Source organism: Octopus sinensis, linkage group LG19 (genome assembly GCF_006345805.1).
Source record: "Octopus sinensis linkage group LG19, ASM634580v1, whole genome shotgun sequence".
NCBI classification, from domain to species: domain Eukaryota; kingdom Metazoa; phylum Mollusca; class Cephalopoda; order Octopoda; family Octopodidae; genus Octopus; species Octopus sinensis.
In genome coordinates this window covers 48,417,191-48,478,138 of record NC_043015.1, presented here as the reverse complement: position 1 = coordinate 48,478,138, position 60,948 = coordinate 48,417,191, and the positions used below count along the sequence as shown (strand labels likewise).

The following is a 60,948-nucleotide window of genomic DNA, read 5'->3' as shown; positions in this document are numbered from 1 at the left end:
TTGCCTTTCATCCTTTCGGGGTCGATAAATTAAGTACCAGTTACGCACTGGGGTGGATATAATCGATTTAATGTGTCTGTCTGTCCGTGTTTCTCTCCTCTGTGTTTAGCCCCTTGTGGGTAGTAAAGAAATATGTATTTCGTCTGCCGTTACTCTCTGAGTTCAAATTCCGCCGAGGTCGACTTTGCTTTTCATCCTCTCGGGGTCGATAAATTAAGTACCAGTTATGTACTGGAGTCGATCTAATCACCCAAATTTCGGGTCTTGTGGCTTGAGTAGAAAAAGAATCGTTAGCACGCTGGGCAAAATGCTTAGCGGCATTTTATCCATCTTTACATTCTGAGTTCAAATCGCATCGAGGTCGACCTTACCTTTCATCCTTTTGGAATTGATAAAATAAGTACTAGTTGGGCACTGGGGTCATGAAATCGACTTGCCCTTTCTCCCGAAATTGCTGGCTTTGTGCCAAATTTTGAAACCAATATTTACTAATTGTTGACTAATAATGTTTTCCTTCGCTGCATGATCATACCAACTTGAATTGTTCGTTTTCCTGGCAGTAAATACAATAGCAAATTAACTATTCATTTCCGTGCAGATGACGTCTCTAAGTCATTGATAAAATTATTTGCTTTAACCCTTTTGCTATCAATCTGCCCAAGATTGTCTTTCGTTTTATGATACAAATTTTACTGCTTTGAAACGATTTATATCAAAAACTTACATCAAATTTTTATGTTAATCACCTTCTTATTAATGGGCAAAGTTATTTAATTAAATTCTTGACTGTTTTCAAAATTTGGAGGAACAAATACAGTGAATTTCAGCAGAAATGCCTTAACAAAGGAATTAATCTGAGTTTTAGTCTGCTGTAAGACCTATTAATACGTGAAATATTTCATATGATGGAGAACAGAATCTCCAAAATATTCGCGGCGCGAAATTGTGAAAAAAAAACTTATTTCTAAAAACAGGCATTTGTTGAAATGCTTCCAGAATACGAGTAAAAATACCGACTAATATTCCTCAGAAAATATACATAACGTTGTCTGTGTTGGTTTGATCTCAGATTCTTAAAATCTCACAGCACATTGTGCATCTCTTCCTAACAGCAGTCACTCGACGATAGTCGCCGTTTTTTTTTTTTTGTGTTCTCTCTCATCATTTCCCCGCCATCGCTGCCACCCCCACTGAAGCCGCCGCAGCCGCACACCCCGCCACCACCATAAGAGAAAAGAAAAAGACAGAATGAAACTGAAGACTTAGTGCCGTTTCCTTAGTAGAAGGTAGTCTCGGGCAGAAGGAGCAGCTGATGGTTTTTAGTTTAGCAGAAAGTAATAATATTTTGTATATATATAAACAATTCTTGTAAGTTTTGCTCATGGTTTCTTTGCATTAAATCCTTCTCTTCAAATAAGATTAAATCATGGAAGAAGAATTTGCTGCAGATTCGGAAGACGAACAAAGGAGCAACGATCCAATTTTGGAAAACATGGAGTGGGAATTATATAAAGCTGTCGATGAGGGGAATATCGAGCGATTTGTAGAATTATTAGACAGGGGTTGCGATGTGGATTCGTTCTTCATTGACGAAGCAAACATTAGCACCAAATCACTTTTGCATGTTTGCTGTGAAAAAGGTAAAAAAGAATTAGTTAATATCTTGCTAGACAGAAACACCAATTTGTCCGCACGGGACAATTGGGGTCAAACTCCGCTAATGTTTTGTATTTTAGCTGGACGGACAGAAGTGGCCAAAATCATGTTGGATTATCGGCCAGAATTAATAAATGATTCCGATAAGTATGGAGACACTTGTCTGCATTTCGCTGCCCTCAACGGTATGCTGGACTTTATGGATATATTGTTTCAATACAATGCACGCGTGAATGCGATCAACCAATACGGTTTTACACCTCTGATGAGCGTCATCATCTCCAGGGACATCGAATCTACCGACATACGTAAAAGTGTTGTCAACTTGTTGATTGCAATGGGTGCTGAAATTAATCTGTACGAACCACGTGGAAAACGTACCCCCCTGCAGGTTAGTTGCAATTTTACCCACCTTTCATTTACCCAATCACACTTCAAGCGATCTGAGATAAGTGAAATTCATGTCAAAATTAAATGACATTCATGCCAAAATAATTGCTTTTTATTATTATTATTATTATTATTATTATTATTATTATTATTACTATTATTATTATTATTACTATTACTATTACTATTATTATTATTATTATTATTATTATTATTGGTATCATTATAGTCAAACTGAAGACGACGAATTTACTACAAATGGATCTTTTTTATCCTTTACATAATTTTAAATAATTATTCATAAAAAAATATCAAAGCTAACATTGTTTTTTATATATCGCTGTTGCTATTATAAACAATTTATAGGTAAAGACACATTATTTCTTCATCGCACTCAAAACTTATTTCAAAAGCACGAAAATAAACTAAACTATCTTTCATATTGGACAAAGTTGAAACAATTTTCTTCTCTTCTCAGTATTTTCTAGCTTTCTCTTTATATCAGATTCCTTCCCCATATATATACATACATACATACATACACACACACACACACATTATATATATATATATATATATATATATATATATATATTATATATATATATACACGTTTATATATTTGTTTTGCAAGATTTTTGGCTAAACTGGCAAAATGACCATTCCTAAATACAACAATTATATATATATATACATACATAGACACACATGCATGCTTGTACGATCTATGTATGTACACACACACAAACACAAAATTGAACTGATGGTATATCCCTCTTCTAAAATGACCCTGGCTCTCTGGATATTATTCATGTATTCTCGCTCAGATGTCATTCTAGATGTCTACCCATTTGATCACCTGTTGAGTCTTCTGTACATTTTATGAAAACCTTCCCTTCTCGAGTTTCACAAAGGTTTTAGGGAAAAAATGGGAAAAAGTTCACATGTCTGTGTGTGTTTGTGCAAGAGTAAAATTTTAAAATTTCTATTTATGAAAGTGATTTCAGAAAAAGAGGTCCATTATCATATTTATTCATTTGAAATCATTTAATATTATAATGCGCAAAGACATTCCACAATGATGCTTCTACTGTGAGCATTTTACAAAATAAAAACCTAAATACTTTTCTCGTCTCTGACAATCAGACACACACACACACACACACAGAGATTAGTCTTTAGCAAGAATGTTGATAGTGACTTCGAAGCTTCGGCTTGCTTAGCCTTCATTGGGCTTCATAGCACTGTCAACACTATTCTTGGTAAAGAATAATGGATATGGTCTCTTCAAAAAGTATTGAGTAATCCTTTCGTTTAACGTAAAATTGTTTTTATTATAACTCAACATAAAAACAAACATTAATACAGACAAATAGATAGATAGATAGGTAGATAGATAGATAGATAGATAGATAGATAGATAGATAGATAGATAGATAGATAGATAGAGAAATAGATAGATAGATAGATAGAGAAATTGATAGATAGATAGAGAAATAGATAGATAGATAGAGAAATAGATGGATAGATAGATAGAGAAATAGATAGATTGACAGATAGATAGATAGAGAACTAGAGAAATATATAGATAGATAAATAGATAGATAGAAAGATAGATAGATAGATAGATAGATAGATAGATAGATAGATAGATAGATAGATAGATAGATAGATAGATAGATAGATAGATAGATAGACAGACTGATAAAGGCCAAAATACTGGAAACTTTCATTTACATATCCCAGCTAAGACAACAGAAGAAACCTTTTGTAAGCGCATCATTGGAAATCAGGTCAACAGCTGACCGCCAGATGGGTTTGTTTACAATGTTGGGTGTTAGAAAACAGACCAAAGACCAGGCAATAGACCGCCAGATAAAAACAATGAAGTCGTACATCTATTTCTAAAACGGATGCAGGCTGTTTTTGTTGTTATTCTTCTTGAAGTTATTGTTGTCGTTGATGATGATGTTATCGCTAATTATAACGATAATGACTAGAGCAGAAATGTGCTCTGTTTTATTCTACAAATATCTCGTTAAAGTTATATAATTTCCTGTGATTGTACCAAAAATTATATTTATAACCAACACTGTAAATATAAGAGAATTCATGAAGCATCATAATAAACATAATATTAATGAGATTAAATTGCATGCTGCATGCTTGTCTGTAACGAGGTGCCCTGGACGGCACTGCTCCATCACTATTTAATGGTGCATCTTCGGATTTACAGTAACTCCACTTTGGCATTATTACAAACTAGCAGTATCGCCCGGCGTTGCTCGGGTTAGTTTCCACCCTTTAGAATTGGAATTTTTGAAAAGTAAAAATTTTGCATTATGTAGCTTGTTATTCTCTTTGAGTGAACATTTTTCTGGTTGAAATACACCGAAAAATGGCGACACGGCAGTAAAAAAATCGTAAAAAATAGGGATTTTCATAGAAAAAAAGCACCTTTCTGATGTAAATAATTTTTGGTCTTAACATGGTCCGATTTGAATTTTTTCTTCTACGGAAGGAAGAGCAAGCCTTCTTCTATCATACTCTCAATTTTGGTCAACTTGCGCCGCAGGGTCTCGGAGGAGATGGTGTTAGTTGAAGGCTACCAAACCTGCCACACACAGACAACTTCAGCCTTATATATATATATAGACTAGCAGTATCGCCCGGCGTTGCTCGGGTTTGTTTCGACCATTTAGAATTGGAATTTTTGAAAAGTAAAAATTTTGCATTGTGTAGCTTGTTATTCTCTTTAAGTGAACATTTTTCTGGTTGAAATACACCGAAAAATGGCGACACGGCAGTCAAAAAATCGTAAAAAATAGGGATTTCATAGAAAAAAAAGCACCTTTTTGATGTAAATAATTTTTGGTCTTAACATGGTCCGATTTGAATTTTATCTTCTACGAAATGAAAAGCAAGCCTTCTTCTTTCATACTCTCAATTTTGGTCAACTTGCGCCGCAGGGTCTTGGAGGAGATAGTGTTAGTTGAAGGCTATCAAACCTGCCATACACAGACAACTTCAGCTTTATATATATAGATTAGTGCCCATCCAGAATATTCAGCATCGTTTGGGGAAAACAAAAACACCAGACGTATGAAATAAAAAGTTGAATTGTATTAAAAGTAAACAGTTGAGTTATTTTAAGGAAATTGTTGTTTGGTAAGATATACATTTTTTTTTTTTTAGCTACAGACTAACTGGTGGGTGTACAGTGCCGGAAAGTGATGCAATAAAAAGCATTAAACTGTGTATATTTTTCGCAAGAAAGATAATATCTCTCATCCTGATATTTATCAACCTGTCATCATCTTTCCCAACGTATCAAAGTTGATGGAAAATATGGTAAACTATCTCTTCAGTACTTTCATTTGATCTCCCTACCCAGGGATTGATGACATGGTCTCCGTAGAATGAAACCATTAAAATCTTGCTTTCTTTGTAACACACCCATAGTTTGTTACCCTTGTTAATTCTAAGGAGAAAACTAAGTTTGCTGTTTTTTGTTTAACCTAGATATTAACAAAGCCTTCTTCTAACTATTCTTGCTAAATGATTTGAATAATCTACTTATTGATGAGTTGGTGGACATGAGAGTAAAATAGCCATTAAACACAGAGCTAATCTTCGAGTTTGATGCAGGGCTTGCAGCTCTGTCAGTGAAAATATTTCTTATTTCAAATTCAACTGAAATTAAAATAAATCTGTCAATCTTGAGCAAAGGAGGTTCTGTGTCTCAGGAACTGGTGACGTTTTCTGGTTAAAGTCTTTCTCGGAGAATTGGACAAATGAAGCGACTTCAAACTCAAAGTAACGGGAAGGTGTTAGAATGGATTGCACAGACATGAGAACTTGGAATGCCTATGGCGATGGCAAAAAAGAAAAAGAAGAAAAATCTGCAGAGCTTTTGTGCAAATTAGTAACGAGAAATATCTAGAAAAGTTGTTTGTATATGATCCCATCACGCAACAGGGGCACGACAACTGGTTTTATTGACCAGTTACAGAACACTGTCGTTAACCTTATATCAGGCATTGGCAACCTTCTTCGAGAAGCGAGCTGCACGAGACATACATCATTATCAAGCGGGCCGCACCACTGAAAGAAAAGAGTCGAAGCTAATTTTTCGTTCGACATGCCTTTCAGAGAGTCCCACGAGCTGCAGTTGGCCAATAGCTGTCTTATGTCATCCCAATTCAAATAGCTAAAGATATCAAACCGCATAGTCGATGATGCCGGAGCATTTGCGACTAAAATATCACCTTGCATACTAAAAGTTAAAATTCCTCTTCAGGATGTGAAAATATTTCAAATCTGAATAGTTGGTGACCCTCTTGTACAAGAATATCTCAAATCAGAATACTATAAAAAAAGATCTGAGACGCTGTACAAATATTTCAGTCGCCCAAAGTAATCCAATTGATTGCAGCCATAATTTCTGTTACAGTTGCTGTTTGGAAAATCATGGATGTCGTGATTTTCTGTTCTGTTTTCCATTGTAAACAGGGGTGTCTTTTGTTTCTGTTGATATAGTATCAATAAACATATAGCTACATTATATAATAATAAAGGCATTTCTTTGTAACATAAATGAATATCATTAATATACTTCCATTAAAGAGAATTGTTGCCCAGTCAACGAATACACTTAAATACATACATGCAAATATATGCATACATATATGTATGCGTACATATTATATGCATACATGCGTGTATATATCTATACACACATGCATTCATATATATATATATAATTGAGAACAATTCTTAGTGGTTGAGTCCATTTTCGGATCTATATCTAGCATAAGAGCGTCTACATAGTGGATCTCTCTCATAGTTGTGTATATATATATATATATATATATATACACACGCACATACGGAATCATTGAAAGTGATTGTGATTTAAATTTATTTTAATTCGAATATGTTTTAAAATTTAGTTTCTCGGGAAAGTTAAACAATCCTGTTTGTGTGTGTATATAATGGTGATAGGAATAAAATTCCCAAAGTGAAACCTGTGTGCTAAAACAATTGTTTCCTCTAAATTATATATATATATATATATATACGTATCTGTAAATATAAATATGTGTTTATTGTCACTGTAAAGTATTTGGCATTTTGCCCAAGTTATATCTTGCACAGATTGCAAAAGTGAAGGCCAATTGGTAAATAGCACAAGAATGTAGTTAAGATAACAGCGAGAAGGATTCTATGTAGAAGTGTCTGATACTAGCAGACTGATCTTGTTAAAGAAGAGGACAACAGGCAAACTCCTCTCCTTGAAGTAAAAGCGATAGAGTTTCAACAGACTATTTTAATAATTGTACTCTTTTCAGCTTGTGTTATTAGCAAGAAGAGACTCTCACGTTAGTATATTCTGCTAAGATACACCAACAAAACAATTACGTATACAGATGTAGACATTTTGAAGTTATAATTTAGAATTTTATGAACATAATTATCGATCGATTTCACTTAACTAAACTTTTCTGGTTTTGAAATTTAAAAGTAAAGCAAAGTAAGTTCATAAAAATTACATAACACCCTTGTTTGTTGTTGTTTTTTTTTTTTGGTCTGATTGTCAATTATTAAAAGCAAGCCAAATGGATGTAACAGACCAAGATGTGGCCATGCTCCTTGCCATAGAAGACGACGATCCGGTAGCGCTGCGGGAAATTTTAAAAATGGGAGCCGAGGCTGACACTTATTGTTATGATTTGAACGGTATTCCAGCTAAATCAATGATTCACATTGCATCGGAAAAAGGTCGGTTGGAGTGTTTGAAAGTTTTACTGGATTACGGCGGATCGGCGGATGCCAGTGACCGCTGGGGTCAAACACCAATAATGTACAGCATCATGGCAGGAAGACGGGAAATTACCGAATATTTACTGGAAAAGGAACCTAGTTTAGCGAAAGATTCTGATCACAAAGGGAACACGCCTCTTCATTGTGCTGTGCAGGCTGCATGTATCGAAGACATGAAGTTAATTGTTAGTCGAGGAGCTGAATTAAATCGCCAAACAACGAGAGGTGTTACTCCACTTATGCTGGCCTGTCTAGAATATTCAACCACTTTGGTTAATTATTTAATTGAAGCTGGAGCTGACATCAATATGAGAGAATATAGAAATAATTCTACGGCTTTGCATGTACGTAAGCTTACTCTATTTCTTTAAAAATTTTCTAGAATTCAAACCAAATGTAAGATCCATATATTACAACTGACTTTGGAAGAATTCTCAAATCAGTTATAATTCTTTCATATAATCTTTTTATATCGGTGTCCAGATATATGGATATTCTTCAGGATTATCCCTAAAATATGTCATTCTATTGTTTCGTGTCTCTCACGCATATAATTACGAAATTAATTCGACGAAGGAATTGCTTGCAATAATATATGTATGTATGTATGTATGTATGTATGAATGCTAGTGTGTATATACATACATATGTGTGTGTATCTCTCTCTCTCTCTCAAACAAATATATGCATATATATATACACACACACATACACACACATGTATGCATATGTCTATATTTGTGTTTGTCTCACCACCACCAACCGATGTTGCTGTGTTTACGTCCTCGTAACTTAGCATAAGTCCTTGGGTCAATTTGTTCGACCAAAAAACCTCTCAAGGTGGTACTCCGGCATGGCTGCAGTCAAATTATTGAAACAGGTAAAAGAATAAATGAACATGTCGACCCAAGGACTTATCCTTTGTTAGCCTAATACTTACCCTATCGGTCTCGTTTGCTGAACCGCTAAGTTACGGGGACATAAACACACCAACATCGGTATATAAATTATAGAATTAAAGGTAATGCTATGCAACTTCGTAGTAATCCTTATTATTGATATTGTTAATATATACGTATGTATGTATGTAAGTGAAGGTGCGTGGCTTAGTGGTTAGGGTCGTTGTGTCCTTGAGCAAGACACTTTATTTCACGTTGCTCCAGTCCACTCAGCTGGCAAAAATGAGTAGTACCTGTATTTTAAAGGGTCAACCTTGTCACACTCTGTGTCATGCTGAATCTCCCCGAGAATTACGTTAAGGGTACACCTGTCTGTGGAGTGCTCAGCCACTTGCACGTTAATTTCACGAGCAAGCAGTTCCGTTGATCATATCAGCTGGGACCCTCGTCATCGCAACCGATGGAGTGATCCTATGTATGTATGTAGGGACATGGCCTAGTGGTTAGAGCAGTGGACTCGCGGTCGAGGGATCGCAGGTTCGAATCTCAGACCGGCGATGTGTGTGTTTATGAGCGAAACACCTAAGCTCTACATGGCTCCAGCAGAAGGTAACGACGAAACTTCTGCTGACTCTTTCGCCACAACTTTCTCTCACTCTTTCCTCCTGCATCTTGCAGCTCACCTGTGATGGACTGGCACCCTGTCCAGGTGGGGAACCTATACGCCAAAGAAACCAGGAAACCGGCCCTTATGAGCCAGGCGTGGCTCGACAAGGAACAAACATCATAAGACTGTGGTTTTGATTCCTGGACCAACCAATGTGTTGTGTTCTTGAGAAAAACACTTCATTTCACGTTGCTCCAGTCCACTCAGCTGGCAAAAGTGAGTAATCCTGCGACAGACCAGCGTCCCGTCCAGATGGGGAATTGGATCTTTTCCTTTTGAATGGCAATTTTCAACACAATTTCTAATTAACTAAACACTTTTAAACTTTGTATACTGGTAGAATGTGTCAAAATAAAACATTTTTTTCTCTTGGCTTTCTTGAGAAAATTGTAATTTATAAGTTTAACGTAGTTTAATTTTTCGAATTTTAACCAATCAATGGCCTCTATTTAGCTAAAATCATTTGCTGCGTCTAAAACTGAGACAACACCCTGTCACTGACCCCAACCCTAACCTTACACTAACCCTAACCCTAACCCTAAATTTTAGCCTTTCGGTTCTTTTTTCTTAATTGTTAAATTAATTTAATTGTTACGCGTGTGTCTAAAATTATTTGTTTTGTTTTTGTTTTGAGATACACGTGTATTGTTTAAACTATTTTCCATTGCTTCAGAAAAACAATGAAAGGCTAAAACGAAAGCAATGGAAAATAATTAACAAAGAAACTAATTCTATAATTTTATACACATGCTTTCCGAACGTAAACATAACAGTGACAGGATGCTGTATCAGTTTTAGACGCAACAAATGATTTTAGCTCAAAAGAGAGCATAGGATTGGTTAAAATTCGAAAAATTAAACTACGTTAAACTTACAAATTACAATTTTCTCAAGAAAGCCAAGAGAAAAAAATGTTTTACTTTAACACATTCTACCAGTATACGAAGTTTAAAAGTGTTTAGTTAACTAGAAATTGTGTTGAAAACTGCTGTTCAAAAGGAAAAGATCCAGGGAATTTATACATCACAGAAACCAGCCTTTATGAGTTGGCATGACTCAAAAGCTTTTACACCTGAGCACTGTATACAATAAGTTCATTATTATGAAGCAGGTAGAATATTTAGGTTGCATATGGCCGGGTTAAATGCTAAAGAGTTAAAAGATATGATGGTTAAGCTTACTTACTTAAACTCGTCACTTCATGTGGAGCATAGACCATCAACTAACTTTTCTCCACTCTTCACAACTCTGAACTGCAGAAGAGATGTTGTTGATCTTATGGCTTTCCAAAGACCATCATCTCCCTGGTCTTGTTGGTTCTGAATTGCCACCAATGCTCCTGTAAACCCATTTTTATCCCTGTGAAAAGGTGATCCATGTTAGACTGGCCTTTAACCTGTCCAACATGAAGGGCCCTACAAAGAGCTTGTGCACTGCATGGCCAGAGCTATCTGGGTCATTGAGACACTCAAGCCACCACAAAACAACATTGACCGGACCTTGTGGTGCATGGTCAAGCTTGGAACGACACCTTTAACCATTTAGCATCGAGATTACTCTGTTAAATGTTAATATCTTAGCTTTGAGATTTCAATGATGTGATTATTTTAATTCTAAATTAACATTGTAGGGTAGGTGTAAGAGGCTAGATCTTGTTGGTTTGAACATAAAACAGGTGAAATATTTGGGCTAGATATGATTGGTTTATATGCTAAAGGGTTAAAGAAAATGGCTGGCTGGATGAAGTTATCTTAAAAAGATTGAATATAATTCTTTCAAACATTAAGTATCATGATTGGTATTATCTGTTATCCTTTTTTACATGTCTCAGTCATTGAAATGTGGCCATGCTGGGGCACCACCTCGAAGAGTGTAGTTGAACAAATAAATCCTTGTACTTATTTTCTTTTTTAAGTCTGGTATTCTATCAGTCTCCTTTTTTTCTTTCTTTTTTTTTGCCAAACTGTAAATTTACAGGGACATAAAAAAAAAACCAACACCGGTTTCTAACAGTGGTAGGTGATAAACACATACACATAGATATGATTTATATGATGGGCTTTTTAAAGTTTCTGTCTACCAAATTCACTCACATGGCTTTGGTTGATCTGGGGCTATAGTTAGAAGACACTAATCCTAAGTACCATGCAGTGAGACTGAACCCAGAACCATGTGTTTGGGAAGTAAATTTCTTAACCACATGGCCGTACCTGCACCATTTTCCCATTTTACATGGAATTCTTGTGATAATGTTGCAACTGGAGCAATGTCTGACACATCTGTGTTATCTATAAAATGTGGGTGGAATAGAACAAAAAATTTTTTTATATCAATATTTCTGAAAGTTGGAACAACTTTTTGAGGAATGAGAAAAGTGAAACATTTCATCGAGGGCTTTCTTTATCTGTAAGAAATGTGCCAACCATTTTCTGTGATAAACTAAACAATCTTATGATCCATCCAAATTCTTTTTAAGAATTAGGAATTTCAATGCTATTAAGGGGGAAAAATCTCTCAGAAGAAGTATTGTTTTGAGATTTTTTATACAATAACCAAAGAAACTAAGGATTGCTTTTTACCAAGAAGGAGTTAAATTGAGATCTTTTCTACATGAAAGAAATAGCACTAAATTTGTGATGTTTGAACAGAATTATGATGTACAATCAAAATCAATCAACATCAATGGAATTTGTAGCTGTGTTAGCAGTGCCGGCGGCATGTAAGAAAACCATCCGAACGTGGCCGTAGCCAGCGCCGCCCTGACTGGCCTCCGTGCCGGTGGCACGTAAAAAGGCACCATCCGATCGTGGCTGTTGCCAGCTTCGTCTGGTCTCCGTGCCAGTGGCACGTAAAAAGCACCATCTGATCGTGGCTGTTTGCCAGCCTCGTCTGGCACCTGTGCCGGTGGCACGTAAAAAGCACCCATTACACTCACGGAGTGGTTGGCGTTAGGAAGGGCATCCAGCTGTAGAAACACTGCCAGATCAGACTGGGCCTGGTGCAGCCTTCTGGCTTCCCAGACCCCAGTTGAACCGTCCAACCCATAAAGCAGATATTAAATGATGATGATGATGATGATAGGGAATGCTGAAAAGTTCCTAGATTTGGGTAAAAGAAAATACAGGAGGATCAGTTAATTATGATTTTATTCAACATATTTCCCTCTCAGATTCACACACTTATCACAGCAACCCTTCAGTTTTTCTAAGCCCTATAAAAGAACTCCAACCAGGCCTTTCACGATAACCTTTCTCTCTCTCTCTCTCTCTCTCTCTCTCTCTCTCTCTCTCTCTCTCTCTCTCTCTCTCTCTTCTCTCTCTCTCTCTCTCTCTCTCTCTCTCTCCTCTTCCTCTCTCCAGCTGCTGTTGAACTTTCACTGTTGTCTCACTACCATGCAACATCATACAAGCTACCTACACAAACTGTTTGTTGTCAATGGAGTTAACAGCTTTTCCATCTTCTACTACCCTTGAAGCCTTCAGTTTTCCTAAGCCCTGTAAAAGAACTCGGAAGGTTGGAGCTCCAACCAGGCCTTTTGCAATACCTTTAAAGCCAGGATCTTTTCAGCACCCCCTCGTACAATAAATGTGAGTCAAGATGTCTCTGTTATCATAATCTATTTTATGTATGAGACCATTAAATTTAGGATCATTCTTGTTTGTAAAACCAGCATCCCGTCCAGTTGGGGAATTTATACATCACAGAAACCAGTCTTTAGGAGTTGGCATGACTCAAAAAGGTAACTTTCATACCTGAGCACTGTATACAATAAGTTCATTATTATGAAGCAGGTAGAATATTTGGGGTTGCATATGGCTGGGTTAAATGCTAAAGAGTTAAAAGAAAAGATGGTTAAGCTTACTTAATTAAACTCTTCACTTCATGTGGAGCATAGACCATCAACTACTTTTCTCCACTCTGAACTGCAGAAGAGATGTTGTTGATCTTATGGCTTTCCAGAAGTAAGACCATCATCTCCTAAGACTTGAAAATTGGTGTAAAGACAGTTTTTAATCAGCAGTGGTAGTTAATAACAGACATGTTCTTACTGATCATACTAAAATATAAATTTTGAGATACTGGTTTCAAATTTTGGCAAAAAGCCAGCAATTTGTGGGGAGGAGTTAAGTCAATTACATCGGCGCCAACTGGTACTTATTTTATCAACTCTGAAAGGATGACAGGTAAGGTTGTCTTCAGTGGAATTTGAGCTCCAGATGGAATGCTGCTAAGTATTATGTCCAGTGTCCTAATGATTCTGCTAGCTCACTTCCTTAAATGTTGAGATATCGTATCTATTTCTTTATTATCCACAAGGGGCTAAACATAGAGGGGACAAACAAGGACAGACATAGGTATTAAGTCGATTACATCGACCCCAGTGCGTAACTGGTACTTAATTTATCAACCCCGAAAGGATGAAAGGTAAAGTCGACCTCAGCGGAATTTGAACTCACAATGTAATGGCAGACGAAATACCGCTAAGCATTTCGCCTGACGTGCTAATGTTTCTGCCAGCTCGCCGCCTTTGCCATGTTGAGATATTGTATCTTCAACTCTTCAGTGACAGACATTGGAAAAAGTTCCAATCAAATATTAGTGTTGTTAGAGGTTGAATAATCACCAGTGATGCATTGTTTAGGATATTAATTTTTGTAATTTACATGATGCCAACCATCCAACCCATGAAGGAAAACAGATGTTAATGATGATGATGATGATAATGATCATAACAATGGTGATGATGATGATGACAGGAAGTTATTTGGTTCTGTGGTGTTTTCATTGATTATTTCTTGTGTTATGAATTTTCAGCTTGCTTACCAACAACATGGTTCCGGGTTCATTCCCACTGCATGGCACCTTGGGCAAGTGTCTTCTACTATAGCCTCGGGCCGACCAAAGCCTTGTGAGTGGATTTGGTAGATGGAAACTGAAAGAAGCCCATCGTATATATGTATATATATATATATATATATATATATATATATATATGTATATATATATATATATATATATATATGTATATATATATATATAATATATATATATATATATATATGTATATATATATAGGGAGAGTTTACGAAAAAAACAAAAGACGAAGACAGGTGGTGTATAAAACAAACAGATGTATTAGTATAACGCTCAGGAATAGAAAAAGTCTTTTATGTTTATATATATAAAACAAAGTGGAGTTGTAAGGTACTTCTTTCAGTTTCCGTCTACCAATTCCGCTCACAAGGCTTTGGTCAGCCCGAAGCTATAGTAGAAGACACTTGCCCGGAATTATGTGGTTCATAAGCAAGCTATTTACCACACAGCCACTCCTACACCTACTTTTTATTCATATTTCCTATGACTTTTTTATTATGAAGCTACTTTCCTTGACACCTTTTTGTTGTCAAGTACACATCACATGTCCCATTAGTGCAATAACATCTGCTGTATGTATATATGGGCCAATGCCAGAAATATACAACTTTTGTCTCAGTTCACTCATATTCCATCAATCGTGCTAATTAATAGCACATCCCCAACAGTTCATGCTCACCTCATTTCTCTCTCTCTCTCCCTCTCTCCCTCCTGACTCTTCCTCTCTCCAGCTGCTGTTGATCTTTGACTAGCCATGATGTCTCACTACCATGCAACATCATACAGCTACCTACACATAAACTGTTTGTTGTCAATGGAGTTAACAGCTTCTTCGCCTTCTTCCACTGCTTTCCAACTGCAGTAAACTAATGTTTTATGTAAAATCTTCTCTATCGTTAGTCACATCACATAAATAATAAAGAAACCATCGTTTACTGATAACGACTCTGGTATATCCTGCTTTATTTGAAGTTCTGCCTCTCTGTCAGCCTGCCAGAAATCTTCCTAATTGTGTACTCAAAGCTTGCACTGAATTCATAATATTAAGTTTCTACCTATAATCAAGGCCACTTTCCAATAGGATTATGTATTTTCTCATAGGAATTGGCTTTTTGTTCTAGGTGCTCCAGACAATTCTTCATTGTTTTGAATTATTTTTCGTTTTTGGATTTGGTTTGCAAGATTCTTTATATGAGTTCATGTGTTGAAGCATATTTTGTTGTGTCTGGGGAGAGTCATTTTCTTTTTGTACCCTATAATGTAACACATTCACCGGTAAAATTTCCACAAGACTATTGAAAAGGTTGCAAGACGCAACAAAAATTTTCGGTAAATAAAAATAAGAAATAAGTGGAAATTTTATCAGTGAATGTGTTACATTATAAGGCACAAAAAGAAAATGACTCTCCCCAGACACAACAGAATTTGAATTATTTCTTCAGCTCTTTGACAGATTTGCTATGGAAGTATGGTCATCAGAATATAAATCATCATCATCATCATCGTTTAACATCCGATTTCCATGCTAACATGGGTTGGACGGTTCAACTGGGGTCTGGGAAGCCAGAAGGCTGCACCAGGCCCAGTCTGATCTGGCAGTGTTTCTACAGCTAGATGCCCTTCCTAACGCCAACCACTCCGTGAGTGTAGTGGGTGCTTTTTACGTGGCACCGACACAGGTGCCAGACGAGGCTGGCGAACGGCCGCGCTCGGATGGTGCTTTTTACATGCCACCGGCACGGAGGCCAGGCGAGGCTGGCAACAGCCACGATCAGATGGTGTTTGTTACGTGCCACCGGCACAGAGGCCAGGTGATGCGGCGCTGGCTACGGCCACGTTCAGATGGTTCTCTTACATGCCATCAGCACTGGTATCATAACTACAAATTCCATTGATGTTGATTTCGATTTTGATTTGTTTTGAGTTGTTCTCTCATTTTTGAAATGTTCTCAAGAAAACCACTTCTGTATTGTAACCTAAAAAAGTATAATTCTTCACTGAGGAAATCACAAGGGACCAGATGTGGTAATTTGCTGCACTTGATAAAACATAACAAGCTAAGAAAAATCACTGTCTTCCACTTATACAGGCTTGTCCTTTCAGGTGCTGGTGCCACTTAAAATGCATCCATGGAACCAGTAGAACATATAAAACACCCAGCACACTCCAGCCATAGAAACTATGCCACAACAGAGAGTTGGAATCTGGACAGCTCCCTGTCAAACTGTGCAACCCATCCCACCATAGAAAGTGGACGTTAAGCAAAGATGACGATGAGAACTGTAAACAACACTGGTTATATCTACCTCCTAAATTTCTTATCAAACTCATCACCCACCCAAAACTTTCTTACAGTGACCTTATGTGTATGGTGTGAAAATGAAAGGCTCTCACAGGTCATTCATCTGCATTAACACACTAGTGCCCACAAAAGCTGATGAATGAAATATTGAAGGTCAACCTCAAGGCACTGAGAACAAAGTATTGAAAGGCCATTCTCAAGACACTGAGTTATAAAGGACATAGACTGTAAATTATAAAACTTATAGCCTATGTACTTTATGACAACACATATGCACATGCACACACATACACACAGTAAACAAAATAAATCACCTGATATATTTTCTTTGGAGTAATCTGTTTAACCAAAGATACACAGAGGTGCTTCTAAGTTAATTTGCCAAGATCTATTTGATTTTCTATGTGTGTGTGTATCATCATCATCATCTGCTTTCCATGCTAGCATGGGTTGGACGATTTGACTGAGGAATGGCGAACCAGATGGCTGCACCAGGCTCCAATCTTAATCTGGCAGAGATTCTACAGCTGGATGCCCTTCCTAATGCTGACCACTCTAAGAGTGTAGTGGGTGCTTTTATGTGCCACCGGCACGAGAGCCAATCAGGCGGTACTGGCAACAGCCACACTCAAATGGTGTTTTTATTTGCCACCTGCACAGGAGCCAGTCCAGCGGTACTGTTAATGACCTTGCTCGAATGTTTTTCACGTGCCACCAGCACAAGTGCCAGTAAGGTGATGCTGGTAACAATCATGCTCGAATGGTGCTCTTAGCTCTCCGCTAGCATGGATGCCAGTCATCGAATTTTATTTCGATTTCACTTGCCTCAACAGGTCTTCGCAAGCAGGTCTGTTAAATGAAGGAAAGGTATGCATAAGTGGGCTGGTTACACCCCTGGCATAGGCCACGAGGTTATGGTCTCACTTGGCTTGCCGAGTCTTCTCAAGCACAGTATATTTCCAAAAGTCTCGGTCACTAGTCATTGCCTTGGTGAGGCCTAATGTTCGAAGGTCATGCTTCACCACTTTATCCCAGGTCTTCCTGGGTCTACCTCTTCCACAGGTTCCCTCAACCACTAGGGTGTGGCACTTTTTCACACAGCTATCCTCATCCATTCTCACCACATGACCATACCAGCGCAGTTGTCTCTCTTGCACACTATATCTGATGCTTCTTAGGTCCAACTTTTCTCTCAAGGTACCGTAAATCCTCGAGTATAGTCCGCCCTTGAGTATAATACACAGGGGATTTTTAGGGGGCTGTACCTCTGAAAAACCTAAACCTTGTGTATAATATGCACCCCTTCTCTAACTTGAGTCAAGGAGGTCTATATAACGTCCTTGGTTTGTAAAAATGTATACGGTAACGTCCTTTATTATTATTGTATATATAACATAATGCAAACGTGTTGCATTTTTGTACATTTTGTTTGCAGAAAATAAAGAAATAACAGAAATAACGTCAATGAAAAATAAATATTAAGTAAATTGCCTTTACATATTTATCATTATCAGTTACAAAAACAAAAGCAAAAACATTTATTCAAATCCTTCAAATTCAACGTCACTTTCAGCATCAAATAACCGTTCCATTTGTTCCTCTGTAAACATGTCAGCATCAATGCAGTGCAAATCTCCATCATCATAAGATTCATAGTTAACATCAGAAGATTCACTTTCATTTATTTCATCTTTCCATAAACGATGATGATGATGATGATATTAATGCATACAGAACTTTTTAGACCATTTGTAGGAAAACTACCAGTTTGATTAGCAAGGACTTAGCAACTCCAAGCCTAACCCACAGGCATACTGAATCCTCACTCTGATTCTCCTACTTTTATAGTAAAGGCTTCAACTAACTAGTTACATATCATCTTCACACAATCTCATTTCTCATCTAGAAGGCCCTGAATTAACCACCAAACTCAACTTTCCTGCCCTTAAGATAAACGCTCTGAAATTCCCAGTAGGCATTAACCAACACACATTCAAGTTGTATATCAGTGTCACCAGCATCAAAGGGGCCTGTGGGAATCCCCTCTTCCTAACCAAAACCACTTATAAACATGAGAAAATGATCCTTAACTCATTAGCTTTTAAACCGGCCATATCCGGCCAAAAGTATTCTGCCTGATTTATGTTCAAACTGGCCACATCTGGTCTCTCACACCAGCCCTACAATATCGTTTTAAAAGTTAACAGTTACCTCATCAAATTCTCATAGCTTCAAGATAATCCATGATTAGTTCAAAACAATGTGGATGAAGAAGCATTAATTTTGGTAGAATAATGCAAACACTAAAGGGTTAAAATAATGTTCTCTCAAGAAGCAATACAACACATTAAATTATAAACAGGGGCCATCCTGCATTGACACCTGTTTTGTTAGTTTCTTTTTTTGTTGTTGTTTCCTTTGGCCTAAGTTCATCTGTGATTAAACAGACCTATGATAAAAGACGCCCAGTCATTACCATCCACGTTTTTTCCTTCACACAATATAATACTAGATTATCTAATGTGTTGCTCTTCTTTTTAAGAAGGGATTTGATTCGATGGAAGGTTAAGGTTTAGAGTTAGGGTCAGGGTTTCAATTTAGGGTTGGAGTTAGGATTTAAGCTTTAGGATTAAGGTTTTAGGTTAGGAGTAGGGTTAGGGGTAAGGTCAGGATTAGCATTTGGGGTTAGGGTTTAAGGTTAGGATTAGGATTTAGGGTTAGGGTTAGAGTCTGGAGCTGGGGTTATGGTCTGGGGTTTCATTTGATGGAGAATAGGCAATTAATTTTAGCAGGTTTAATGACTACATGGTGTGTAAGTATTAGTTTCTTGAATTTCTTCCCTTCATATCAATTAAAAGTGGAGGCACATGGTGTAGTGGTCAGGGTGTTGGTTTCAATTCCTGGATCAGGTGATACATTATACTTTTTGAGCAAATAGCTAAATTTCATATTGCTCCAATCCTCTGTTGTCATATGGTCTAGTGTAGAGATGGTACCATATGACCACTCCTTGTGCAGTACTGTGGAGAGATGGTACCATCGGGAGCACTCCTCATTATATAGTACCACATTGAGATGTTACCCTTCAGGGCATTCCTTACTGTACTGTGTAGAGTTGGTGCCTGCTGGAGCATTCCTTATGTGCAGTATTGTGTAGATGTGATATCATTGGAAATACTCAACAGCAGGAGTGGCTGTGTGGTAAGTAGCTTGTTTACCAACCACATAGTTCCAGGTTCAGTCCCACTGCGTGGCACCTTGAGCAAGTGTCTTCTACTATAGCCTCGGGCTGACCAAAGCCTTGTGAGTGGATTTGGTAGATGGAAACTGAAAGAATCCCATCGTATATATGTATATATATATATGTGTGTGTGTGTTTCTGTGTCTGTGTTTGTCCCCTTAGCATTGCTTGACAACCGATGCTGGTGTGTTTATGTCCCCGTTACCTAGCAGTTCGGCAAAAGAGACCGATAGAATAAGTACTAGGCTTACAAAAGAATAAGTCCCGGGGTCAAGTTGCTCGATTAAAGACGGTGCTCCAGCATGGCCGCAGTCAAATGACTGAAACAAGTAAAAGAGTAAAGAGAGCAAGCAATATGTAACCAGCAACAACGACCTGCTTCTTCAGCCAATATTTAAGGATTTGATAGATGGAAATTGAAAGAAACTTGTCCTCTGTGTGTGTGTGTGTGTGTGTGTGTGTGTACATTTTCTGTCTGTGCTTGTTCCCCACCACCAGTATTGGTGTGTTTACATCCCTTAGCAGTTCAGCAAAAGAGACTGAGAGAGTACCAGTTTTTACAAAAAATACTAATAATAATTATAATAAAATTAATAATTACTGAACTTAAATTCTTCAAGACAGTGCCCAAACATGGCTGCAGTCTAATGACTGAAACAAGTAAACGATAAAAAATACAATTAATTGGCTTGACAAAAGTTATTTCATGCTGTTGTGGAGAATGTCAAATTCCTGTTTAAACTTTTAATTTTGTTGAAATTTGAAGGTGCAACCCCTCTACCCACCTCCAAAAATCCTTTATATGTTGAGAGTTGGATGGCACTGTAAAATATTATACCACCCATGCTATTTTACAATTTTCACTTATTTTTACCTTTGATCCTTAACCCTTTCGTTACCAACCCAGCTGAAACTGGCTCTGGTTCTATAGTACAAATGTCTTGTTATAAATTTTGAATTAAAATCTTCCTCCAAACCTTAGTCACAATTTATGTTCCTAACACTAGCTTAATGATAACGAAGTTATTTTACTAAATTCTTTGTTATATCTAAAATAATTGAAAGAAACACAGAACATCTCAAAATAAATACAGTAACGAAAGGGTTAAATATAGGTGCAAGCATAGCTTTGTGGTAAGAAGGTTGCTTCCCAACCACATGGTTCTGGGTTCAGTCCCACTGCATGGCACCTTGGGCATGTGTCTTCTACTATAGCCTCAAGCCGACCAAAGCCTTGTGTGTGGATTTGGTAGATGGAAACTGAAACAAAATTGTCATATGTAAGTGTGCGCTTGTGTGTGTGTGTGTGTGTGTGTGTGTGTGTGTGTGTCTGTCTGTCTGTCTGTCTGTCTGTGTGTGTCTTGGTGTCTGTGTTTGTCCTCCCCACCACTTGACAGCTGGTGTTGTTTATGTCTCCATAACTTAGTGGTTCAGCAAAAGAGACTGAATAAGTACCAGGCTTAAAAAAAATAAGTGCCGAGGTTGATTCATTCGACTAAAAATTTCTTCAAAGTGGTGCCCCAGTATGACCAGAGTCTAATCAGTGAAACAAGTAAAAAATTAAAGATATGATGGACATCTTTATTTACAGTAGGTCCATTGGAAATTCATAAATCTTTAGGATAATCTTTGTAGGAATTTTAGATATCTCTACCAGGTTTTTATTGTGCATATAACAGCTGGAAGATTTCCAGACCATGTTGGATGTAGACAGCCTTGAGAATTATAAGAGTTATTTAGAGCACCTTAGACATTGCTAAAAATATAGGCAGGACACGTATTTAAAAAAAATTTAACATTGTTAAAATACTAATCTGTTGCTTTTGCTAGGTTTTTATTCAAATATCAAAGTGTTCCAGAAATAAAATTAAACAAAACAGTGAGTATGAAATGTGAAATAAAAAAACTGCATTTATAACACACACACACACACCAGACATTGTATAAATATGAGTTTACCATGTGAGAAACGTTCTTATTACCAAAACATTCATTGCCAAACAGGTTTTGTGTCCTGTCAGTGGTGCCAAAACATAATTGATTGAATAAACACAAGGCACAGGAGTGGCTGTGCGGTAAGTAACTTGTTTACCAACCACATGGTTCCGGGTTCAGTCCCACTGTGTGGCACCTTGGGCAAGTTGTCTTCTACTATAGCCTCGGGCCAACCAAAGCCTTGTGAGTGGATTTGGTAGACGGAAACTGAAAGAAACTCGTCGTATATATGTATGTATATATATATGTGCATGTGTGTTTGTGTGTCTGTGTTTGTCCCCTAGCATTGCTTGACAACCGATGCTGGTGTGTTTATGTCTCCGTTACTTAGCGGTTCGGCAAAAGAGACCGATAGAATAAGTACTGGGCTTACAAAAGAATAAGTCCCGTGGTCGAGTTGCTCGATTAAAGGTGGTGCTCCAGCATGGCCGCAGTCAGATGACTGAAACAAGTAAAAGAGAGAGAGAGAGAGAGAGAGTGTGTCTCCCTTTATTAAACCCTTAAGCATTCACATTACTCTATCAAAAGTAAAACTTATTTATTCACATTGTTTTGAATGACTCATGCATTATCTCATAGCTTTGAAATTTCGATGATGTGATTGTATATTTCTAGAACGACATTGTTTGGTAAGTGTGAGAGGTCAGATCTGGTCAGTATGAACATAAAACAAATAGATTATTAGGCCATAATGTGTGTGTGTGTGTGTGTGTGTGTGTTTTACTGCCTCCTTGCCTTGACATCACATGATAGTTGTAAGCAAGTGTCACTATCATACAAGTGTGTCCTTCATTTCTAATCTTCTGTTAAAACATGTCTGGCCTTGCTTGGAAACAAGTGTGGGATGGCAAAGAGAAGAGCATCTGGCCATAGAAAATCTGCCTCGACAAATTCTGTTTGACCCATTCCAGCATGGAAAAGTGGACATTGAAATGATTGATTGATTGATTGATTGATGATGATGGTGGTGGTGGTGGTGGTGGTGATGATGATGATGATGATGATGATGATGACGACGACGACGACAACGATGTCAATGATGATGGTTGTGATGATGATGGTGATGATGATGATGATGGTGATGACGACGACGACAACGATGGCAATGATGATGATTGTGGTGATGATGATGACGACAATGACGACGACAACGATGGCAATGATGATGATTGTGATGATGGTGATGATGATGGTGATGATGATGATGATGATGTGATGATGATGGTGATGATGATGATGATGGCGGCAATGATGATGATGGCAGTGATGATGATGATGATGATGATGATGATGATGACTGATGATGAGTGCTAGTCATCTATACAGAAAAAGGTAAACATTTTAAAACACATCAACATGTTTTAATAACTTTCCTTTATTTGTTTTTTTGTTTTTTTAATTTCCAGTTGGCTGTGCTCACCAAACATGTCGATGTTGTTGAAATCCTCCTTCAAGCCGGAGCCGACCCTAATATGGCTGACAGGTCTGGCAAGATTCCCCTCACAAACTGTATCCTTGAAAATATCCCGGTAAAACAGGCAACTGGAGTTGCTCCTATCATTGATCCCAATATCCAATCTATGATATTTTTACTGACCCAGGCAGGAAGTAATTTAAACTTGACAATGTGTGAATATAGCCATGCTTTGATATGTGCATCTTTTGTTGGTTCGGCTGAATTGGTTCAGTTTTTTATTGAACAAGGTTCCATTCCAAACATGGTGTGTAAGTATTAGTTTCTTGAATTTCTTCCCTTCATATCAATTAAAAGTGGAGGCACATGGTGTAGTGGTCAGGGTGTTGGTTTCAATTCCTGGATCAGATGATACATTATACTTTTTTGAGCAAATAGCTAAATTTCAAATTGCTCCAATCCACTCAGCTGATAAAAATAAGTAATCCTGCAATGGACTGGTGTCACGTCCAGGGAGAAATATATAATAATAATAATAATAATAATAATAATGATAATAATAACAGTAGTAGGGAATATAATTCCAAACTTACAGGAAAAATTCAATTTAGCAATTCTAAATTAAATTTCACAATATACAATATATGTATATAATATAGAGAAAAACCTCTATTTAGCAATTCAATAGTGAAAAAATATACTATAAAAACCTTCGTCACTTAGCAGTTCAGCAAAAGTGGACCAATAAATTAAGTACTAGGCTTACAAAGAATAAGTCTTGGGGTCGATTTGTTCGACTAAAGACGGTGCTCCAAATGACTGAAACAAGTAAAAGAATACACACACACATACACACACACAGGTGCTGTGAATATATTGTCATCTATATTACACAAAAATTAAAATAACACTGACATCTCATTTTAATAGATGTATTTACCAAAATTACATTAGAATATCTTGAAATACTAAAGAGTAATTTTATTTAATAAAATTGCCATTGGCTTCAGTAACGGCCTCCATATGACTTTGGTATCTCCTGCAACTTTTCTGGATAGTCACCTTGTTTTTAAGTTGGTAGATGCTGCCATAATCCTTGCCTTCAGTTCATCTTTGGTGTTACAAGGAGTTTTATTGGTCTCTAGCTCAAATGCACCCAACACATAATAATCAAGGAGGTTTCAGTCTGGGGAGTTAGGTGGCCAGATGTTAGGCATGATGTGGTTGCAGAAATTGTCTGACAGTCATGACTGGGTTCTCCTGCTTATGTAGCATGGTGCAGAGTCCTATTGCTAGACACAGGGTCTTCCAGCAGCCACCCTCTTGACCCAGAGCAGCACTACCACCTCCAGGCACTTGGGTAGGCCTCCATGTTGAGTTTGAAGCCATGTAGGAAGATGAATGGAGGCATAATGTTGCCATCACTAGTGATAACTTCAAACACCATGATGTTGACTGGATGTTTGACTTTTTCATTCTCAGTACATGTTTTGGGAACATGGCAAGCCAATGGTTGTTGTGTGTGTTCACCATCTGATCCTAGCAGAAATTTTTCTCATCTGAGGAAAACCAAAGCAGGTTCAGTTGGAGGCAACGAGCTGGCAGGAACGTTATCTCGCCGGGCGAAATGCTTAATGGTATTTCGTCTGTCGCTACGTTCTGGGTTCAAATTCCGCCGAGGTCGACTTTACCTTTCATCCTTTCGAGGTTGATTAATTAAGTACCAGTTACGCACTGGGGTCGATGTAATCGACTTAATCCGTTTGTCCCCTCTGTGTTTAGCCCCTTGTGGGTAGTAAAGAAATAGGTTCAGTTGGAGGGGATGCTTGAGTTTGTTCAAAAGCTTCATAGCGCAGTCTTTCCTCTTGTCCTTGATGGCTTGGGATAAAAATTGGCCCTTTCTCATCTTGTATGAGGAATACCAAATGTCTTCATGCACTACCTGCCTGATAAGAAACTCAGACACTCCCATATCCCTGGCGATGGACCTGATTGACATGGAGGGATCATTGCCACTCATGGCCTGGATCTCACCAGCAAAATCGGAAGTTCTTTTCTTATCAGAATGATCAGAGTGAGTTTTCCAAGCTGCTGTACCTTCGTAATCACCATTAGACTCATCCAACTCTTTCCGAATCCTCTTCACTGTCCTCAGATTGACACCCAAACACTCTGAAATGTTCATATTGGAGCTTCCAGCATGAATGCCAAGCAGTACAGCATGTCGTTTCCAAATTTCTGGCAGAGTGAATTGCGTCAATTGTGCTCTTTTTCTCACAGACAGTGCCCAACTGACCCTACTATACTGTGTAGTCAACAAAATCAAAAGCAAACAATGCACATGCGCAAAATTAAATATATAGAATGGCAACAATTTATCCATTGCACCTTGTATACACACACACACACACACATAACATCATTATTTAACATCTGATTTCCATGGTAGCATGAGTTGGACAGTTTGACTGGGGCTGACTAGGCAGAAGACTGCACTAGGCTTCACTGTCTGTTTTGGCAGGGATTTTTATGGCAGGATGCCCTTCCTAATACAAACCACCCCACAGAGTGGATTGAGTGCTTTTTACACGGCACCAGCACCAGCAAGGCCTGTTTTGGCATGTTCTTTTGTAGTTGGGTGCCCTTCCAAATGCCAACCACTTTAGAGTGTGGACTGGATGCACCAGCACTGGTGAGGTTACCAAGTAAATTGTAAGACAAAGATCCTTTAAGAAAGAGAGCATTGGAGAAACAAGGAAACTAGACCTATGTTACTTACAGTGTATTGTGGACTAATTACATTAATTAGAAAGTAAGATAAGACATCAAGCTGGCAGAATCATTAGCGCACCAGACAATATGCTTAGCTTCATTTCTTCCCGCTCTTTATATTCCGAGTTCAAATTCCGCCAAGGTTGACTTTGCCCTTCATCTTTTCAAGGTTGATAAAATAAGTACCAATTGAGCACTGGGGTTGATGTAATTGATTTTCCGCTCCTCTCAGAATGACTAAAAATTGTGCCAAAAATCATAAAGAATTAATTAATAAGTAAAACATAACAAAAATAATTAATGTTTTCTATGAAATGTCAAACTTTTAAAGTTGACACTTAAAATAAATCTTCAGCTTGTTAGTATTTAAGAATTATTTCTCTATTATATAGGCGCAAGAGTGGCTGTGTGGTAAGTAGCTTGTTTACTAACCACATGGTCCCGTGTTCAGTCCCACTGCGTGGTACCTTGGGCAACTGTCTTCTACTATAGCTGCAGGCCGACCAAAGCCTTGTGAGTGGATTTGGTGGACAGAAACTGAAAGAAACCTATCGTATGTGTGTGTGTGTGTGTGCGTGTGTTTGTCTCTCCACCATTGCTTGACAACCGATGTTGGTGTGTTTATGTTCCTGTCACTTAGCAGTTCAGCAAAACAGACCGATAGAATAAGTACTAGGCTAACAAAGAATAAGTCCTGGGGTTGATTTATTCAACTAAAGGTGGTGCTCCAGTATGGCTGCAGTCAAATATCTGAAAAAAGTAAAAGGATAAAAGAATAGATATTTTAACCCTTTTGTTACTGTTTCTTTCAATTAATTTTAAATATAACAAAGAATTTAGTAAAATAACTTAGTTATCATTAAGCTAGTGTTAACATAAATTCTGAATAAGGGTTGGTGGAAGATTTTAATTTGGAACTTTGTACTACAAAGCCAGATGTGGTTTCAGCTGGGTTGGTATTTAAAGGGTTAAACTGCCTGTAGCCAACCAAAATACTCTACCTGTTTTATGTTGAAACTGGCCAGATATCTAATGTAATGTAAGAAATAATATTCCTTTCCACTATAGGCACAAGGTTTGAAATTTTGAGGAAGTGGGCACAGGAGTGGCTGTGTGGTAAGTAGCTTGTTTACCAACCACATGGTTCCGGGTTCAGTTCCACTGCGTGGCACCTTGGGCAAGTGTCTTCTACTATAGCCTTGGGCCGACCAAAGCCTTGTGAGTGGATTTGGTAGACGGAAACTGAAAGAAGCCCGTCGTATATATGTATATATATATATGCGTGTGTGTGTTTGTCCCCCTAGCATTACTTGACAACCGATGCTGGTGTGTTTATGTCCCCGTTACTTAGCGGTTTGGCAAAAGAGACCGATAGAATAAGTACTGGGCTTACAAAAGAATAAGTCCTGGGGTCGAGTTGCTCGATTAAATGCAGTGCTCCAGCATGGCCACAGTCAAATGACTGAAACAAGTAAAAGAGTGAAAGAGAGAGTAAAGAGTAGTCAATTACATCAACCCCAGTTTTTGACTGGTACTATTTTATCGACCTTGAAAGAATAAAAGGCAAAGTTAACCTTGTGGAGTTTGAACTCAGAATGCAGAGACAGATAAAATTCTGCTAAGCCAGTTCACTGCCTTAATGTAAGAAATAATATAGGTTTCAAATTTTGGTACAAGGCCAGCAATTTAGGGAGAAGAATAAGTCGATTACATCAACCTCAGTATTCAACTGGTAATTATTTTATCAGCTCCAAATTTGAACTCAGAACATAAAGCCAGGTGAAAGGCTGCTAAGTATTGCGCTTACCATGCTAACAATTCTGCCAGCTCACTGCCTTAATTTAAGAAATAATATTGATTTCAGATTTTGGCACTAGGCCAGCAATTTTGGGGGAGCTAGTAAGTTATCTTGATTGACCCCAGTGTTTGAGTGGTATCTATTTTATCAACCCCCAAAAAATTAAGGGCAAAGTCGACCGTGACAGAATTTGAACTCAGAATGCAAAGGCAGACAAAATACCTATTTATTTACTACCCACAAGGGGATAAAAACAGAGAGGACAAACAAGGACAGACAAACGGATTAAGTCGATTATATCGACCCCAGTGCGTAACTGGTACTTATTTAATCGACCCCGAAAGGATGAAAGGTAAAGTCGACCTCGGCAGAATTTGAACTCAGAACGTAGCGACAGACGAAATACCACTAAGCATTTCGCCCGGCGAGATAATGTTTCTGCCAGCTCGCCGCCTTCATTTAAGAAATAAAATAAAAAGTTAAATGTGGCAGGTAAGGAACAAAAAAGAGAAAAATATGTCCTAGTGGATAAAATATCGAAAAGGAAAATAAAAATTGGCATGGCAGGTAAAATTATTCATTCAAAGAGAAGTGTGTTGAAAATCTTCGTGAAATAATATGTTTTTCGTGTGTGTGCATGAAATAGCTACAAAATATACTTATAGAGAAAATGTTGTATGAATGGTTGAGAGAACATGAGACATGGATTCAGCTAAATGGTGTGTGGTTCTCTAATAGACAGGCAAAATCTCCCTATTTAGTGTTTGGTGGAGGAAAACTGTGACTGATGGACAACGATCAGTGAGATGTCAAAGAAAAGATTAATGACTGACAAACTAAATGCTTGATAGTGGAACCCACCAAACAGCAAGACTCTTAGTCAAATCGATGACTTTATCATATTTAATTTGATTGAGCAATGAGGCGTTTGTAACTGGTGACATTATAGTCAGTGCTAAGTCACTACATGAACACCACCTAAGAATCAAAGTTTCACAGAATCCAAGATAATAAAAAGAAAATGTGAGTATGAATATTCAAACTGAAAATTAGTTTCATTGCCCTTGAACATAATCTGTGTAATGTAAGAAACATTTGGGCCTGTGAATGTGATGCCTTGACCTTGTGGTCCATTCCAGTTCAGCTTGAGATGCATGAGAAGCTCCAATTAATCTTTCTTGCTAACAGTTCCTCAAACAAGGAGAAGAAATAATAATAATAATAATAATAATGATGAAATTATTGTATACAGTGCTCAGGTGCACCACAACTTGTCAGAAAGTGCGTATAAAGTACATGCAGTAATGTAGAAATGTCTGGAAAGCGAACAATGTATGAGTCAGATACATGCTTGTGTGTGTATGGAGGGGAGAAAATCAGGTGTGGTGTTGGCGAATCTCAGAAAGCATGGAAGTTTTGAAGGATGCAGTGCTCCGACAACTAACAACTGATGCCGGCAGTTTGTTCCATGCTTCAGCAACTCTCAGCGTGAAAAAATGTTTTTGAAAGTCATGGGAGCTCTGCTGTTTTCTGACTTTGTAAATATGTCCACGGGTGTTACATGGGTGGAGTTTGAAAAGGTGCTCAGAGTTATTGTTTGTAGAAGCTTGTCCTCCATAAAAAATATTATTTTCAAATGGTCAAATGGTCAAGTCTGATGCTGGCCTTTGATGAATATGATGCAATATTCAAGAGGTTTATCACCTCATTGTGCTTAAAAAAGGAAAAAAAGAACAATGTTTTAGAGAAGCGAAAGTCGGTGGGCGCTTTTCATCTTCTCCCATCCTTATCATCCTTGTATCATTATCATTCATCCCATTAATGTCTGTGTCGAGCCCGCAAGCTTCTCTCTGTGTGCTGCCCTTGTGGCAAATTTAATAAAAAAAAATAAAGATGCAATGTTTGGGACATTATGTGCAACTTTATACAGCCCTTGGTATGATGGTTGAAGTGCTTTGCTGAAAGACTCATACAAAAGCATGAATGAGTCTTCTCAGTTCTTTTGGTGCCATTGAAATACTTTGATGTGGACCGATTGAAGAGATACCTGACGTGTGTTGTGTCGGTCAAAATGTATAGTTGGATCTTGTGGCGTAATTTCTGAGTTATGGGTGACTTAGTGTCCAAGTGGCCTAAGTGCAGTTCCATATACCAGTTGTACAACTTGTCTCAGCATTTATCGTTGCAAGTAAACCATGTAGGCACAGGAGTGGCTGTGTGGTAAGTAGCTTGTTTACCAACCACATGGTTCCGGGTTCAGTCCCACTGCGTGGAACCTTGGGCAAGTTGTCTTCTACTATAGCCTCGGGCCGACCAATGCCTTGTGAGTGGATTTGGTAGACGGAAACTGACAGAAGCCCGTCGTATATATGTATATATATGTATGTGCGTGTATGTTTGTGTGTCTGTGTTTGTCCCCCTAGCATTGCTTGACAACCGATGCTGGTGTGTTTATGTCCCCGTTACTTAGCGGTTCGGCAAAAGAGACCGATAGAATAAGTACTGGGCTTACAAAAGAATAAGTCCCAGGGTTGAGTTGCTCGATTAAAGGCGGTGCTCCAGCATGGCTGCAGCCAAAATGACTGAATCAAGTAAAAATAAATAAATAAATAAATAAAATGTAAAACAATGGGAACAAGCTCATGCCAATGGTCAGGGTTATGTTGTGCACAAAGAGCAGCCTTCAGTTGTTGATGGAAACCTGTTGACCATTTCATTGGCCTCAGGCGGTAGAACATATATGTTGATATCCAAGGTCTGTGAGTGCAGTGAAAAGAGTAGATCCTAACTGCAAGCCTAGGCTGTGTGTGGCAATAGAAGGCGGCGAGCTGGCAGAACCGTTAGCATGCCGGGAGAAAGGTGTATCTGTATTTCGTCTGCCATTACGTTCTGAGTTCAAATTCCGCCGAGGTCGACTTTGCCTTTCGTCCTTTTGGGGTCGATAAATTAAGTACCATTTACGCACTAGGGTCGATGTAATCGACTTAATTTGTTTGTCCCCTCTGTGTTTAGCCCCTTGTGGGTAGTAAAGAAATAAATAGAAGGAAACCAAACTGAAAAATCCAATTTTGTAGATAAAGCTCATGCTACTGTTTCCACTGATATATCTGTGATGGGAAGAAAACCTGGTCATGTCAACATGTCCACACATGTCAGGGGTCTGCACAAGCCATCAAATAGAAGCAATTTTCCGAAGGGACAAAGGATCCAATCAAATCACTGCCTATGTGATGGAGCCTAGCATCTGGTGTAACAAACATGTCAGGGGATGATTTCACATCTTGGTTAATTTTTGCATGATAACATTTCAAGAAGTACCACACCCACAGCTGTGCAGTATGATTAATTCCTGGCCATATATACCTTGCAGTAATTAATTGCTGCGCAAACAACACCAGTACCCACAGATGAATACTGAAGTCTTATGACATCGTTATAATACATCTACATTAAGTAGGATACAGAGCTTACCATTTAGTAATAATACTGCTTCTTCTACTTGTTTCAGTCATTAGACTGCAGCCCATGCTGGGGCACCACCTTGAAGAGCTTTGGTCAAACAAATTGACCCTAGGACTTATTTTTTTAAGCCCAGTACTTATTCCATTGGTCTCTTTTGCTGAACCAAAAAGTTATGGGGACATAATCAAACCAACACCAGTTGTCAAGCAGTGGTGGATGACAAACATATTCACAAAGATGCAGACACATAGATATATACATATATGTGTATATATGTATGTATATATGTATGCATGTATGCATGTATGTATGAATGTATGTATGTATGTATGTGTGTATGTATGTATGTGTGTGTGTGTGTGTATGTATGTATTATGTATGTATGTGTGTATGTATGTTTATATATATATATGATGGGCTTCTTTCTGATTCCATCCACTAAGTACACCTATGGGACTGTAATAGGAGACACTTAACCAAGATGCCACTCAGTGGGACTGAACTCAGAACCATGTGGTTGGAAGCAAGTTTCTTATCACACAGCCACGTCTGTCACTAATATCTGACTTTTGCTTAGCCTGTTGGCAATAGTGGAGATTGCTAGAAAAGTGCAGGCCATGTCTTCACAACAGCAGAAGGTCCAAGCTCTCTTTCACAGACAAAGGAATTATCCTGAAGAATTTGCTTCACCTGTGGACCTTTCTAAACTCTAGATACGAAATTTTTACCCCCTGCCTTCATGAATGGCATTATGTTTTCACTAATTGATCTAGTCCTCCATACTAGTCATATCTGGCATTTGGCCCCTTTTGGAGTTATTTTCATCCCTTTCTTCTGTATTTTGACACTTACTCTCATTACTCTTTTACTTGTTTCAGTCATTTGACTGCGGCCATGCTGGAGCACCGCCTTTAGTTGAGCAAATTGACCCCAGGACTTATTATTTGTAAGCCTAGTACTTATTCTATCGGTCTGTTTTGCCAAACTGCTAAGTAACGGGGACATGAACACACCAGCATCGGTTGTCAAGCAATGTTGGAAGGACAAACACAGACACACAAACACACATACATATATATACATATATATGACAGGCTTCTTTCAGTTTCCGTCTACCAAATCCACTCACAAGGCTTTGGTCGGCCCGAGGCTATAGTAGAAGACACTTGCCCAAAGTGCCACGCAGTGGGACTGAACCCGAACCATGTGGTTGGTAAGCAAGCTACTTACCACACAGCCACTCCTGCGCCTTATTCTTTTCTTTCTTCCAATGTCCTCTTTATTTCTTTCTTTTCTCTTATAAGTCTCGTCCTCCATTTGTCTCCCTACCTTCAATCCTCATTCTCTTTCCTCTCACAATTTATCACATTGCCCCACCACACACCTCACCAATACACATACAATATCTTTATATATAAAAGTAAGGTTGTGTGTCTGTCTCCTACGATTTAGATTCCTAACTACTCCCACATTTTGCGGTGCAGTTTAACCAAAACCGGGTATCTTATAGTCGTGATTCATATCGAGCCCTTCTGGGTATTAGCGCGCGTCTACGACTTAAAAATAAATTTACCATAGTTTTTTTCCATTTTAATGCATTTTTTTCGCTATTATATAAGGGAAGTAACTCTAAAAATGTCTACGATGAACCAACGGTTTTAAAAAAAATTTACCATAATTTTTTTTCCATTTTTGATGCATTTTTTTGCTATTTTTTGGCTATAACTCTCTAAAAATGCTTATATAGTTATTTCCCTTACAAACCCGAACAACGCCGGGCGATACTGCTAGTAATACATATAATACTCCTTCATAAACTTGCTAATTAGCTTCCCACCTCCCATCATTCCTCTCACTCTCTCACCCTCTTCCCATCACTCTCTCCTCATAACACTTCACCCTACTTCATTCGTAGACACACACATGCAATGAAAATTCTCTGCACATTGGCCTCGACTGCTGGGTTTACTTTTGACGGCGTAATCCAATCCAAGGGACATAACTCTGGAAGAACTAGACCTAACATTTTATTTTGTCTGCACCTATCTTCAACGCTTTTCTCTCTTGGTTTCTTTAATGCAGCCAAAAAATTTCATTGGCTTATTAGCCAGACCTTTTCTTTTATACCTTCACTGCAAAAGAGTCCAAGTATTAGATTTCCAGTTGACTATGTCTGATGATTATATAATTATTCTTACCTTTATATAATAATAATAATAATAATGAAATTATTGTATGCAGTGCTCAGATGTACCACAACTTGTCAAAAGTGCATATAAAGCATATGCAGTAATGTACAAATGTCTGGAAAGTGAACAATGTATGAGTCAGATACATGCTTGCGTGTGTATGGAGGGGAGAAAACCAGGTGTAGTGTTGGCGAATGTCAGGAAGCATGGAAGTTTTGAAGGATGCAGTGCTCCGACAACTAACAACTGATGCTGGCAGTCTGTTCCATGCTTCAGCAACTCTTAGCGTGAAAAAATGTTTTTGAAAGTCATGGGAGCTGTGCTGTTTTCTGACTTTGTAAACATGTCCACGGGTGTTAGACGGGTGGAGTTTGAAAAGGTGCTCAGAGTTATAGTTTGTAAGATGGTTAATAATTTTATGGGTGTCTGCCAAGTCAGCTGCCAGACGTCGGAATTTCAATGTATCCATGCCCAGGGAAGTAAGGCGTTCAGAATATGGCAAATGCCTGATGGAGGGTATTCTCTATAATGAATTTACATAATGTTCTGGTGCACTTACAGCTCATCGGAAAAAGTAATCAAAACTACGTGAACAGTACATAGATTATGCACAGGTGAACAATGAAAAAGTTTTTAAAAAAGGGAAGAAGAAAAAAACGGAGGTGGCTGTGGGCATCAGGTGCACTGTTGGTGAATTTCAAGAAGCATGGAAGTCTTGACTGCTAACAACTGATGCAAATAGTTTATTCCATGGTTCAACAGTTCTCACTGTGAAAAAATGTTTGCAAAAATCAGGGGTGCCGTGTTGTTTTTTGATTTTTTAAGTATGTCCACGAGTGTTGGTTAATTTTAAAAAAACTCACTCTTGTAACATTTTGGCCATAAATGGAGCTTAATTTATGATATTGTATTAATAATATACCCATTCTATTCCCTTACATTGGTGGAAGCTGGACTGAAGAGCCACCTTTGCACACATGGTTGTGCTAGGTTCAGTGAAGGGATGGTACTCTTCTTACAAGATGGAGCCATCAACATGTGTCTATGTATGAGGGAGTGCTGAAAAGTTCCTGGCTTTGGGTAAAAGAAAATAGAGGAAGATCAGTTAATTATGATTTTATTCAACATATTCCCCTCTCAGATTCACAAATTTATTGCAGCAGTCCTTCAGTTTTTCTAAGTCCTGTGAAAGAACTCAGAAGGTTGGGCCGCCAACCTGGCCTTTTTCAATACCCTTTAGCCTGAAACTTTTCAGCGCCCCCTCATACACACACACTGCAGTTTTCTTATATGCAAGACTTAAATCATTACCTACTTCCTTCCACTCAAAAATAGCTGGCTACAGCTACAAGGTCCATGATCAAAGGTTCCCTATCAAAAGCCAGGGAGCTCCATCAGATCATAACTATGTGGAACATGCCCCTTTGAGGGTACCACATGTCCCAATGATAACTGGATGGTATGTAAGATTAACCCTGGCATTAACTGCAGAACTAGAAATGTAGCATAGCAGGTGCTTGTAAAGACAAGAACATGATATACATAGGTGAGACATCTAGAAGCATTGTGGAAAGACTAAAGGAACATTTGAGACAATATGACAATAAAAAACAGTCCTCCATACTCTACCAACATGCCAAAGACCACCATGGAGGCACACTGGGTCAACTTGACGTCCGCATTTTATCTAAGCACCCAAAGGACCCAACACACAGACATTAATGATACGTCCCCAGTATTAAACAGGAAATATATGTTGAAGGTAGTCATACCCCTATACCTACAGTTTATATATACTCTGGTAGAGTTGTTAGTTGGCTGTTATGTAGACATATATATATGTATATATATATGTATATATAGATATATATATATATGTGTGTGTATATGTATATATATGTATATATATATGTATATATGTGTGTGTGTGCGTAGGTAGGTAAATAAATATGTAAGTAAACAGTTAGATAGGTAATACGGACAGACAAGCACACATACATACACAAATGAAGACTGAAACACATGACCATATGTACACTTCACACTCACATACACACAAGGACACATATGGAGACACACATCCATACATAACAGACGCACATACATAGTCACAGAAACCCATACATACAGACATACTTGAACATATACATACAAAGGAGACAGAGGTACACCCACAAATACAAATATATTCTCTATGCGCCTGGTGTTAAGAAACACCTGGAAGTAAGTGATAGTCAAGCAAGACAACTCACATAGGTTCCTTCCTTCTTAGACCAACAGACACCAATGTTTTGCCATTGTTGTGACTTATCAGTGCCGCATACCAAACAAGGCTCAAACGTTGGGACATGCTAGTAGATGGTGTTTAAACCATTTAGCATATAGTCGTACTCGGCGATATAGCTCGCAGTGGGCCTTGTTCAGTATGCAGCATTGATAAGTCACATCTTAGGGATCTATATGAATCACTCTTAGGCATCTATATGAGTTGTCTCACTTGACTATGACTTAACTTCAGGTGTTTTTTTACACCAGGCACTTAAAGAATATATTCTCTTACACCTAAAACTGCTGTCAACTCACAAACTAACAACACATACCTTGTCTATGTGTGTTTGATTCCATTTCATTTAGAACATGTGAACATTTCCAATGTATTTTCTACCATGATTCAAATGAATTTAACTACGAACTTCTTTTCCCATACATCGTAACTCTTAAGAAAAGTCAGCATGTGGTATATATACGAGAGATATTGTTATCCAGGATTTCCCTTCCCATAATTAACGGGGTTGCGTTATACATGAATGAGGGTTGTTATACATGCATAATATCTTCTATATTTGCCTTGTTTCACTCATTCGACTTTGGCCATGCTTGGGCACCACCTTGAAAAATTTTAGTCAAACAAATTGACTCTTGGGTCAAAGAAAGTACAGGAGGATCAGTTAATTATGATTTTATTCAACATATTCCCCTCTCAGATTCACAGACTTATTGCAGCAGTCCTTCAGTTTTTCTAAGTCCTGTGAAAGCACTCAGAAGGTTGGGCCTTGTTAAACCTGGTACTTTTTCTATTGGTCTCTTTTGCTGAGCTGCTCAGTTCTTTTGCTGAGCTGCTAAGCACACCAATACCAGTTGTCAAGGACAAACAAAGACACACAGATACAACGGGCTTTTTTCAGTTTCCATCTGTCATCCACTCACAAGGCTTTGGTCACCCTGAGGTTAAGGTAGAAGACACTTGCTTAAGGTGCCACACAGTGGGACTGAACCTATGACCATGTGGTTGAGAAGCAAACCTCTCACCACACAGCCACACCCACACCTTTCAGTTGATGAGTTGATTGTTATTAACAGTTCTATAATCAAATACTCTTGCATATGATCTGATTACTCAGTTTGATTAATTTTTATTTCAATTTGTTTCTTTTTCTAGTTCCATCTGGCGTTACACCAATTCTTGCTGCTGTCAGCCGTAATCAAATTAATGTGGTTAAACATTTACTTTATTGGAATTGTGAGTTTCAGAATCGAGGTAGAATCTGTCGCAAAAGAATTGATTATTACTTCGATCCTTTTGAACTGGCTATCTTCATGAAGAACTGGGAGATAGCAAAACTTTTACTTTTTGCTGGTTATCAATGGAAGGCAGGCTTAGTTGAAAAAAATGAAGACCTAAGAGACCCATTACTTGCATGTGAAGAAATGGCAAAATGGTATACGGACTATACACGCACAACACAATCACTTCAGTTTTATTGTATCAGGACAATTCGATCATGTATAGGTGGAAATATTTCCCAAAAAGTGAAGAGCTTGAAGCTTCCACCTTTCATTAACAACAAAATTCTTTTAAATCATTTGCTCTCAGTCGACAGCTAATATATCACAATTGTCTTGTATATTTGCATGCAGTTCTAAGTTCACAGAGATCAGAAGATATTTATTCAGAGTGTCAGCCCATGACAATTTGTACCAGGGAAAAAATTGTGGATATTTATTTCAGATTTATTAAAACATTTTTATTCACCGGTGGCTGGGTTGTTATTTTATTTCATTTATTTTTTCAATATATTGTTATTACTCTTTACTCTTTTACTCTTTTACTTGTTTCAGTCATTTGACTGCGGCCATGCTGGAGCACCACCTTTAATCGAGTAACTCGACCCCGGGACTTATTCTTTTGTAAGCCCAGTACTTATTCTATCGGTCTCTTTTGCCGAACCACTAAGTAACAGGGACATAAACACACCAGCATCGGTTGTCAAGCAATGCTAGGGGGACAAACACAGACACACAAATACACACACGCATATATATATATATATATATATATATATATATATATATATATACATATATACGACGGGCTTAAGGTGCCACGCAGTGGGACTGAATCCGGGACCATGTGGTTGGTAAACAATCTACTTCCCACACAGTCACTCCTGCGCCTATTAGTTTTATTTCTCACCAAGTGTCATTTAAATTCTGTTATTCACAAAATTCAAACCTATAGTATCAATATAGAATACCAGAACAGTTGTCCTGATCATGATCAGTAAATGTAACGAAATAGAAAATCTAATGAAAATATTAATTTTATGTAAAAAGTAAAGAGGGGAAAATACTTTTGAAGATTGATTGACACTTTTATTAGTATACTAGCACTATGACCTGGCGTTGCCAGGTCATAGTGCTAGTGCATGCATATACAGCTGCATGCGTGCGCACATACACGCAAGTACTGTCCAAATCTCCGACCAATCACATACAGCTAGCTGGCATTCAATTGGCGTATCAAGTTTTTTGGCATTTTGATTGGGTTTTGGTTAGAAAATTCACAAAAAAGTCACTTCTATTGATTTTTTAATGGCTTTGCGGGGTGACTGAGGAAATGTAAAGATGTGCACGACCACCCTTGGATGGTTTTAAATGACCATAGAAAGTGCGAGCCCTCTAACTGAAAAATTGTGGATTTGTATAAAGGACACACACGCAGACATTTTGCCGTTTATATATATAGAGATGCCTGTTGAAATACATTGCTTTTCTTTCAATTAATTTTTAAAATGATAAAGAATTTAGTAAAGTAACTTTGTCATTGTTAACCTGGTGTTTAGACCATAAATAATCACGAAATTTTAAAAGAAGATTTTAATTTAGAACACTTTAAAACATGAAATTTTGTATTATGGAAGCAGAGGTGGTCTTGGGAGGATTTGTCTCAAGTGGGTTAACAATATTTTCTCTTCTTTAAGAGAGCGAGCTGGCAGAATTGTTAGCATGCTGGGCAAAATACTTAGCGGCCTTTTGTCTGTCCTTTCATTCTGCGTTCAAATTCCATCAAGGTTGACTTTGCCTTTCATCCTTTCAGGGTCGATAAAATAAGTACCAGTTGCACACTGGGGTCAATGTAATCAATTAATCCTCTCCCCCAAAATTGCTGGCCTTATACCAAAATTTGAAATCACTATTTTCTCCTCTTTGCTTTCTGCATAAAATTACCATTTTAGGATAATTTTACATAGCTAATTTTATGTTATTATAAGTTTTATTTCTCACCGGGTTTCATTTAAATTCTATTATTCACAAAATGTAATTCTGAAAAATTCAGACCTATAATATCCATATAAAATACCAGTCCTCCTGCCCTTGGTCCAGTTAAAGATTCAGGACGTGATGGCCAGAGGTGGGGCAAGAAAGAGGGATGTACTAGAATTGACTATAAATGATTTGTTTTATATATTTTTATATGAAATTATTCATTTTTAATGAAAACAATTGCCAAATTCTAGTTCTTTCCAATGTTCTTCTGTTGATATTGATTCTGATGACACCTTATATATTTGTTTCTTTATTACCCACAAGGGGCTAAACATAGAGGGGACAAACTACTGTCCCATGTTCCTAGACAAGAATTTTGAAGACGTCATTAAAAATAATAATAATGAAATTATTGTATACAGTGCTCAGGTGCACCTCAACTTGTCAGAAAGTGCATATAAAGTATATGCAGTAATGTACAAATGTATGGAAAGAGAACAATGTATGAGTCAGATACATGCTTGCATGTGTATGGAGGGGAGGAAGTCAGGTGTAGTGTTGGCGAATCTCAGGAAGCATGGAAGTTTTGAAGGATGCAGTGCTCCGACAACTAGCAACTGATGCCAGCAGTTTGTTCCATGCTTCAGCAACTCTCAGCGTGAAAAAATGTTTCCTAAAGTTATGGGAGCTGTGCTGTTTTCTGACTTTGTAAATATTATATTCCATGGTTGATTTACTCAATAGTAGTTCCTTAACAACTTACTCAGTAATGTAACTATAGCAACATAAAGTACCTTGCTCAAGAAAACAATGTACTGTCTGGTCTAAGAATTGAACCCTTGATTTTATGATTATGAGCCCAACAACGTCCTTGTTACAAAATCAAATCCTTCTAAATAAGAACCAGCAAAAGAATCTTTAGCAGACATCTAACAGCTATATTGTTTTAATGTTCACTTTTCCACACTTGCATGTGTCTAACAGAGTTTACTGAGGCAGATTTTCTATGGTCAGATGCTCTTCCTGTTGCCCACCCTATTTGCTTCCAAGCTGGACAGGTTTTAACTGGATACTGGAAATGGATGACACATTGTGTGACAACCGTCAAGTAATGTCAAGACAAGGAAACACAAAAATACACTGACATGCTTTTTATGTGCCACCTGCACAGGAGCCAGTCCAGCGGCACTGGCAACGACCTTACTTGAAAAAAATATTCGAGCAAGGTCATTGCCAGTGCCGCTGGACTGACTCCTGTGCAGGTGGCACATAAAAAGCGCCATTTGAGCATGGCCGTTGCCAGTACCGCCTGACTGGCCCTCGTGCTGGTGGCATGTAAAAGCACCCACTACACTCTCGGAGTGTTTGTTGTTAGGAAAGGCATCCAGCTGTAGAAACTCTGCCAGATCAGATTGGAGGCTGGTGCAGTCATCTGGTTCGCCAGACCTCAGTCAAATCGTCCAACCCATGCTAGCATGGAAAGCAGACATTAAACGATGATGATGAGAGAGATACTATTGACAATCCAATAATTTATATTATAATATTACATGATATACTATGAATATAAAATAACAATATTATATAGCAATTATTAAGAAAAACCATAAAAGGCCAGCAAATTGTTTCGATTTATATACATTTTGTGATACACATACACAATAACAGTTCCCTTATATATAAGTCACTTTAGGGTCATGGTTTAAAGATAGCCGAAATTCCATGTGAAAGGACGGCTGGATTGTAAAAATTAGCACACTCCTTTGAAGAATCTTTTTACTTCAGTTTGTTACTTTATATGTATATATATATATATATAGAGAGAGAGAGAGAGAAATATTGGGTTATCCCATAAATAATGTGTTTTTTTTTAATATTTTATTTTTCAAAATAAGATAAACAAAGTTCTTTTTTAATCTTAAATATACTCTTCTTCATTTTCTACAATATTCTTCCATCTGTCTGGTTGACTTGCAAGGCCCATCTTCCAAAATTCACTTGTCTGTAATGAAAAGTACTCCAGTATTGTTCTGACCTCATCTACAGAATTCATATTTTTTCCATTTAAATGTTTTTGAAGACTGTGGAATAAATGATAATCAGATGGGGCAATATCCAGCGAATATGGTGGGTAAGGCATTGTTTCCCATTCAAACTGCTCCAGCCTTTGGAATGTTATCCTCACAGTATGTGGCCAAGCATTATCCTGATGGAAGAACACCTTTCATCTTAAAACCAAAGATGATTGTTTTCCTTCTAGCGCTGACTTCAGCTGCTCAAGCTGCTCACAGAAGATCTCCTTTGTTATCATTTGGTTTAGGTTTAAAAGTTCAAAGTAGACTAAACATTTCGCATCTCACCAAACTGATAACAACACCTTATGTGGGCAAAGGCCTTCTTTAGCTTGAGACGCTGGTGTTTCTCATTTCCCTACCCACTGTCTTTGGCACTGGACATTTTTATTGAGAACTCATTTCTTGTCACCAGTCACTATTCAGTCTGAAAAAAAGGTTCATTCGTGAGATGTGACAGCAAAGAAGAGAACACATTCAATCTCTGCTCGCGATTAGATTTGGAAAGTTTGTGAGGAACCCATTGACCCAATTTGCTGACTTTTCCGATGGCACACTGGTGTTGATAAAATAATAATAATAATGAAATTATTGTATACAGTACTCAGGTGCACCACAACTTGTCAGAAAGTGCATATAAAGTATATGCAGTAATGTCTGGAAAGCAAACAATGTATGAGTCAGATACATGCTTGTGTGTGTATGGAGAGGAGAAAATCAGGTGTAGTGTTGGCAAATCTCAGGAAGCATGGAAGTTTTGAAGAATGCAGTGCTCTGACAACTAACAACTGATACCGGCAGTTTGTTCCATGCTTCAGGAACTCTCAGCGTGAAAAAATGTTTCCGAAAGTCATGGGAGCTGTGCTGTTTTCTGACTTTGTAAATATGTCCACGGGTGTTAGACGGGTGGAGTTTGAAAAGGTGCTCAAGAGTTATTGATGAATGGTTGAATGACCAAATCCAAGCTTCTCTGCTAGTTCCTCAACAGTTATGATGGGATTTTATTCCACTAGGATTTGCAGGATGTCCCCATCGAGCTCTACAGATCTTCTAGAACAAGGCTTGTCTTCTAGGCTGTAGTTTCCAGCTCAGAATTTCTGGAAGCACCGTTGACACTGGCTTACGCTTATTGTCCAATCCCCATATACTGCATTAATATTCCTCACACTTTCCATTGCATTGTTTCCTTTGTTGATCTCATAAAGCAAAATACACTGAATATGCTCCTTTGTCATTTCCATTATAGCTTTGAAAAAATAACTGTTAAAATCGAACTGCACTCTTCAAAACTTACACTAAGAACAAGGTAAAAATCACTACCTGCTTTTATAGCAAGTTGATGCAGGTAGCTTATCCCATCCCACTCTGTCTTTCAGTTCATGCAATTGAAAAAAAACACATTATTTATGGGATAACCCGATATATATATATATATACATACATATATATAATATATATTATTTACTGATCATATGTTATTAAATTTTACTCTAAATATCATTCCAAACATGCAACAACATTATCATGTGTGTTTAAAAACTGTTTAGAGGTGTTGTTTGGGTTAGTTGAGGTCTTAAAATGAAACCTATTTTCTCCATATCTTCTGTTGTTCATTTATCACTGATTCATTTAACACTGTTTTTTTATTATTTTTTTTGTTGCTTTTTTTAATGGAACCAAGCATCCATGATAAGCAAAGAGAGATGTATTAAAATCAGAATTATGTAAGCAATTTTTTTAGATTCTATTCGAGCATATCAAGTCCTTTGTGAAGGCATGTGGCTTGTGGCTAGGTGTATCCAGCTCGCAATTGTAGGATCATGGGTTTGATTCTCAGTGACGCATTGTATCCTTAAGCTAGATGCTTTATTTCATGTTACTCCAATTTACTCACCTGGCAAAAATGAGTTGTACCTGTATTTCAAAAGGTCAGACTTATCACACTTTATGTCACGCTGAATCTCTCTGAGAACTACATTAAAGGCATGTGTATCTGTGGAGTGCTCAGCCACTTGCACATTAATTTCGCAAACAGGTTGTTCCATCGATCAAGTCAACTCGAACACTCATAACTGACAGAGTACCAGTTATATTTGGTCCTGTAGTAGTTTCAGGAATATAGATACTGAAATTTATGCTATTTTGTGGAAAATGTTGTACATAGGCGCAGGAGTGGCTGTGTCGTAAGTAGCTTGCTTACCAACCACATGGTTCCAGGTTCAGTCCCACTATGTGTCACCTTGGGCAAGTGTCTGCTGCTATAGCCTCGGGCCGACCAAAGCCTTGTGAGTGGATTTGGTAGACGGAAACTGAAAGAAGCCCGTCATATATATGTATATATATACATATATATGCGTGTGTGTCTGTGTTTGTCCCCCTAGCATTGCTTGACAACCGATGCTTGTGTGTTTATGTCCCCATTACTTAGCAGTTCGGCAAAAGAGACTGATAGAATAAGTACTGGGCTTTCAAAAGAATAAGTACTGGGCTTTCAAAAGAATAAGTCCCGGGGTCGAGTTGCTCGATTAAAGGCGGTGCTCCAGCATGGCCGCAGTCAAATGACTGAAACCAGTAAAAGAGTAAAGAGAGTAATAGGCGCAGGAGTGGCTGTGTAGTAAGTAGCTTGCTTACCAACCACATGGTTCCAGGTTCAGTCTCACTATGTGGCACCTTGCTATAGCCTCGGGCCAACCAAAGCCTTTTGAGTGGATTTGACAGACGGAAACTGAAAGAGCCAGTCATATGTGTGTGTGTATATGTATTTGTGTGTCTGTGTTTGTCTCCTCACCATCGCTTGACAACTAATATTGGTTTGTTTACGTCCCCGTAAATTAGTGGTTCAGCAAAAGACACTGATAGAATAATTACAGGCTTACAAAGAATAAGTTCTGGGGTCGATTTGTTTGAGTAAAAGGCGGTGCTCCAGCATGGCTGCAGTCAAAATGACCGAAACATAAAAAGAATACAGGAATCTGTTCCAGGACTAAATAAAAAAAATTTGAAATGCAAGGAAATTTAGTGGATTGGTAAAATAGTAAAAGAGATGAAAAAAAGGAAAGAAAAGAATCAAATGACGGGAAGAATGACAGCAGCATATCAGTGAAGAGAAATATTTTGAAACTAAATTGTCTGGAAACTGTTCAGTGACGTGCAACCAAGAGAATACCCTCCATCAGGCATTTGCCATATTCTGAACGCCTTACTTCCCGGGGCATGGATACATTGAAACTCTGACGTCTGGCAGCTGACTGGGTAGACACCCATAAAATTATTATCCATCTTACTAACAATAACTCTGAGAACCTTTTCAAACTCCACCTGTCTAATACCCGTGGACATGTTTACAAAGTCAGAAAACAGCACAGCTCCCATGACTTTCAGAAACATTTTTTCACGCTAAGAGTTGCTGAAGCATGGAACAAACTGCTGGCATCAGTTGTTAGTTGTCGGAGCACTGCATCCTTCAAAACTTCCATGCTTCCTGAGATCCGCCAACACTACACCTGATTTTCTCCCTTCCATACATATGCAAGCATGTATCTGACTCATACATTGTTCACTTTCCAGATATTTGTACATTACTGCATATACTTTATACGCACTTTTTGACAAGTTGTGGTGAGCACTGAATACAATAATTTCATTATTATTTTATTTACAGCTTATAACATTGTGAAATAATTCAGTTAGTTCGTTAGTTTGATCCATTACACCTGCCCTACAATGTCATAAATTATCACTTCATCATAATCTTGAAGCTATGAGATAATGTATGATTGTTTCAAAGTAATATAAATAAATTAGAATTACATTTGACAGAATAATCTGAATGCTTAAGAGCTAAAGTAATTTGGAACTAATCTGTTACAGCAGTAGTAGCCATCGTTTTGGTTTACCATTCCAGGTGGTCTCATCAGATACTCCATATATTGCTTATTCATTGAAAAACAATTAAAAACTATCATAAAAAATTAATCATTCTTTAACTCTTTTGTCTCCATAATCTCAGTGCTTAAGGGTTTAACAAGCATTGACTGTAGACTGAAGTTCCTCAACATCAGATTTGAACTGGCACAAAGAATGTGGGCGGCATCTGTAATCAGAATAAAAAAAACAATAAATGCACCCTTTTTTAAAGTCTAGCTAGGCTCATGGGCCCGGTTTCTCAGGTGAATGCATTCCCCAGCTGGACGGGACACCAGTCCATTGCAGCGTTACTCATTTTTGCCAGCTGAGTGGGCTGGAGCAACATGAAATGAAGTGTTTTGCTCAAGAACACAACGCGTCGCCCGGTCCAGAAATCGAAACCACAATCTTACGATCATGATGCTGACACCCTAACCACTAAGCCAAGTGCCTCTACTGTACCCTTTTAAAGCCTAGCCAGGCTCATGGGCCCAGTTTCCTGGTTTCTATGGCATATGTGTTCCCCAGCTGGATGGGACGCCAGTCCATCGCAGCGTTACTCATTTTTGCCCAGCTAAGTGGACTGGAGCAACGTGAAATGAAGTGTTTTGCTCAAGAACACAACACGTCACCTGGTCCAGAAATCGAAACCACGATCTTACGATCATGATGCTTACACCCTAACCACCAAGCCATGCACCTCCACATCTATAATCAGACAGATTTCATTTTAATGATGTCATACATAGACTTCATTTGTATCATACATATAGTGGTGAATCTTTTCGTGGTGATTATTACATTTACTATTACTCAGTGTGTGCACGTGTGTGTGTGTGTGACATGATCTTGTTTCACTTTTATTACTGCCAGTGGAATTCACAATCTAGTTCCAGTTCTTAGTTATGTCAGTAATTCTCGAGTGAAAGATGAGAACATACCACCATCCTACTTCCTCTTCCATGTGAATCTGTGTTATGCAACAAATTATTGTCTCATTTTACATTTAAACACTTTGAAATTTTGGCAGTGGTATTGCTAGAATGTGTGCCACCTGGGATAGCCCTTGAGTTCCCCTCCTCCTCACACAGGCTTATACAAGCTGACCCAAAAGTGCCGCCTGTATAAAAGCACCACCAAGGACAGATGGGCTGCCTTGCTCACCCTAGCTATGTTACTGATGTTTGGTTGGAAAGAATTCAATGCTTTTCATTAGCTATTTGCATAAACTGTTCAGTTTACATTTTGCAGTCAGAAAAGATAACTTCCAGGTGGGATGAGCTGAGTTTGTATCAAAGAAAATGGTGTATTTGAAACTGAAGGCACCTAAGAAATAGTTTCTCTTTTATTCTTTTATCTTTTACTTGTTTCAGTCATTTGACTGCAGCCATGCTGGAGCACCACCTTTAGTCGAGCAAATCGACCCCAGGACTTATTCTTTGGAAGCCTAGTACTTATTCTATTGGTCTCTTTTTGCCGTACCGCTAAGTTACGGGGATGTAAACACACCACCATCGGCTGTCAAGTGATGTTGGGGGGACAAACACAGACACACAAACGTATACACACACATACACATATATATATACATATATACGATGGGGTTCTTTCATTTTCCGTCTACCAAATCCACTCACAAGGCTTTGGTCGGCCTGAGGCTATAGTAGAAGACACATGCCAAGGTGCCATGCAGTGGGAATGAACCCGGAACCATGTGGTTAGTAAGCAAGCTACTTACCACACAGCCACTCCTGTGCCTTATAAAGAAATTTTTTAAAACTTTGATTAAAAAAATTTATTATTGGGCAAGTGTCTTCTGCTATAGCCTCGGGCCGACCAAAGCCTTGTGAGTGGATTTGGTAGACGGAAACTGAAAGAAGCCTGTCGTATATATGTATATATATGTATATATGTATGTGTGTGTATATGTTTGTGTGTCTGTGTTTGTCCCCCTAGCATTGCTTGACAACCGATGCTGGTGTGTTTATGTCCCCGTCACTTAGCGGTTCGGCAAAAGAGACCGATAGAATAAGTACTGGGCTTACAAAGAATAAGTTCTGGGGTTGATTTGCTGGATTAAAAGGCGGTGCTCCAGCATGGCCGCAGTCAAATGACTGAAACAAGTAACAGAGTAAAAGAGAGTGTTTATTATTAAGGCGGTAAGGACCATACTCAAAACGCTTAATGAGATTTCTTCCGGCTCTTTACTTTCTGAGCGCAAATCCGGCCGAGATCAACTCTGCCTTTCATCCTTTACAGGACAATAACAAAGTACCAGTCAAGTACTAGGCAAATGGAAATGATTGTCCACTTCCTCCTAAAATTGATTGCATTGTGTGAAAATTTGGAACACTTATTCCCTCCGCCTTAGCTAATGCAGAGGTGTTGTTTCCAGTTGTGTTTGCTTGTTCATCCATGGACAAGATATCTCAAGAACTGCTGAATCGATTCAGATGAAACTTTCAGAGATGTTTGGCCTCATGACAGGCACGGACTGATTAGATTTTGGGATTAATCTGGTACTGGACAAGGATTCTGGATTATTTTTCCGTTTTTTTTTACTTAATTTTTGAGAGCGGCTGGGTTCATTTTTAGTATTCTCGCTTGTGAGAGCAGTTGAGTTTATTTCAGATATTCTCCTTTTAAAAATCATCTCTGGCTAATCGTTGAGAAGGATGTTGGTGCTTGCACTCCCTGGGGGCTCTTGTTATCATTAACCCTGCATGCATAAGCAAAGCAGTATTATTGTAATCACTGGTCTTTGTCCGTTTGTTTGTTTGTCTGTGTGTTTGCAAAATTACTGGTTATTGTTGTTGTTTGTCTGTCTTCATGTTTTGAGTTCAAATTTCATTGGAGTCAACTTTCTAAAACAACATCAGTTTCAATTTTATATAAAAAGGCAAAGTAAATTTACTGTAAATCAAATAAATCCAAATAACAGAAGAAAGCGATAAAAATGTCAATAAAAATACATACACCCATCCAACATTCTGACTAGCTTGTTATTCTCTCTCTCTCTCTCTCTCTCTATCATCATCATCATCATCATCATTTAGCGTCTGCTTTCCATGCTAGCATCGGTTGGATGGTTCAACGGGGTCTGGGAAGGCCCAGTCTGATCTGGCAATGTTTCTACGGCCGGATGCCCTTCCTAACGCCAACCACTCCGTGAGTGTAGTGGGTGTTTTTTACGTGCCACCGGCACAGGTGCCAGATGGGGCTGGCAAACGGCCACGGTCGGATGATGCTTTTTACGCACCGCCAGCACGGAGGCCAGGCATGGCTGGCAATGGCCTCTCTTTCTCTCTCTCTCTCTCTCTCTCTCTCTCTCTCTATATATATATATATATATATATATATATATATATATATATATATATGTATATGTATATATATACATATATATATATATATATAGGCAGCGAGCTGGCACAATCGTTACCACGACAGACAAACTACTTTAACAGCCATTTAGCCCGTCTCGACATTTTTAGGTGTCCTCGGTAGTGTCACGCGGGAGACCGGGGTTCGATTCACCGCGGGGAGGCATCTTAATTAACGGCGGTGCATCAGCATGGCCGCAGCTCTGAGCTGAAACTAGAAAAAATATATATATATATAATATATATATATATATTATATATATATATATACACATATATATACATATATATATATATATAATATATATATATATATATATATATATACATACATACATATACATAATATACATATGTATGTATGTGTATATATGGTGGCTACCCCCTCATTATCGAGTATGGCCATTGCACGAAGCTTAATCAATGTTGTTATCGTGCATGCCTGTGCAAGAAGATTTTTTTTTTAAAGTGAGGAAAGGCTGTGCACTGAGTCAATCCCACTCACTAAGCAACAGCAGCCATAATCCGAAAAGAAGAACAAGTCAACATCATCGGTAACCACTGAGCCGCAGGTTTTATGTCGGAGTTATCCCAGTTACCTGAGTTACCTTCTCCCAGAAGGATGCCCTAACAAAGGCTAGAAGTCCTTCACTCCCAATGGTTTAACTGTGCGATCGGGTATTCAGTCCAATTATTTCTATGTCCCCGTGCATGATGCAGCCTTAAGACATTTATTGGATGGCCGCTGACTCTCAAGAGTTCCTCCTTTTGACGGGTTTTGTTTTTCATCTCGCAGGGTGTCCAATAAACACCCTCCTCACCAAGCATGCTTGGTGGGGTTGCTGGTTTAGTCGCCAACGACCCGACCATGCAACAAGTTGTACTGGGTTACATGTTACCAGTAGCACTCGAAAGTGAGCTGACATGAATGTGTATATATATATACATACATACATACATAAAGTTAATCCAAACATGAAAACACAACAACGCAAGGACGTGGAACAAGTACAGTATTATTGGACGCTCAGGAAAGAAGGAGGGTTTAACGTTTCGAGCGGAGCTCTTCGTCAGAAACATAGGAAAAGGAAACATCCAAAGAAGGGAAGACGGAGGAAAAAAATCGCCAACGGTACACACGTGGTCATATTTTGAAACATACATATATACATACATACATATATATATATGCATGTGTGTGTGTGTGTTTGTGTGTCTTCTGTGTTTGTGTTTGTCCCCCACTACCTGTTTCTTTACTGCCCACAAGGGGCTAAACACAGAGAGGACAAACAAGGACAGACAGGCGGATTAAGTCGATTATATTGACCCCCAGTGCGTAACTGGTACTTATTTAATCGACCCCGAAAGGATGAAAGGGAAAGTCGACCTCGGCGGAATTTGAACTCAGAACGTAGCGGCAGACGAAATACCGCTAAGCATTTTGCCCGGCGTGCTAACGGTTCTGCCAGCTCGCCGCCTTCACTACCACTTGTCAACCAGTGTTGGTTTGTTTATGTCTATCAATACCTTTTACTGAACAGCTAAGTATCAAACTATAAAAAATAAGCACTGGTGTCAATTCGTTTGACCAAACCCCTTCAGGGCAGTGCCACAGCTTGGCCACTGTCAAATGTCTGAAACAAGTAACAGATAAAAGAGAAAAGGTAAGGTGATATGATACACCAGTCACCTGACTGTCAAAAAGGAATGTTGATTTTTGTGACTTGACAGTTAAAGTCTGCCAGCTGCCATTTTGTGTTGGTTCTTCAGATGGTGTTGAGTATTGTTAGAATGAGTGGATAATGAAGAATGGAGTCAACAGCTGATGGTATTTAGAATGGTATGTGTAAGAGATATCAAGTATTGCTTGAATGAATAACAGTGCGAAATACCATTAAAATTTTTCATTACAAAAATAACCCAAAAGAAACAGCATGTTAATTTATGCTTCAAATACCATTTTTAATAATGGCTGAGTTATTTTGGCCAAATTCTTCTTCCTTATTTTAAAACTGAAAAATGTTGTTCACTTTTCTCTATTTTTTTTTTTTCTGAGTGTTGCGCAAATTACTTCTACCTTTCGTTTACTTGACTTCTACATCTGCTTTCTGTGCACACTTTTAACCTTTTCCAACAAACAGTAAAGCACCTGAACACTGTAAACAATAAGCTCATTATTATTATTATTATTATTATTTATGGGTTTTTCTTCTTCTTTCAAATTTGCTTCCATTTCTTGCCAAGTGTCTTCCCGACTCCTAGGGCAAAGAAACTCATAGTATACATTGGTAGGCCATTAAACTAAACTCACTCGTTTGTTCATTTTTTTTTTTTGATAGAAATAAAGTTAAATTAAAATACATGGGTATATTATTATTATTATTATTATTATTATTATTATTGAGTGAGAGAGCAGTTCATGCCATCAAAGTGACACTGGGGTAAAATATACGAAGCCCAATATACCCATCATGACTACCCGTCTGATAAGGGTACACCAGCACATGCATCAGAACCATATGTGCGCGACATGGTGATCTCATATCAAGATAAACAGCACATGACCTTGCAGGTGGGGCCCAGTTAGAATTTTCTTCAGGTTGAGTAGCCCATCCTGCTCAAAAGGTCCCTGAATAAGGGTTGTTTAAGGATGTTGAAAGAACCACCCATGTTTCCAGAGGTGAATTATTCAACCCCAAAGAATCCCTCTCAACACATGGCTATGATGCTCCCCCACTACTTCTGCTCATGATCAGAGATGCACATATCGTCAGCCACTAAGGGACATGCTCAACTGGTTAAGGTAAAACAACTGACAAGCAAATCTGTGGTATTGAGCAGAATATTTGCTGTAGCCCATCTTTTATACCAAGACAAAACAATGTACATGATAACACTTCCAATCAGTTAAGATCAGAAGCCATGAGAGCCAATGCCTGGTACTGTATCAGATATTATTATTATTACTATTATTATTATTATTATTATTATTATTGTTATTATTATTATCATTATTATTATTATTATACTATGATTGACTTTTGCTTTACATTTGCACAAGCTGGCTCCAAGTCTCACCCAGAGACCTCAAGAGACAACAAGTTGGAAGTTCATGTTGGTGTTATGCCTAGGGTGCCATATATTTGGTTTTGTACTTAGTGTTGTACTAGTGAATGCCTAAAGAACCATACGAAAATTATGTTTGTTTTAAAACTTGAGATTACATAGAAAGTATTTTGTGTATTATTATTATTATTATTATTGAGTGAGAGAGCATTGCATGCCATCAAAGTGACACTGGGGTAAAATATACGAAGCCCAATATACCCATCATGACTACCCGCCTGATAAGGGTACACCAGGCACATTGCATCACAACCATATGTGCGTGGCATAGTGATCTGATATCAAGATAAACAACACATGACCTTGCAGGTGGGGCCCAGTTAGAATTTTCTCCTGCTCAAAAGGTCCCTGAATAAGAGTTGTTTAAGGATGTTGAACAAAACACCCATGTTTCCAAAGGTGAATTATCCAAACCCAAAAGAATTCCTCTCAACACATGGCTATGATGCTCCCACCACTACTTCTGCTCGTGATCAGAGATGCACATATCGTCAGCCACTAAGGGACATGCTCAACTGGTTAAGGTCAAGCAACTGAAAGGCAAATCTGTGGTATTGAGCAGAATATTTACTGTAGCCCATCTTTTGCACCAAGTCAAAACAATGCACGTGATAGCACTTCCAATCAGTTAAGATCAGAAGCCATGAGAGCCACTGCCTGGTATTGCATCATCATCATCATCATTTGTAGTAGTGGTGGTGGTGGTGGTGGTGGTGGTAGTAGTAGTGGTGGTAGTAGTAGTAGTAGTAGTAGTAGTAGCAGCAGCAGCAGCAGCAGCAGCAGCAACAGCAGCAGCAGCAGCAACAGCAGCAGTGGTAAGGTAGCCAACTGGCAGAATTGTTAGCATCTCATCTGTCTTTACATTCTGAGTTCAAGTACTGCAGAAGTCAACTTTGCTTTTCATCCTTTAGTCCCTTTTCGCCAAGATTTCAGGCCTTGTGCCTTTAGTAGAAAGGTTTACTACTACTACTACTACTACTAATAATAATAATAATAATTATTATTATTATTATTGTGAGTTGGCAGAATTGTTAGCATGCTAGGCAAAATGCTTAGCGGCATTTCATCTGTCTTTGCATTCCGAGTTCAAATTCTGCCAGGGCTGACTTTGCTTTTCATCCTTTCAGGGTCAATAAAACGAGTACCAGTTGTGTACTAGGGTCAATGTAATCAACTAGCCCCCTCCCACAAAATTTTAGGTCTTGTGCCTACAGTAGAAAGGATTATTTATTATTATTATTATTATTATTATTATTGATGATGATGATGATAATAATAATGGTATTAAGGTGCCAAGCTGGCAGAACTGTTAGCACACCAGGTAAAATGCTTAGAGGTATTTTATCTGCCTCATATTCTGAGTTCAAATTCTGCCAGGGTTGAATTTTTGCCTTTCATCTTTCCAGGGTCAATAGAATGAGTACCAGCTGTGTACTCGGGTCGATGTAATCAACTAGCCCCCTCCCACAAAATTTTAGGTCTTGTGCCTACAGTAGAAAGGATGATTATTATTATTATTATTATTATTATTATTATTATTATTATTATTAAGGTGGCAAGCTGGCAGAACTGTTAGCACACCAGGTAAAATGCTTAGAAGTATTTCATCTGCTCATGTTCTGAGTTCAAATTCTGCCAGGGTTGACTTTGCTTTTCATCCCTTTCAGGGTCAATAAAATAAGTACCAGCTTGAGTATTGGGGTCAATATAATTGTTTTATTTCCTCCTCCGAAATTGCTGATCTAGTGCCAAATTTTAAACTATCATTATCTTTATTATTATTATTACTATTATCGTTATTTAGCAAGTTTAGTGAAAGGTGAATAAATGTCGCAAGAATGGCTAGTATGAAAGGAGCCATTCTGAGGATACACCTGTAAGAAAAAAGGTATTACAAAAGGAGAAAGGGGCTCTCTACCCAGCTTTTGACCAGGCTCCCGTGGCTTTTATGGGTTTTTCCACCAGGAACCTTTCGTAACGCCCCCCCCCAATTGGGAGTTTTTCGTTCTTATAATTTTTCGTTGTTACAATGTTTTTACGTGTTTTTTTTTACAAACGGACAAAACCCTTTGTAACTTTCGTCCTGTTTTGTCCCTTTATGTGATAATTAATTTTTGTCAGCCCTTGTGGCCAATAAAAGAAATTATTATTATTATCAAAATCAAAATCAAATCAAATCAAATCAAACCAAATCAAAATAGATGAACATCAATGGAATTTGTATCTTTGTGGTACCAGTACCGGTGGCACACAAGAAAACCATCCGAACGTGGCCATAGCCAGTACCGCATCGACTGGCCTTTGTGATGTGGGCACATAACAAACACCATCCGATCGTGGCCGTCCGCCAGCCTCATCTGGCACCTGTGTCGGTGGCACATAAAAACACCAACCGAAGACCCGGCAAGACTAGTCAGGCCATAACCTGTGGCCCCTACTTGAGACGTAGTCAGTCCACCTGTGCATACCTTCCTTCCTTCTTGTGACACCTGTGAAGACCTGTTGAGGCAAGTGAAAATCAAAATCAAATCAAATCAAAATAGATGAACATCAATGGAATTTGTATCTTTGTGGTACCAGTGCCGGTGGCACACAAGAAAACCATCCGAACGTGGCCATAGCCAGTACCGCATCGACTGGCCTTTGTGATGTGGGCACATAACAAACACCATCCGATCGTGGCCGTCCGCCAGCCTCATCTGGCACCTGTGTCGGTGGCACATAAAAACACCAACCGAAGACCCGGCAAGACTAGTCAGGCCATAACCTGTGGCCCCTACTTGAGACGTAGTCAGTCCACCTGTGCATACCTTCCTTCCTTCTTGTGACACCTGTGAAGACCTGTTGAGGCAAGTGAAAATCAAATCAAATCAAATCAAAATAGATGAACATCAATGGAATTTGTATCTTTGTGGTACCAGTGCGGTGGCACACAAGAAAACCATCCGAACGTGGCCGTAGCCAGTACCGCATCGACTGGCCTCCGTGCTGTGGGCACGCAACAAACACCATCCGATCGTGGCCGTTCGCCAGCCTCATCTGGCACCTGTGTCGGTGGCACATAAAAACACCATCCGAAGACCCGGCAAGACTAGTCAGGCCATAACCCGTGGCCCCTACCTGGGACGTAGTCAGTCTACCTGTGCATACCTTCCTTCTTGTGACACTTGTGAAGACCTGTTGAGGCAAGTGAAAATCAAATCAAATCAAAACAAATCAAAATAGATGAACATCAATGGAATTTGTATCTTTGTGGTACCAGTGCCGGTGGCACACAAGAAAATCATCCGAATGTGGCCGTAGCCAGTACCGCATAGACTGGCCTCCGTGCTTTGGGGACGTAACAAACACCATCCGATCGTGGCCGTCCGCCAGCCTCATCTGGCACCTGTGTCGGTGGCACATAAAAACACCATCCGAGCGTGGCCGTCTGCCAGCCTAGTCTGGCACCTGTGTCGGTGGCACATAAAAACACCATCCGAGCGTGGCCGTTCGCCAGCCTCGTCTGGCACCTGTGTCGGTGGCACATAAAATCACCCACTACACTCTCGGAGTGGTTGGCGTTAGGAAGGGCATCCAGCTGTAGAAACACTGCCAGATCTGACTGGCCTGGTGCAGCCTTCGGGCTCCCCAGACCCCAGTTGAACCGTCCAACCCATGCTAGCATGGAAAACGGACGCTAAATGATGATGATGATGATGATGATGATTATTATTATTATTATTGCATGCCAGACAAAATGCTTAGCAGCATTTCATCTGTCTTAATGTTCTGAATGCAAATTCTGCTAAAGATGACTTTGGTACCAGTTGAGCGCTGGGTCAAAGTAATTGACTAAGCCCCCCCCACCCTCAAAATTTCATGCCCTCTTCCTATAGACGACGGGATTATTACTAAGTTAAGTGGGAAGAAAAGGAGAAAGAGAAGGAAAGCAAGAAGAGAAAAGAAAAAGAAAAGGATCGTTACCATTATGAGGAATAATATTGTGTCCATAAAAATCTTGTCGAGAAGTGATGACACCTTTTAGTGGACTACAAAAATGCTGTTGTCCAAATTTACATAGGTAAAGGTGTGAAGGAGTTGAGATTAAGGTGCCAGTACACAGGCATGCTTACCTACATCTCGTATATTTTGGGCCTCACATTTGTTATATTGCTCATTGGCCCTTCAAACTTACTGTTTTGATTGTTTTAATTTTTTTTGTTTATATTTTTTAATTCTAGCTTTTTTATTCGGTTGAACTCACTGTTGTATTTTGGCCAACTTAGAAATTCTATGCGACAATGTTGTCTTCTTAAAGGTAATCTCGACTTGATGATTAGTTACAGCGAGTAGAGGTTATTGCATAACAATTGTATCATAAGCTTTGGCTATTCCACTCCATCAATTTGGATATATATATATAGTGCAAAGTGAGATAGGGGTTATGATTGTAACCAACTGCATATTACCTCAATACATATGACTAATATGAACATAATGAGATACCCTTATCTACAGGCTGAAACAGCTGTAAGATCCATTTTATATGTATTATTTATATGGTATTATCCTATTTATTGATGTATATTGTTTTATTCTGTCTTATTCTGTTGGATTTGGATGTTCCTATTTAATTAATTAGTTAATAAATTATATGAATTGGTATTATCTGGAAGTTGATGATTGAAAGGGGTTATGAGGGTAACCCACTATGGAATATCTGATATCCAATATACTGCTGGTGAAGTACCCAAATACTAAATACATAAATGCTTATAATTGCAATGCAATTAATTCATTTATGGATGGGTGAAGGTAAACTATTTTACCGTAAATTCATAATACAAATAAGAAAATGGAGGAACAAATTCATTTCGATCATCAACTTACAGATTGTAATATCTGTATATATATATTTATTTATTGTACGATTTTGTGCACATGATATTTTTATAATGGAATATATTTTATTGGTAATCCATCGTTTGTTTCTCATCATTTTTCTTATGGCTCAAAAGTCTTGAGCGCTTTGGTGTGTCCTTAATATAGAGAAAATTTATCTCTAAAAAATAAATTATATATATATATATATATATATATATATATGTGTGTGTGTGTGTGTGTGTGTGTGTGAGTGTATGTATGTAGTTGCTGACTTTTGCAACAAGCAAAAATAAAAAAAGATATATATATATATCTATTACTTAACCATCCCCTCACACCATCTCCGATGAAGGGATATAATTAATAAATATCCCGGAAACAGCTGTAAGACCTTCTATCTATAAATTTTCTAATATCTACACAGCCTTGGTTTTTTTATCTCATTATGCAAAAAATTTTTACCAAAGATATTCAAATCCATATAATGAAATTATGTGTGTGTGTGTGTGTATTTGAATATTCATGAATAAACTGATGTCTGTGTGTCAATTTCTCAATTTTCTTCCTTTTCTCATTCATAAATATTTTAAATACCTATAATATATATTTGTAAAACTAATATAATTAGTTTTCATTGAAAACTGGTATAAACCGGAGAACTGGGATGATAAATCCTTGACAATCATATATATATACTAGCAGTATAACCCAGCTTTGCCCGTGATTAAGTTACGATTATTAAGCTAGTCAAGTTCTTTATTTCAAACCAAACTAAGTAATATCGATGGCAAATTTGGGCGAAATCCGTTGAAATTGGTTTATATATATATATATATATATATATATATGGGCAACACACAAGTACGTACGTACACCTATTGCATATGTTTTTTGCACACATACATGTTCATAAACAGAAATGAATGGAAAAAATGTTGGTAAATTTCTAGATTAACACTTGTACGATTTTCACTAAGAAAAAAAATCGTTTTTTTTTGCATAGAATCAACTACTCTGGCCTCCTAATATGCTACAAAACTCTTTTTGCGGTCCGTAAAACGGAGTGGGTGTGGTGGAAGCCTCGGAAATTCTACTTATTTATATTGTGTAATTCACTGACAAACTTTACCTACCTCTTTGTTTCTTTGTTCTTAAATAAATGGATTCTCAACAAAACACTTTTTTACTCAGTGTAAAATAAAAACAAAACTCTTTCACACCCAAAGTAATGTGTGTGTGAAAGAGGGGTGGGAGAAAGATGAACGATTTAAAATAAATATATTTCAATTGTTGTGTGAGAAAGTATATATAAGCTGATTATAAAATATAGTGTCTTTCAAAAACATCCTGAATTTGAACACTATATCTCGTGTTTAAGAAAAAACAAAACATTTTACATTATATTTTTTATGGATGCTGTCACTTACTCTTCCCCCCTCTCTCTCTCTCACTTTGTCCAAATTCTCTGCCTCTCTCCCACTTTCCTTTATCTTATTTTTTTTGTTAGATGCTGTCAAACTATCTCCCACTCCCCCTTATACATACTTTTTCTTTACTTTTTTTGTTAGATGCTTTGAAACACTCTCTCTCCTTCACACACACACACATACATTAACACAACTTCTCTCTCTCCCTCACACACACACACTTTCGCTTGGCTATGGCTAGAAGGGACTTAACTCATGTTATCAACCTTCAAAATTGGTAAAAGCTATGGTTGAAAATAGATTTTTACCGCTATCCACGGGTGCCTTGGGAAAAAAATAAGTTGACAAAACCCAGGTAGGTTGGTGACGAATATCCTCCTAAAATTGGAGCGACATGCGTGCTAATTTGTGGACGTGCATAAATTACATTCACGTACACACATCATGCTTTTTATAGATACAGATATATATATTCATTCTCCCTCACGAACCTACCTGCACTGTCCCAGTCAAATCTATTTCCCACAACATATCCTCTTTCCTCTAATTATGCCCACTCACTGCATTCCCCCCATTTTCCTTTCGCTAACCCCATGAACTTTACACACACCAATTCTTCGTCTGTTTTCACCCCATACACCTACCCCTCCATCGTCTCATCTCCACCATATTCTCTCTCTCTCCCAGCTCTCTCGCTCCACCTGAGGTAGCCATGTTTCTTCTCTACAACAAGACACATTTTTATGTCTTTCAGAACTACTCTCACTTCAATGGAAGGGGTCTTGTCTTGCAAGTTACTTGGTAACTTCACTGTTGCTGGTGCTATGCAAAAAGCATGCAGAACACTCTGTAAAATGGTTGGCGTCTGGAAGAGCATCCGACCATAGAAACCATGCAAAGCAGACGGCAGCGCTTGGTGCAGTCTTCTGACTTGTCAACTCTTGTCGAACCGTCCAGTCTATGCTACTTTGAAAAACAGACGTTAAAAGATGATGACGATGATGGTGTGTGTGTTTTTGTGTTCGTTTCCCCAACACCACTTGACAACCGAGGTTACTCTGTTTACATCGCCATAACTTGACGGTTCGGTTGGAATAAGTATTGAGGTTGATTTCTTCAACCAAACTCTCGAAGGTGATGCCCCAGTATGGCCATAATTCAATAAGTTAGATATATATAAAAAAAAGGTAATATATATATAGCGGGTTGTGTGTATGTGTGTGCGTGCGTGTGTGCTTTTTAAGCCAGTTAAAAATTTGAATTAAACTCTTTTCACCAAGTGTTTGAGAGTACGAGAAGATAATGGGCGTTGATCAATCTTTTTCCGGATTAACTTACGTAAAAGAAAAAAACAAAAGAGAGAAAGAAAAAGAGATATTTCTTCTCAATTCATTGATCGTCTCCTTTCCCAAAGCATTTCTGTACCCATACGAACCCCGTCCCCGTCCCGCTAGCATGCCCATATCAAAAATAGTCAGTAACTGAATTTATCAGACCGTGATTTCCCACCTTTTACGCCTTATTTATTTCTACAACCCATTTCAATCGCCGATAGTTACCCAGTGTTTTACTCCCATACATGTCTGGTCCCAGGCTAACTTCCAAGGTTTCGAATCCAGTCTGAATCCTTGCATACGTCCAAGAATAAAACAGCTGACGAGACGATCGGCGGTAGAGATGAAGTGTAGATATAAATACACAATCGAAACATAAGGTTTAATCGCCCAGAAATTTATAATCGTATTAACAACTCTTCTCAGACGTTTAATAAACGGAATTAAATTTATTCGTTTATCAAAACTTCTGAATAGTATGATAGCTTGAAAGACTTTGAGACAAAAACCACCTTCTAAACATAAACAAAATCATTTTGAAGTCTATAATTTTTTTTTTAATAATGAGAAAAATAATAGAATGTGCTTTCCAGTTTTGTCTTTTCCCTCTAACGTTGTTCTTACTGTGTCGTCATCAACTTTTGAGTTTTCACGTCTTCTATTTCGATAAAGTACCAACTGAATTGAAATTTATCGTAACCAATTCTCTTGCTAAAATTAGCTTTATGACCAGTCGAAGAAAGAAAGAAAAAGAAAAAAAATAGTTTTCCATATTGAATTTACTTTCAAAAGATCTGAAGTCACGTAATGTAGCAACTGACGTAAAAGTTGAATATAAAAGCCGTCTAATAATGCCACTGGCTGGCTTTCTTCGTTCGACTGCTTCACTTTTTAAATGATAAATGTAAGGCTTGACTGGTTAGGAATTTGAATTATAAACGTAAATAGGGAAAACACATATATGTATATATATATATATATTTAAATTAGAGCGATATATATATGGGATATAAAATAAGGAAAATTGTTAATGAAGGCGTATTTAATATTAAATAAATCAACACTTTTATAAGTGATATAGTATTATGGCAGTTGGTGAGTGAGGTATTGAAAGAAAAGTGTTGGAAGCCAAGGTGGCCATGGGCACAGCAATGTATGGTAGCACATGGCAGAGTGGCCAACCTCGTTCCCGTGAGCCAATCAGATAAAGCTTTACATCTCGCCTTGGTTCACTCTGCGTGATGAGAAGGCCGGCATTTTGAAATCCCTTCGAAACTTTTTAGAAGGTCATACTTTTATTTAAATTTATTGATAAAGATGGCATCTGATCCTAATCTCAAAGGCAGGGCTCATCTTTTTAAAAACAAAGGAAAAGATGCTGAGGTAAGTGCCGTGATAACCTATATGTTTGTATTCTTTATCATTTTCCTTTCTGTTCTTAGGCTTCTATATCAACTCTCCGCCACTTCGCTCGCTTTTTCTTCCTTTTATACTTCATAAATCTCAATAAATGAATCTTCCTGTTAACATATATTCTTTTTTAGGAACATTATGTTCAAAATAATCCAATAGTCTTGTTCTGAATTGCGTATAATCTATCACTTTTTCTGCAAAGTCTGTCTAAAATCGCAAATAGAAGAATCGATTTAGCAAAGCATGTGGTCTATTTCGTTCGTTAGTGATTTCAGAAAAACGAACATATCAGAGGTATTTTGCTTCATAATGAATGTAAAATACACGTTTTAACACGTTTCAATTTAAATATATCAACGAATAGCTGTAAAAGGCTTAGGGTGGGAATGTT

At 38.1% G+C, this 60,948-nt stretch overlaps 2 protein-coding genes across 3 annotated transcripts in view; both read left to right on the top strand.

Moving 5' to 3' along the window:
* The first annotated feature begins 1,245 nt into the window (after nucleotides 1–1,245).
* LOC115222198 (ankyrin-2) lies at nucleotides 1,246–37,521 on the top strand. Of its 2 annotated transcripts, none has more exons than XM_029792348.2 (3): nucleotides 1,246–2,047; nucleotides 23,255–23,573; nucleotides 36,923–37,521. In XM_029792348.2, exons 1-3 carry the CDS (start codon nucleotides 1,427–1,429, stop codon nucleotides 37,366–37,368), a joined length of 1,386 nt encoding a protein of 461 aa, XP_029648208.1. In that variant the 5' UTR covers nucleotides 1,246–1,426; the 3' UTR covers nucleotides 37,369–37,521. The 2 variants fall into 2 exon arrangements, with proteins under 2 accessions (XP_029648208.1, XP_029648209.1); XM_029792349.2 differs by lacking the exon at nucleotides 1,246–2,047 and adding an exon at nucleotides 7,586–8,213.
* Nucleotides 37,522–60,365: 22,844 nt separating this feature from the next.
* LOC115221966 (importin subunit alpha-4) overlaps nucleotides 60,366–60,948 on the top strand; it is a 46,950-nt gene continuing 46,367 nt past the window's right edge. Inside the window, exon 1 of the mRNA XM_029792064.2 lies at nucleotides 60,366–60,527. Within this exon, the coding sequence (XP_029647924.1) occupies nucleotides 60,462–60,527 (66 nt within the window). The 5' untranslated portion in view covers nucleotides 60,366–60,461. The remainder of the gene's footprint in view (nucleotides 60,528–60,948) is intronic.

What these genes read in the sequence shown, in the direction of transcription:
- LOC115222198 (XM_029792348.2), top strand. Translation starts at nt 1,427, where the DNA reads ATGGAAGAAGAATTTGCTGCAGATTCGGAAGACGAACAAAGGAGCAAC. An exon ending in GAAAACGTACCCCCCTGCAG is followed by an intron (nt 2,048 to 23,254) that starts GTTAGTTGCAAT and finishes TTTAATTTCCAG; the next exon opens with TTGGCTGTGCTCACCAAACA. An exon ending in TTCCATTCCAAACATGGTGT is followed by an intron (nt 23,574 to 36,922) that starts GTAAGTATTAGT and finishes TTCTTTTTCTAG; the next exon opens with TTCCATCTGGCGTTACACCA.